This window comes from Peromyscus eremicus, chromosome 13 (genome assembly GCF_949786415.1).
Source record: "Peromyscus eremicus chromosome 13, PerEre_H2_v1, whole genome shotgun sequence".
Lineage (NCBI taxonomy): Eukaryota > Metazoa > Chordata > Mammalia > Rodentia > Cricetidae > Peromyscus > Peromyscus eremicus.
The window spans coordinates 54,235,656-54,307,744 of NC_081429.1; the positions used below are offsets into that span (position 1 = coordinate 54,235,656).

The 72,089-nt window shown below is 39.3% G+C and overlaps 1 long non-coding RNA gene across 1 annotated transcript; it reads right to left on the minus strand.

The window, feature by feature from the left end:
- Nucleotides 1-17,282: 17,282 nt before the first annotated feature.
- LOC131923472 (uncharacterized) lies at nucleotides 17,283-32,311 on the minus strand. Its single transcript, XR_009382627.1, has 3 exons — nucleotides 32,102-32,311; nucleotides 30,603-30,710; nucleotides 17,283-17,396 (listed from the first exon to the last, which is right to left on the minus strand). It is a non-coding gene; the product is annotated as an uncharacterized LOC131923472 (long non-coding RNA).
- Nucleotides 32,312-72,089: the final 39,778 nt, after the last annotated feature.

Genomic DNA, 72,089 nt, shown 5'->3' on the forward strand with positions numbered 1-72,089 from the left:
AGTGAGTTTCTGTAGTTTGTGGATTTCATGGAATTTGTTCATTTCATCAAATGCTGCCAAATGATTAGCGTGGTGTTACTCAATGCCATTTCCTTGTTATCTTCTATCTGTCCTCAGCATTTCTCGCTTTTCTTATTTGGGTCATCCAGTAGATTTTAGACTCATTGATTTTTTTCTATTGCTTTTCCATTTGGGATGTCAGAGCTGTTTGATCAAACACTTATCTTTCCCCATCTTCTGCTTAGGTTGAGCTTCATTTATGCTCTCTATATACTTTTTTAATTTTTTTAAGTTGGAAGCTGAGAAATAGCATGTTTTTAAATTTATAAGAACATTTTGTGCCAAAATTTTTCTCTTAATACTCTTTTACTCTGGGATATTTTTATTTTAACCAAGCACAAAATACTTTCTCATTTCCCTTATAAAGCTATCTTAGACCAGCGGGCTATATAGAAATGTATTCGTTTCTAAATATTTGAGAGCTTATAAAGTTTATTCTATATTGACCTTTAATTCACAGTTCTCAGAAAACAGACATCATATGATTTGAATCGGTTTAACCATAATAAGACTTGAAATATGGCCTAGAACACGATCAATTTCAATCAGTACTTCGCGCCTTTGAAATAATGCAAGTGGTTGACAGTGAATAGAGCTACTTCTTCAACATTCTCCTTTAGCTTGGTTTATGCTTAAGCTGAAATAGCATCCTTTTCATTCCTTTTATTTTACTTGACTCCTGTTACGGTTAACTGTCAAATTGCTCATTTGAAATCTTTCAGGTCTAGTGTCTCAAGAGTAATCCTAGTAAATTAGAAGATGGGAGCATCTTTGCGAGGTTGTGTGTTCAGATTCTTGTCCCTTCGGATAAGAGCTTTCTTAAATCTGGGTCTAAAGAACACACCCATAGAACTGGGGTCTTATTACCCATTTCAGGAGAAGGGCAGCTGGAGTTAGTGGCCAAAGAGGAAAAGAGGTGAAGAGATGATTAAAAAAACAAAAAACAAAAACAAAAAAAAAAACAGATGTTCTTCTCTTGTGCTCTCAAACACTGAGCCACCACCTTCTGGGGAGTGTGTTTCAAACCTAGCAACTATTATAAGACACAGTAGACACCAACACATGGTGATTAGGCTCTCTTCATCCCACAATTTGGTTTAGGGGATGACCACGTGATTCTACTAGAGCTAATGAATTCCACGAAATTATCAAAAAGCTGTGGATTTCTCCCCACTGGCCCTAAGAAAGCCTGCCACAGAAATTAATACAAATAGAGCCAACATTAAACAGGAGACAGGAGTCCATATGACAAACTTTAGCCCCAAATTGTATACACTATTGTTTCTGGTAATGTCTGAGCTGTGTTGTCTTTATATCATTTAATGTTCCCTATTAAATTCTTTAGATTATATGATCCATTACTGCAATCTAAAAGAGTCCTAATTTGTAATGTTCTACTCAATAGTTTCCAACTTTCTCAACACAAAGCTATTCTGAATGAAAAGAGGGAGGAAATAAATATAAAGAGAAATATTACCAGATTGAATAATGTTAAAGGAAAGGGGTAATGGAAACTCAAAACTAAAGCCAGGAAGCCTACAGCAAGGACCACTGAAATACTCTCAATGGCAGTTTTCTTGGCCAATAAGAACACTGTAGGATGAAATTAGCTGACCACTTTCTTCCATGACTGATAATATGGAGGTCTGTGACTAGAAATGAAGAATAAACCTAATTCTAAGTGTTATACTGCCAGTAAGCACAACTTAGATATGGACAAGATTTTAGGAAACAAAAGTTGGTCTGTGAGATATTAAAGGGAAACATAGCAATGTAAAGCCAAAATAATACCCATGGAAATTAGGTCATAATAACCAACTGTTTTATGTTTTTCTTATGATCAATATAAAGACCTGAAAGCTAGGACATTATAATATGAAGATGTTATAGGATCAAATAATTTGTTCCTAGGCATACTAAAGATAAATTACAAAGAATGTTCACTCCTTGTCTTTCAGTTACCAATATTATACTTAATATTCACACCCTAGCTTTTCCATCTAAACATTTTTATCAGAAATAATGACAGAACATGATAGCTTATTTATCAGTCTCTTTATGAAAAAGCATACACTGTGGGACAAGGGGTGAAAGAATACAGTGACTGCTCTCCCTGACTCACTACATCCCACACAATCTAGAAAGGACTGAACACATATCCACTCAGAAAATACCTTATGGAAAAAAAAATATTAGGATAGTATTATCCCAGCTTTACAGGATGAGAGAATCTGGGGCTATAACCAACTTTAATAACATGTTAAAGCCACAAATGTAATCAAGAGTTTAAACATGAGTTCAACAACCAAAATGTGTACTTGGGAGTAATAATGCTGATAGGTAACAATATATTAAAACTGTTTTGTAGCTAGAGTTTTCCTGCCTTGCCCACAGTCAGGACAAATCTCTCTCACTTGCCAGTCCCACAGCCACTCAGACCCAACCAAGTAAACACAGAGACTTATATTGCTTACAAACTGTATGGCTGTGGCAGGCTTCTTGCAAACTGTTCTTATAGCTTAAATTAATCCATTTCTATAAATCTATACCTTGCCACGTGGCTCGTGGCTTACCAGCATCTTCACATGCTGTTTGTCATTGTGGCAGCTGGCTGTGTCTCCTCCCACCTTCCTGTTCTCTCAGTTCTCCTCTCTGTTAGTCCCGCCTATACTTCCTGCCTGGCCACTGGCAATCAGTGTTTTATTTATTGACCAATCAGAGCATTTGACATACAGACCATCCCACAGCACTGTTTAATGATTTACATTGATTTTGGAAACAGAAAAATAAAAAGAATTATATCATTGCCAAAAATAACAGTGATCCTCTGAATTGAATAAGCCATAGCTGCGATATTTTGCATAATTTCTCAAACCGTGATTTAAGGTGCAATTTGACATCCTTGAGCTTACTGAGACTAATTCAAATTGAGAAATAAGGGAAAGGAAAAAAAGAGAGAGAAAAGTGAATGTGAGATTAAAGGTAGAAATGCATAGAATGGACACAAGTGTATTCTTTAAAAGTATGGCAGCTTGTTAGCCAAAAATGGATCAAAGCCAATGGCCATTAGTCCAACACAGTGATTGCAATGTACATATTGTAGCTCAATAAATTTCAGATAGATCCTATCTTAATACATTCCTCTCATTTTACAAAAGGAAAATTAGGGTAGGAAGATGAAGGTACATTATTCACAGTCATATAAGATTCTGAAAGAGTTGAACTTATAACGTATGTTTTAAAAGCTTCCAGTTGATTCCAAAGGGTCAGGGACCACTGTGGAAGAAAAGTAGGGTGAAAAGCTTGTAAGAGTCATAGGTCAAGGGGGACTGAAACAAAATTGTTGCCTCATGAACTCATGGACATTGTAGTTGCCTTAACAAGACATGTACATGATCAAACCAGTCAGTATTCTGTCATACAGGGGGAAATAGGTTAGCAAGTTCAGATTCCTTACTAAGGCACTTGAGTAGGTAATGGCTTCTCAGGAAGGGACTGCTGTTTTTCTTTAAGGGTGTCGCCCACAATAAGTTGACCATTGTGGTTATATTTTATTTGTGCTGAAATGTGGTGATATTTTATTTGTGCTTTAATTAATAATGCTTGCCTGGAGGTCAGAGGAAAAGGTCAGCCATTATAAGTAAACAAAGAAGTCAGGCAATGGTAGCACATGCCCATAATCCTATCTCTTGGCAGGCAGGATTTCTACGTGTTCAAGGCCACACTGGAAACAGAGCCAGGCATGGTGGCATACACCTTTAATGCCAAAACTAGTTAACCATGGAGGTCTGGAGGTCTGTACAGACAGATAGGAAGTGACAGAGCTGTGTAGGAAGAGGAAGTGGTGTAGCTGAATGGAGAGAGCAAATCTGATGGCAGAACAGCAAGGCATGAGTAGACAGGAAGTAACTCAAATTTGGAAGCTGCAGAATTGGTGAGGTAAAGTTGGCTGGTGGCTTTCCCTATTTCCCTGATCTCTCTAAGGCTTTCACCCTTGTATTTGGTTCCATGTTTTTTATTTAAGACAATTTAGAAATTCATCTACAGACTATGCTTCAGTAGATGTCCCTATACCCAGGAGTATGTGGACACAAAAATTGGAGTCCAAGGTTTCTTATTTTTAAAATGAGAGTACATGAAATCTGGGGTATAACAATATTGGTGTAGATTTTGGACAAGTGGGGAGTATATATGACCAAAATGTACCAATGAAATTCTCAAATTATTAATAAAAAATCTCTTAAAACTCCACTATGGAAGGGAGTTTCCATTACCTTACACAATTTAAAGGGAAAGTAGACACTGTATTCATTTCTATAACCACCATTTTGAAATTCCTGATAAACTGCATCTGGGGTATTTATTTAGTATGACTTGTTTACAATTGTTAATGTAAGTTATATTAATTGGAAGACTTTATTTCTAAGTGGTAGATCACTTACATTATTGTTCCACTTTAAAAAAAGAAAGAAAGAGTCCTTGCCAATATATCTTAAATACAAATTCTTCTGCAAGTAAAAGAAGCACTTGGCTTACACATACCTAAATCATTCACTCCTACAGCTTTAGGTACTAAATACCTAAAGCTGTAGTGAGACAGATAAGGGGCCCCTCCTCTGCCTGTGGAGCTACGTAGATAATAAACATCAAGAAACACATTAAAGATTATTAAAAAAATCACTATTAATATTAATGATAAGTCCTGTTTGGAAACACTCTTTCTGCTGTTTATTTTGCCTATAAATAAGTTAAAATGCTATGGGATGGGGGGGTTGCCTTCTTAATTGACAGCTGTTAAACCTGCCATCATGCCCTGGACCTTGAGTGGAATACTGTCAGCCTGGCAACTCTTATATCAGCCCTAAAAATATTTAACAGTCTACAGATGTCTTGAGAAAGTTGCACAAAAATCACGACTGCTTGCTGCTTCAGCACAACCCCAACCATGGAAAGTGTGGCCTTAACCATGACTGCTGGTCTTTGTCTGTAACTATTCCCATGTGGGCCAGAACTCATTCCCTGATTTCTCCACAGAGGGACTGTTGTGCATGATGCAAAAGGGCCAAAGCTGTTGTTCCTGTAAACACAACCTGCTTGCATGGAGATCTGTGAGAATAGGGGCAAACACTTTTTATGAGGTGGCAGAAGATACTCTAGCTTCCCCACCTTAATAGTCTTTAATGTGTTTCATGATGTTTAATATCTATTGTACTGTAACACTGGAATAATACAATATTATACCTCTTTAGCTGTCTCCTCTTGCCTCCTTTTGACACCCATCATTAGTAGAGTAGACTGATCTGGTAAATTGAAGAAAGAAATGACATTAGTGATCACAGCAGGACTCTGGTGGTATGGACAAGAGAGTGACTATAACAGTTGCAGAAGTGGCCAGCAGACTTGATAGATAGAGTTATGCGAAAAAGTATCAGCAGAGACAGAGGTAGCTAAAGAGTCGTGGCAGCAACGAGTAACAAGAGTAAGAAATGGAACGATTGCAGAGGCTAGCAGTGAATGAGGCTGTGGATAGCAGTGGTAACCATGGCAGCAGCAATACCAATGAGAAGTAAGAACGACATCATGGAGAGCAGTCAGCCAGGAAGAGAAAGAACAGAAACTGAGAAAGCTCGTAGCCCTTAGACTAAATACAGAAGAAGGCCGCTGGCTGCTGAACAAGTGGGGAGGGATGCCGGGAGTTAAGGGTCAAGAGACATCTAAGCCCAAAAGAGGTAACAGAAGCCATTGTCAACAGCTAGGGAATCCCAACACATTGGCCTGATGATAGAAATGCTAGTCAACATCAAGGGCTGGGAATCCCAGTTCCCTAAGTCAACTCTAAGGCCATAACATTGTTACTGTGCAGCCCAAGGGTCCCAGTCCCCCAGTGCTGCCAAGACCTGTTATACTGTTACTTGCCACTGGGCTAAGGGTCACCCTGCTGCTGCTCTAGGCTGCCAGCCACTGCTACTCACTGTTGTCAGAAGCCAAGTGTGAGAAAACCTGCCAAGGATCTGTGCTAGAAGGGTTTCTCCCTTCCCATCCATGACCTCACTGTGATGGAGCAAAGGGCTCCTGGCCAGCACGAGTGCCAGTAGCTCTGCCCTCCTTTGGAGGCCACTCCCAGGAACTCAGCCTTGCAGTCTGCTCCTTCATGTGGGAGCAGAAGCAGCTGAAGGGGAAACAGCCATGGCAAGGCTCAGAACACACCCACACAATTGCCTCCCTGCTCCTGAACATCAGCTGTTGAGCGGGGGAATGAAGCCAGAATTATCACCAGCTGTTTCCCAAGCTGTTTTGGCAGCAATTCATAAAAGAATAGACTCCCCAGGCATATTCTTGAGTAATGTTAGTGAAACAGAAGCTCTGTCTCCAGAAACATACAATACAGGAAGGAGACAAATGGGCTCAAATTTTACCTTCCAAGGTGCATGCTAGTCTTCTCAAATGCTCTCTACCAAGCTCATAACCTAAGATGCACGTGGGTCGCTAACACGTGAACAGTCCTCTTCTGTTGTCTCTGTGGATTTTGGTGCCTCCTCCTCCTCCTCCTTCTTAATTAAATCCAACTAGAACTGGTTTCCACATGAGATACTGGATGCAGGAGTAAGGAGTCAGACAATTAAACCAACTGGTTTTTCCCCATTGTCGCTCCTGCTAATTACTATACAATAAATTACTTTGAAATTATCAGAGTTCTCCTAAGTAGTAAGTGATAGGTCAGATCACAGTCATTTATTTCCTAAAACTGGTTCCCTATATGTAGCTTAGAGAAGATAAGGGGGGAGATACAGACTGTAATACACATGATGGCTCAAGTTTCCAACTGGAGCCAACCAAGACAAGACATTGTATTGATGATTACGTTTTAAGTATATGTACACATCCACACGCATTTCTACCCAGGTTGTGCCTCATACTGTTTTAATAGACTTGGTATAAAGTTCCTAAAGACCACAGTAATCAATATGAAAAATGATCATTGCTCATTGGACACCATATAAATTCATTTAGAAATGTGTCACTTGGTCTCTTACAACAAAGAATATTTGGAAATTAAACATGTTGATCAAGCATTCTTCTAGTGAGGAAGAAAGTCGAGTAAAATGCAATTTCCATACCAAAAGTTTCCTGAGAAGTCGGAGCTAAAAGAAAAGCGACTCACTCTCATTTTTCCTTTGAGGGTTTTTCCAAAAACACTCAAGCTATCTCACATGTTTCAGTGCATGACTGCCTTCTTGCCAAATCTAACTTGAAATATTATATTCTAAATATACATGTCACATAATCATGAATATCCTTTCCTTACTTGAATGAGGTCTGGCCAAACATTTTCCTGGCAGTTGTTATAACTATAAGAATACACTAGGATACTATAGAGCCAGCCAAAAAATTAGTAGGCTAACTGCCATGTAAGAACATGAAGATATTTATTTGATCAATATTAGCAGGCTTTATGAGATAGTCTGTACAACACAGACATTGACTTTAGCATTTCCAATGCTTTTGCTGATAGAAGAATAAAGAAAGCTTCAATCTGACAAAGTACCACTATGAAGTTAATCAATATCTTTATTTTATCTAATGATGGAGAAGAAATTTAAACATGTAAAAATAAAAGGGAAGAGTACATTCATCTATAGTAGCAATGAATTGAGGTTTCATTAAACAAAAAAAATATTTGTTCTCCTACCACTATGCCCATTGACTTCGGAGTGTTGGTGCTCTGTACATGAATGCCTTTTATTTCTTCTAACTATCTTACAGCACCAGCAATGGCCTCCACTCTAAGGCCCAATAGATGTTCCATGAGCTCACATCCTTCTGTTGTGCTCAAGGACAGAAAGAGTCTGATCTGTGCATAAAGTTAGCAGTGGGATAAAATTTTTTTGTAGCTATCATTTATGAGACTGAGAAAATTGCTTCATTTTTTTCCCATTGCTTAGAATCTTTCCCTCATCATGAATGGATATTAAATTTGTCATAAGATTTTTCTGCATCAACTAAAATGATCATATGTTTCTTTTCTCTCAGTCTGTCAGCATAGTGAATTCACCAGATTGTGTTGATTCATTTTCAAAAGTTAATACGATCTTGTATATTTAGGGTAACCCCTACCTGGTCATGTACTATTTGTCACATTGTTGAATCTGATTTAGGAGTTTCCATCAATGCTCATAAGGAATGTTGGTCTATGCTTTCATTTTTATTTAGGTGTCTCTGGAGGTTGGACAGTTTAAGGTAAAGCTTGCTTTATGGAATCAGTTGAGAGGTGTTTCCACTTTGTGTTAGTAAAATTCTGCCGCCTGGTAAGTTGCATAAATTTAGCAGAGAATAATCTTATGCTGGAAGTCACATTATAATCCCACCGAGTCTTATGCTTAGGACATCACCAGTTTTCATCCAGGGTCTACCAAGACTCATCCCCTCCCTCTTCCTCTGCTTCTTCTCTCTGCCCTGCTACTTTCCCTGCAAATTTTTTTCAACCTCCTATCTGTTGTTTTACTCTTCTCTTTAGCTGATTTCTCCGTGCCTTTATTTACAACCCTTCCATAGTGTATAAGCTGTTCTTACTAGCATCCTGTGAGAAGTCAGACCTTAGGCCTGATTGGCTAATGGGCTATATAGCTTGCCAGCTCCTGGTCCAAGAGTCCTTTGCTCTGCAACTGAGGCATCATTCAGCTTCCAACTCTACTCAATATCTGATATATTAGATGCTCTCTCAATTTTTCTTATGGCAACACAAATTGTTCACAGCCTAGGCGAGCTTTCAGGAACCATGTGATGCTGTGGCTTAACTGTGGAAGGTCGCCATAGGCCTGTGTGTTTGAACACTTGGCCCTTGGATAGTGGCACTGTTTTGAAAGGTTGTGAACTTTTATGAGCTAGAGCCTTGCTTTAGAAAGTGGATCAGTAGGGTCAGGCTTGAGGTCTCATAGGCTGGCTCAACTTCCTGTTCTTTCTCTCTGCTTCCTGACTATGTGTGCAGTGTGATCAGCCATCTCCCTGTCCCATGATCATGTTTCACCACCGTGTAGCCCAGAACTGTTAAGTCAGAAGGAGCCCTTCATTCCTTACATTGCATCTCATGGGATAGTTTATCATAACCGTGAGAAAGGTGACTAATACACACTCAGATTTGTGAGCAGCTCTTTCCCTGTTGTGTCTTATGTTGTGTCTTCATATCTGCAACTTGGTAAATACTCAGCAAACACTAGTTTCCTGTTCTCCAGCTCTCTGCATGTTGCTCTCTTCTGCCCGGAACCTACCCCGAGTCTAGCCATTGTGGTCAGGCTTAGGCAGAGAACCCTGGGATGTTAAGGGGTTCTTCCTGTACTCACACAGTAAGCTAGGACAATTGTATCTAGGCTAGTGTCTGTTCATGTTCACTCTTGAGTGTCCTGCTTTACAATCCCCTTGTGCAGCATTCTAGAAGTATGGTTTGTAAAACACCGTCTTTACAGTCCTAATACTTCTTTGAAACTCGTTCAACTGGACAGTGTATTAATTCTAAAATTAAAATATATTAATGTACTCAAAGCTTGATTAAAGCTAATTTCATTGTTTCAAAAAGCATTACAAGAAATGACAAAGAAGGTGCAGATATTAGCGAGGATGTGGAAGCAGCTATCAAATGATAATAGCCATACTCATTTTTCTAGGAAAAATATTAGTTTTAATAATCATCTTTCCTCTAAACTCAAATGGGAAGTGGACATAACAAAGGTCTTTGAGTATATTAACATTTACAAGAAGCTTAGATGCCCAGCTTTTAATGTTGAACAAGTTTTATAACTAATGAGATGCTAGAATCTTTTAGTTACCAATTATAATTATTTATATTGTTGGGCAATAAATTGGGTAATTAAATAATTGATCTCACTTTAATTTTTTACTTTTATAAATATTGATCTTGGTCGAAAATGTCCTATCTTTTATTTGACTGATGAATAAAAAGATACTAAACTTTACCCATCTTCAATGGAAGAAAGCCATTTTGAACAGCGTTTCCAAGCACACTAAAAAGTACAAAGATTCTTTAATTGTGTCTGTGATCAATGCTGAGAATCATTTCAAATATATTTTAAGGCTTCAGCTTAATATTGTAGAATATTGGAATAAAATAGACAAATTGGATATATGATCACTAAAAACTGGGTTTCCTTTGTTCTAACATCTTAGACATCTTACAAAAGATCTTCCTGTTATTGGAGGAAACTGTCTATGAAAGTGCATTGATATTTATCTTTGGATAAAGTTTAAAAGAATTCAGTATATAATTTGCCAGTATGGGAGAGATGGCATTAAGTGACATATATAAAATGTATGTAATATTATCCTTACTTGCAATTATTTCACAGGAGTTAGGCATTAACTCCCTCCGTATGACAGCTAAAATTATTTTTAGGTTTAGTGAAATTCCTTATGAAGTTTGCTTTTCAGGGAAAGAATTTTTCGAGCTTAAACCTCTAATAAAATGTGTTTTTACATCTTTCATTGTAACTGTGTTATATTGTAAGACCATTATCCTCTGGCTAATTCCATGTCACTTGCCAAGTTTATCAGTACCTCAATTATAGGAAGGCAATTTAACCTAAAAAGAAATATTAAGTTGCAGATACTCTAGATAAACATCTCATCTGGGAATCCTGATCAGTTGCTTGGGGTTTGGTTGGGAGTATGCATTATAAAACTACCGTGCCTCATACTTGAGCCCCTGGTTTTGATCAAGAGCGAGATGAATTTCCTACCAGAAATAGGCTCATGAACACCATGCAGGTTTGTACCCTGGGGCCTGATATGTTTTCCGGTTTATTGTAAGAAAATGAAACATTAAATGTTATTGACAGTGAAGCAGTAGCCAAAACAACTCTTTATCACGGTGCCTTTTATCTACTTATAGAATGTACTATCCAACCTTAATTTCATTTTCTGTTTACCTCATGTGTATATAGAATATAGAACCTATATATTATTTAAAATGCTCTTGGACTTAATATTCTTTTCTCTACCACTCCTGTGATGATCACTCCCACATCTGCTCTCAGTCTTTTCAGTTAGATTGCATTCTGCTGGCACCTGATCAGGAGAGTGTTCATGGAAATCTGGGCTCTTACAACAGTTCTTCTCCCTCCTCCGATGAGCCTTAGGTGTGGGAGTATCCTGTCCATGTGTCCATTAGGACTGTGCTCCACAACTCTGCATTTTGATCAGCTGTGTTTTTCTATAGTGGTCTCCAGATGTTGCAAAAAGAAGTTTCCTTGATGGGAGTGAGGACCACACTTACCTGTGGGTTTAAGGACAAATGTTTATAGTTCGTTTTACAGATTTAGTGAAGTAGTGGCTGTGAATTCTCCTCCAGGAACCATGACTTCACTAGCATTGAATAGTTGCATTTATTTTTAAGGTCATTTTTATTTATTAAGCTTCCCCAAATCACTGAAGATCAGTCTTTCTCACTTTGTATTTACACTTGATAGCGTTTAATAATGCATTTCATCTGGCCGCCTCTTACCACCGCTTCATAGTACTTAGTTTCTATGCTATATTATTTCTTGTTTGTCCAGTGAGCCTATAATACATCGAGATAATTAAGTCTGGTTTACTCCTCCATGTGCTCCACAGCAGCTAACATGGACAGGCTCAGAGGTGTTAAAAATGAAAACTATGTACTGTCGTTGTAATTTTTCCACACAAAAAGAAACTTTGATTACTAAAATATTTATAAATAAATTAAGGCTATCTGTACCAATAGAGGGTACCAATATAATAACAGTATGTATTACATTGACTAAAAGGAGGAAAAGATCAATAATGTTGCTCATGTTCACCTAATTACAAAAATGGCTATACTCCTGTGTTAGAAATCTAAAGGGTAGTTAACAGTGTAAAAAGTCTTCTGGGGCCTGGAGGCAAGGCTAAGGATCCTTCATTTTGACCTTGTGGCCACACTAAACTAGTGTGTTCACTTTATGCCTCCTATTAATTATTGAAATTAAGACATTCACTTGCGTGTGTGCATATATTTAATATATACTTTTATAAAATTAAAATTTTTATATCTGTGGCATATCAACAAAAGATGTCCAATTATGCTTTTCACAGCATTTATATATACTAAGTGTTTCTACAGTTATAAGGTTTATTTTTATCAATAAGCAATTGTTGCTGACTTTGAGGACAAATCCTTTCATCTTAGTATAATGTATTCCCTCAACTATTATTGCAACATTTGTTTGCTAAAAGATAACATTGATATTTCTATTAATTAATATACATGAATTCATTTTTTTTCAGGAAAGCAATATCAACTTATAAGTGAGAATAGACCAAGATAAGAATCTTTGTAAAATAGATTTTATTGAGTTTGTTCTTAGACAATTTCATATACTTATAAAATGGATTCTGATTATTATATTCTCCGTCCTATGCTTTTTAGCTTGTACTGCCTACAAATTCCCTTCCATTTTTGTTGTTGTTTTGTTGTACAAATGTCCTGTTTAAGAACATTTAGCCATCACTTATCCTCAGCATCTGGAGCAGCCATGTGTTTCTGCATTCACTTCTAGTCACTGAACAGAGAGGCTTCTCTGACTAAAGATGGAGTAGCGTTTATTTTATTAGGAGGATGTGAAATTGTACGTCTCCAACACCATCCCATTTCTGAAATACTGCATCTAGCATAAGCAAAGCACCATATAAGATTTCCAGTGACCAAGTTAAAGGCAAGTAATGTTTTGACAATAAAGAGTGATGAAACTGTAATGGCCTGCTGTGGAATAATCCTCTTGTACACTGTAAAGATTGTCACTCAACTTGGTTTACTCAAACACTGACTGGCCAGGAGTCAGGCAGGAAGTGTAGGCAGGGTGACTGAACTAAAGCTGATGAGAAGGAGAGGGGTAGAGTCAGGAGTTGCCAGCCAGACACAGAGGGAACAGAAGATAAACATGCCATACTAATAAAGGTACCACCATGTGGCAGAGTGTAAATAAGGAACGTGGGTTAACTTAAAATGTAAGAACTACTTAGTAATAAGCCTGAGCTATTGGGTGAGCATTTATAATTTATATAAGCCTCTGTGTGTTTATTTGACAGCAGGCAGTAGGGACAGTCTTCAATATTTACAATATTCTCCTAATATTTTCAATGATTACCATCAGTGTTGAGCTTTCCACTTTCTTTAGCTGTCCTTGGTCTGGCTTAGTCACATAAGGACTGTCAGGATGCTGATACCTACTCAAGAAAGTTTTGTCAACACCTACGAGAAAAATAGAAGTAAAACAACTAATAGAAAATAGTGTACATTATTTGCACAAAAGCCACATGCACTACTGAGATGTCCGTTTCCACAATAATTAAATCAATCACCAAAGTTTCCTCTTCTAAAAGAGGTGGAAAAAATGATATTTCAGAAGCCAATACCTAGTCAAACAGGATCCTATCACGTAGATACATAATCTTTGCATAGATTCTTTGATGTCTACAAACATGCCATTTGAAATTGCCTTCCCTTTGCTGGCGTATCATCAATAGATGTCCAATTATGCTTTTCACTGTTTATCATGTGTCCTCTTTTCTACCCAGCCATTAACAAAGGAGCAGCGGTTTCCACTGTTTAGTCTCTTGTCCTGATGGGAAGCAAGATCTGAAGCTCCAGGGCAGGTTTTTCCCCAACGCCCTTTACTTAGTCCAATGTTGAAATTATAGTGTGTGGTTTTAAAAACATCTTTGAATGTTCATCTTTATTCAAATATATATTATCTTTACCCAGAGAAAATTTAGGAAAATACATTAAAGACGGTGTTTTCAACATCTTTTTAAAGAAAAAAGATAATCTGCTTACAATTTAATTTTTTTCTCAAATTGAATTATGTAAGATTGGATGCCCTAATATTGATAACTCAGTTTCCTAATTAAAGAACAAGAAACAATTTTTTACTTAGAATAATTTTATATATGAGCGAAAACGGACAGGGAATTAACAATTTAAATAATTTCATTCCAATTAAAGATATGTAGCCAACAGGATGGGAACTTAAAATTACATTGTAGATCAAAAAAATGTCTTAATGTCACTTCCCATAATTTTGGTTACAAATAGCATATGGTTTGTATCCTCTCACCAAAACCTTTCTCTGCACATTCAAAACAATACCAGCATTTTGGTCTCTTCCCAACTAGTCATTAGAGTTTCTTCTTTAGAACAAGAAGCATCCTCAAGTATACTAGAATTGCCCTTCACAGTAAAAATAAAATGCTCCTCTTTTTTATCTCCCAAAGGCATGTAGAAAGGACTGTTATTAAAAAATAAGGACAGTAGAAGCTTTTCATTCTTTGGAGTATTAAGTATCTGTTGCTTACACAATTCATGAATACTTATTTTTTGGAAGTTGAATTTTAGGTCATGAAAATATGAAAGACACCAAGAACAGGGCCTGCTTTGAATTAAATGTTTTTTGTTTTCTTAGCAAAAGAAAAGATTTGTATCCTTATCATTTGTGCCTCTGATTCTTACTTGTGTAAGATAGGCACAGCACCCACGTATTTCACGTAAGGATTATTCCTCCAGATGAAGGCACTGTTCCCAACCAGTATGTCTTTATAGATTACCTCCTTTGGGTGGGAAAAAAAGTTTCCAGAATCAAATAAAATTATAAACTTTGAGTAACACCTTGTCTTATTTACAATTCTTGAAAAGTTAAAGTGCATATTACCATAGATGCTAAGAAACATTTTAGAAAGTGAAATTTCACTGTGTTTATGTTTCCTAAGTTTAGAGGATCATGGGAATATGTACAGTTCAGTATGTGTGACTACTTTGGCACATCTGTGTGGCACTCTACTTGATGTTCAATGGGAATCTGTGCTTCTAGAGAGGATGTAGGCAAAAGGCCTCCTCATGACGTCAGCCTGTTTCTAGGTGACAGAAACACTCACTTTGTGATAGTTAAGTAGAATTTAGAGTCCTCTCTAGTTGCTATTCCAGTCTCTATTCAGCCTTCCACAAAGCTCTTCCTCTATTGTTCATGTTTTGTAACTGAATATAAAATCCCCCAAGATGTCTTTTCATATTCTAAACTGATACTTCACAGTGCATCTAGACACGCACAGTAACTCTTCCTGTGATAATGATATTTTCAGTGTAAAATTGTGTTTTAGCTTAATAATTAATAAATATTCTTTCATGTTTAAGGGGTGCTCTAAAAAGAATGGGTTATGCCGGGCGGTGGTGGCGCACGCCTTTAATCCCAGCACTCGGGAGGCAGAGCCAGGCGGATCTCTGTGAGTTCGAGGCCAGCCTGGGCTACCAAGTGAGTCCCAGGAAAGGCGCAAAGCTACACAGAGAAACCCTGTCTCGAAAAACCAAAAAAAAAAAAAGAATGGGTTATGCATTTACTGTAGTCAGTACTTCAAGGGCTCTTTCCTAGACAAAGATCAAGCGAGCATATGCTATTTATTAATCCCTTGATTTTGAATTCTGTGAATTCGGTAGTGTAGCTAGAATGACAAATACCAAATCTGAGTTGAGGTCAGTTTTATTTCTTACTCACGTACCAATTCAGTGTTGGGTGTTTAGTGGAGTGACCTGTATATGATTCTCTCCCATTCTTTGATGCTACCATCCTACAAAATCTCATAGGTCCCTGCTGAGTATTTTGCATCCAGCCAGAAAAATGAGTGAAGAAACAGAGTGCACCATCAGGGGGATATTTAGGGGTCAGGGCACAAGTGGAGTCTGGCACTTTTACACATATTCAATTGATCAAGCCTCAAACTCACATTCTCATCTACTCCTATAGTATGTCTCTTTGAATTCTGAGGGGGAAAAGGGGAACAGAAAAGCCAGGTAATTTATAACACAGTTGCCCTATCTGAATTTATTCACTGTGCATATTTCTGAGGCTGAATACATTTTATCTAATATTTTAGTTTCATATAATTTTATCTTTACACTGTGTACTTCAAATGAAATAATTTCATAATCCAGTGTTTAGAAACATATGAATCAAAGTTTTCTTGCCTGACGTATTGTTCTCAACTTTAAGAAGTATGTGAGCTTTCTCTGAAAGGGTAACAGGTGCGCCCTCCATGTAAGAAGACATATCTCTTGGAATGATCATAAATGTGCAGAATAATACCTCGGACAGTTGGTTCTTTAGCTTATAACCTCAATAACCTTCTAGACCTCCTCTGTAGACAAATCTTAAAAGGTCATATTAATGAAATACATGAAGCCAGGTATTGGGGTAAATTCTGAATGATCAGAGAAGTAAGAACAAGCCACAGCCAACTTCACCTCGCTAACTCCTCAGCTGATCTTGTTTCCTCAAATTGGAAGCCTCTGAGTCCTCATCCGGAATGGATCTCAGCTGAAATGCTGCTAAAAGCCTAAAAGCTTAACAAGACTCTAGTTCCTGGTCCTCATGCCTTATATACCTTTCTGCTTTCTGCCATCATTTCCTGGGATTAAAGGCGTGTATCTTTCCCAAGCAAGACATGAGATTGCAAGTGCTGGGATTAAAGGTGTGAGTCACCATGCCTGGCTGTTTCCAGTGTGGCCTTGAACTCACAGAGATCCAGATGGATCTCTGCCTCCAGAATGCTAGGATTAAAGGCATGTGCTACCACTGCCTAACCTGTATGTTTAATATTATGGCCGTTCTGTTCTCTGACCCCTAGATAAATTTATTAGGGTGTACAGTATGTCAAGCACACTCCTCAAATCCAATAGTCATTGTACTAGTGTCAGCTAAGGAGCTTCACTGGGCTTCTTTACTTGGTGTTTACTCATTCTTCTGTCATTTTGGAGTAATACAACCTTATTCCATATCTTGTACTTTTCAGCGAAGCACCCATTTGCCATATCCTAAACCACAGGATTTCTATACTTTATCTTCTAGAATTTAGCCTGAATAGAATTGGAAAAAGTGTAGTTAGCTGGTTACACAAACTGTGACTAAAAAGAAATTCCATTCTCCTAGAAAGGTCAATAGCTTGATATAATCAGGCAGAAACAATTACATGACATTGTTTGGAATTAGTGTCTTCTGAATGCCAATTGAACTAAGGTAACACTTCTGTTATAGCATCAATACTGAATAGACTAAAAGCTTTTCTGTCATTAGTTAATACCTCAAAGTCCCCAATTAATGTATTCTGAAAACCTTTAGAACTCCTTTCCTTCAGAAAATTATGTATGAGCTTCTGTGACATGAATGTGTCCTGTGTCCATTTACTTAAAATGATGAAAACATAACCCACCTTGAAATTTTTCTGTAAGAATTGTATCTATTTGACTTTCATAGAAAGTGATCTTCCAAACAAGATTACGTCAGCTGAAAAAAAAAAAAAAACAACTAAGTATGCAATACTTGAAATGTTACTTGTGCAGTTTGAATATCTACAAAACATCACTGCATCTGGATTCATGCAGCTCAAACAGCCCTTTGTAGAAAAGGCCGTTAGATTTCTGAAGGGTTTTATGACCCCACAGAAAACCAAGGTAAAACTGTCTTGCTAAGGAGGATAAAACCTGATGGTGTCTACATTGTCAGAACTGGAGGAGAGGGTAAGATAGATAGATAGATAGATAGATAGATAGATAGATAGATAGATAGATAGATAGATTCAAATAATTTTGATAGTTGACATTAGGACTCCTGCTCTTTCCAAGTAAAGTGATATCTAACACCCCCTTTTGCACGTCCCGGCTCTGAAAGTTGCCAAGGGAGATTTTTTTTTTCAGCACCATTATATCATGCTGTCTGCTTTGCAAAGAACTGGAATCATCAGTCTGATTCATCTCATGCCAGTTGCTGATGCTACAATCCCACAGAAAATGACTAAAATTTAACACATTTTTACACAAAGATTTACCACTGAGCAACATTCATCGGCTCTCAAATGCATATTTTTAAGCCCTTTACAGAAAACAGTCCTTAGTGTCTTACAATAAAGGCCAAAAAGAGAGTATTCTTTGCAATGTCCAAAGCTGTGAGATTTTTGGCTGGCATAGAAAAAGGCATTGCACTAAGAAGGAGAAGATGAGGTGTAGCATTTTCATTTCAGCACCAAGTTAAATAGAAGAGGCTGTTCCTGCTGGAAACTGTGACAAATGTTAACCTGAATTTCCTGTGTTACTTTTAAGTTGCTTGGAATTGACTTTATGTGCATACATATCTGAGGTGTGGAGTATATTAGGCACAGATTATGAATGAGATCCAAATAGTGTAGCTTGGGCATCTCTTCATGGAAGCAAATCATCACAAAAGAGGAAATGCGAAGCTAAACCCCTTTTCATCTTTGTTCTTTTATCAACCAAATAGCCACAAAGTCGAGATGAAAGCAAAACCATCTTCCTCTCAGTAGAGCTGGAAAGTGAGATGGATGAGAGGTAGGTAAGAGGGAGATATTTAAAACTGCATAGGCACATTATAACTTAGGTGAAACTTCCCTTTCCAAATATGGATTTCCATCTGCTTCTCCTCATCCAGCGTATTCCAACCAGGCTGTTCTATTCATGGCCTTCATATTCCTTCCACGCCCTGACCTTTCCTCCTCTTACCTGTTCATCTCACTCTTCATTGCTCAGGACAAAACTTCAATATTTAGCTGCAGTTTAGGGTGCATACTTTTTTTTTTCAAATTTTATGATGACAGATTTATCTTGCTTTTGGATAACTTGATGGCCTCCTAATGCCACTAATTCACGATTGCTTTAAGAGTTAAAAGAGACAATTCAAGAAAAGATATGTAGTACATTTAGCACCTTGCAGTTGTTCAATAAATGCTGGATGACTTAATCTCTATTTTTTTTTAAATCACTATGATTGACCCAGTGAAAATAATGGCATTTATAGTAAAAGAGGACATTTCTTTTATGGGCTTGTATTTCTCAATTTTTGTTTAAAATAAGTAGATGCCCAGTAAGTACTGACAGATTTTTTGCCTTTATGTATATAGAGTCGATCTAGCCTTTGATCTTTATTTTCACTACTACATTTTAAGCATTAGGTTTGCTAGGGTAACAGACACAACTGTCTTTGTGTTGCAGCTCAGTCTGATACACATGCCGGGCTAATTGCAAATGCACCAACACATGTTTTTGAAAAGTATTTATCTATTTTAGTTTATGTATATGTATGTGTGCCTGAGTGTATATGTGTGCAGCACATGATTGCAAGAATCTGTAGAGTTCCGAAGAGGTGTCAGATCCCCTGAAACTGGGGTTATGGATGGTCATGAGCTCCTAGCTTCTGAGCCATATCTCCAGTCACAATCAGCGTGTCTTGGGACCAGAAGTGTATATTCTCATAGATTCCCTCAGTTATTCACATGCCATACCTACACTCTTGACATCATCAGCAACCAAGTGTACTGAACTCCTTAACTCCAAGACAATCTGTAGCTTGGGGAGATTTTTCCATCCCCTTGTAGCACATTTATACAAAGACCTCCCTATCCTGTGTCATTCACTTGGAGACCTCTTAGCTTTGCCTGTGTAAAGAACAACAGCATATCCTTCAGGAGTGTTTTCACATTATGATTTGAGAAGTTGTGAGTCAGCATTAGACCTAGTGAGTTTTACCCTCTCACTGGCAATCTTCATAGATATTTTAACAAACAAGAAGAACTCATGCCTCAACTTTCCATTTATCTCTCAACCACAGCAAAATACAATTACCCCAAGTGTCAAAAATATTTACTTCCATTTTATGCACAATATCTTTCTTATAAATAACCATGCTGCCTTCTATTGAAGTTGGTACTGACTAGGAAGATCCCTGCTGGCTAGCTTTCACAGTCCCAGACAAGGCTGCATATGCTGTGGTGGGTGGATGAGTTCATTATCAATCTTAACCAGCTGTAAACCCTGTGAACTACAGGAATGACTGACATGCTCATGGGTTCAATACAGTCATGAATGTTATGGGAGTCACCAGCCACTTCTTGTCTCTAGGGACTGCTCTACAGAAGGAAACATATGCCTGGTACTGCAAACCAGGAACCCATGCTGTTGAGATCACAGGCCCAATGGGTAAGCCGAATGCTGTTAGTCTAATAAATAATGTCAGTCTAATAAAATAAACCAGGTACAAAACTGCCTCCTACATTTTCATCTCTCTGCCCATAGATTAGTGCAGCTCTCAGACCTCACCAGACAAGTTTTATTTGCAGCTTGGACAGGAATTAAAGCAGAAATGCACAACTGATAACAGTGGACAATAGAATTGTCAATCGGAATGCTCAGCCACAATTGGGACATCCATACCCCACACAGACTTGGGGCACAGGGACCATCACAGGAGTGGGGAGGAATAGTGTAAGATCCAGAGGTCAGGGAGGATCGGAAGGAAACAGTGTCTTCTGCACATAACAGGAACACTGTGCTCATAAACTCACAGCAGCTGTGGTTGCATGGCCAAGATCAAGCCAGCCAAAATTCTAGTATGGAAAGGGAAGGGGTTCGTGCTCTCCACCCCTATTTAGAGATATAGACAGTTGCTGTTCCCTGGGATGCTGACCGTGCCCCAGTGGATGACATCACACCTGTGAGGCAGCAGAAACTGGACTTCATGGGTTAAAAAGCGAGAGAAGGAAAACAAAGTTGGGAGGGATAAGGAAATGGGGTTGATCTGGGAGCAATTACTGTGAGAAATGGGGGTAAATATGATCAAAATACTATGTACGAAATTTTAAAGAATTATTAAACATATTTTCAATGTAACTATCAAAGGATCAAATAATCCAGTCAGTAAATGAGAAAAATCAATGAAGCAGGTGATTTTTTTTAAAAGTTTGGTTTTCCAAAAATTATCAGAAGTCCATTGTGATTTACAACTCATAGAGCTATAAGTGACAAATGACCCTTTGCATCCTGTGTACTGATACTTTGTGTTGACACCAGCTTTGTTTTATAAGCACAGCAGCTTGAGAATGGAGGTCGAGACCTGAGAAAGGAGTTGCTGTGCTGGAGCTTTAGTTTGTCCACTTACAAGCAGTGGCACCCTCCACACATCAGTTCGTTCTCCACTCAGGAGTCTGTGGTGATAGCAGCAGCATCCATAGGGCTTGTTAAATGATTGCACAGACAGCTACCAGACACGAGCCCCATGCTCAGAAGACTGACATATTTCACTTGGATTTCTTACTTCAACGTCTACCTTTCGTCTCCTCTCCTTTTCTACAATGTTCCTCCACCCCTTCCTTGCTTCCTTCTAGATCACACAGGCACATTTACAAAAGAAGTACCAATGGCCAATAAATATTTTCTAAAATGTTCAACATCCTTAGCCATCACAGAAGTGCAGATTGAAACTCTATTGGGATTCTACCTCTCTCAAGTCAGAGTGAGGACCATCAAGAAAACAAGGGCTGGAGAGGATGCAGGGGAAAGGAAACTTACACCCTGCGGAGATGTTAACAGGTGCAACCTCTAGGGAGACTGGTATAAAGGTTTAACAATTTAAAAACAGAACTTCCATGTCAGACCTCTGCTAGATATATTCCAGAAGGAATATGGGATGGTGGGACAGAGATATCTGTGCACTCTTGTAGCTAGAGTTTTCCTGCCTGGCCCACAGTCAGGGCAAATCTCTTTCACCTGCCAGTCCTACAGCCTCTCAGACCCGACCAAGTAAACACAGAGACTTATGTTGCTTTCAAACTGTATGGCCGTGGCAGGCTTCTTGCTAACTGTTCTTACAGCTTAAATTAATCCATTTCCATTAATCTATACCTTGCCACATGGCTCGTGGCTTACCGGCATCTTCACAAGCTGTTTCTCATCGTGGCAGCTGGCAGTGTCTCTCTCACTCAGCCTTCCACTTCCCAGCTTTATTCTCCTCCTTGCCCCGCCTATACTTCCTGCCTAGCCAACGGCCAATCAGTGTTTTATTGATTAATTAGCAACACATTTGCCATACATCCCACAGCACTTCCCCCTTTTTTTTTCAAAAAGGAATGTTTTAACCTTAAAGTAAAATTACATATAATTTGGGAATTTGGGCGTAGCTTCTCTTACTACTTCCTGCTGGAAGGGGGCGCTGTATCTTATGGGGAAACGAAGAAAATTTTAGAATTATGGAATAGTCCATGAGGCTGTATCATCTGAGCCAGATGCCTTCAAACCATTCTGGATGTTGGATCATCTGGGCCATGGTGTCATTGGAGACCTTTAGGGGGTCTTGGCTGGTCAAACCTGATGTATCTTAATCTTGAACAAATCCATAGCCTCTGGCTTTCTGTGGAAACAAAAGAAACTCTTTTCCAAAGCAACATATCCTTATATCCAAATTTTGAAGTCAAGGTATCTTTAAAGTATACATATTGGTTTAACTCAGCTTCCTTTACAATCAAATATTTCTCTGCAGTTAAGCATCCCAAAGACAACACAATCCAGATTCTCAGTGTAATATTCATCTTCACGTGGCTTATTTTTTATATTAATTTTACTGTCTCTTTAAACACTTTATTTTTTAAAACTATGTATTTGTTTCTGTAACTGTATATATCACCTTTTTTATCTCTTTCAAGCCTACGTATCTTTTACACACATTGTAAACTATTACATCTGAATCTGTCTTATTGTGAATCTCTTGCCTTAAACTGCAGCAGCTGTGGCTGCTGGCTCCGCCCACCTCAGCTTCCCAACATGGCTACGTTTACCACCAGCTCTGGGAGCTATCGTGGGTCTATGCTTTTATCCAAGCAGCGTGTAGCCCAAAAACCTCTTTTTTTGTTTTGTACCTGCAAAGGCTAAATCCACCATGCAGCTTAATGTACCACTTGCAGAGGCCTCATTCCCAACATAGGGCAGGTCGAGCGTGCACGCCAGGAACCCACAAGTAGCTCAAACCAGCAGCTGCCGCTCATTTGAGAGAGACAATTAGGAAGCTGTTTTTAGCTCCATTTTAGAATCCTTTTTCTCAGTTTAGATGAAAACTCTTGCCACCACGTTGGGCGCCATTTGTAGCTAGAGTTTTCCTGCCTGGCCCACAGTCAGGGCAAATCTCTTTCACCTGCCAGTCCTACAGCCTCTCAGACCCGACCAAGTAAACACAGAGACTTATGTTGCTTTCAAACTGTATGGCCGTGGCAGGCTTCTTGCTAACTGTTCTTACAGCTTAAATTAATCCATTTTCATTAATCTATACCTTGCCACATGGCTCGTGGCTTACCGGCATCTTCACAAGCTGTTTCTCATCGTGGCGGCTGGCAGTGTCTCTCTCACTCAGCCTTCCACTTCCCAGCTTTATTCTCCTCCTTGCCCCACCTATACTTCCTGCCTAGCCAACGGCCAATCAGTGTTTTATTGACTAATTAGCAACACATTTGCCATACACCCCACAGCACACTCTGGTCTGCTATAGCACTAATCACAGAAGCCAAGCTATGGAGTCAACCTTGATTTATGTCAACAGATGGGTAAACAAGCGAAATGGGGTAAATAGATATGAAGAAATGGAATGTCATTCACCCAGAAAGAATAATGAAATCATGCTGTGTGCAGGAAAGTGGACACAGCCAGGGAAGGAATGAATGGAAAGAAGCAAAGGAGTATGGAGAGGAAGAGGAAGGGATGGATGGAAAGAAGAAGAAGAGAAGTGTGGAGAGGAAGAGGAAGGGGAAAAGCCATAAGAAAGAAAGCAAAAGAATGAATGTGATCAAGACAAATAATCTTCATATTTGAAAATGTCACAGTGAGACATATTATTTTGTGCAATTAGCATATACTGATATTTTTATTTAAAAATATAATCCTCCCACAATTAAGAACAGTATGGTCCCTCTCCTGAGCCTCTCAGGCAATCTTGTCTTGTTGACTTTGCCCTGAATTATTTTTTTTTTTTTTAGAAAAAAAAATCTCTTGTATATAACTTAAACCTTGTTTGTTTATGTCCTGGTTTCTCTCGCAAACTCTTAGGCACAAATGCCTGAAAGATAAAATATCTGACTCCTGTGCATATGTGCATGCATAAGAGTACAGAATAGATATACCACTCCACTTGCTAACTGCTAGATAAATCAAATTCATGTGACTCACACACCCCTCTTTTTCCCCATCTGGAAATGCAAAGGCAGTTGCTATACGTTAGGTTGACTGTAGAATATAATTTAAATTGCCAACTCCATTTACAAATAAAGCTCACTCAGCCTCTTCTTTAATGCAAATGAATTTGAACCAAGTTTCAATTTCTAAAAAAATGAGACATCTACAACTATATTTAGGATGAACTCAGCTGAATGATATAATAAAGGTTATTTATTTTTAAGAGCGATAAACCTGTGTCTGAAGTTCAACACCATGATTCACTGATTCATATGACTGAGCCTCGGGTTCCTTGTGTGTGAAACAGACATGAAAGTGTTCCATTGGACTAGTATGAAACAAAGTCCTCAGCATCATCAATACTAGCATCACTCACCACATCCTACACACAGTTCTCCATGTGAGTCTTAAAGAGTTGAGTCTATTTTGTCAGAAACGGTCTCATGTATTCAGGTGGAAATTTAAGTAATTTTTAAGAGAAACTATAGAAAAAAATGACTGCATAAGGATATTCTTACTTTTGACAATAATAGTAAGCCTGACGTAAAACAGTGGATCCCACTGTTTAAAAGCTGACCAAGGAAGCAAGATGTTCCAGAAGGTTCTGGGTCCATTGCTAGATGTGTGCTTGCTATATGTGGACAGAAGCTTTGAAAGGTGTGACATGGACTCTATTTGAGTTTGCCACTCATTCCACTACGTGAAGAAAGCCTGAAGCAGCTGCTTCCACTGCATGGGGCAGAACAGCTACACCAGTTTTGCTCCAGACACAGAACCCTGACTAAGAGAAATGTATTTTTATAAGGCAGTGAAAATGGAAAGGAGACTAGAAGTCCATGCACTGAAATGGAATTAAATGAGACAAAACACACACAGACTTATAATGCAAGGCATAGCATGTTCCAGGATACAGAGCTCTGAGGTTGTAGCAGAGACCAGGGACAAAGCTCCTTATTGGAGGTAAAACACCATCAACCCAAGATACTTTGTGTTTTAACACAAACAGGGTGGCGTGATGATAGGCTGTGACTCTCGATTTGAATGTATGTCAAACACATGACATAGAGCGCATGACGTGCTTTATATACAGAACTTAAATCGTTGGGATGAAGGCAATAAATAGCACCACTGGCCACATCCATGTCTCAAGAAAGGATAACAATGAGCATTCTCTTGCTGGAAACATTCTTCCGCATACTTGTTCATCGTAATAAGTCCTGTGATAGACAATGCACTGCGAAGCTCGTTTCTCTCTGTTTGACAACTGTAAATTAGGCATAAACATTGGTAATATGCTGAAGAAGGGAAAAGAGTCTCAAACAACTGAATTCTGCCTGTTCTTCATGCACAGGCCAGACAGGCAGCTATTTCACTTCTGATATTCTGACTACAAAACATGCCTCAAGCAAGAGAGGGAGAGAGGGGAGGAGACAGATACAGAATAAGAGAGAAACAGGGGTACAGAGAGACAGACAGACACACATACACACACACACAGAGAGAGAGAGGAGAGAGAGAGAGAGAGAGAGAGAGAGAGAGAGAGAGTTAGATATTTCTTCAGAATTCAAATGAAAAATAGTTGAAGACAAAGTACAGTAAGAACTTTTTTCAAGTCCTATAAAAGCTATTTTATGAAATTAAGCTGGAAATACTGTAAGTGGGAAATGACCACAGAATAAATAGGAACCTCTCAGAAAGAGCTCAGACATGTGTTATTTATTTTCCTAGTAAACAGAAGTGGCATATTCAATCAGCAAGGAACACTGGATAGTTATGATCATTTTAATCCATTTTAATCCTATAAAAATTCACAAGAGTTGTTTATGACACATTGAACAGCATCTTCAGGTTGGTATTATGGAAACTAGATAAGTTCTGCTTGCAAGAGAGTCAAGCTAAGAAGGGCTGGTAGTTTCATGTGACTGATTCCGTGAGGGACACAGAACGCTTCAGTATCTCTGCCACTACCTCTTTTCACTCTTCATAAACATATGGAAATAGTTACACCCAATTGCACAAAAAATACTTAAAACCATAAAACAGTTCCAAATCATGTCCCGTGCCATATTTCATGTGGAGAGAGGCTGCCTTTAGTTCCGTTCTGAAAGGACCAAAAAGTGCAAAGCAATAGTGCTTTAAGTATTTATATCTCCTTAGATTCTTTAATGTTTAAAGTCATGTTGAAAATGTTAATTTTAGATGTTAATTATAGAGCTGGAATAAAGCATTGGTTATAAAATAGCTAGCTGAGGTTAAATCCCTACATAATGATCAGTTTTTTGGTATTCCCTGTTATTTAAAATACTACCAAAGAAATACATCATACACACAAAAAAAATACACTGGCATGTGGCATCTTTCTCACTTGGAATTTTTATGAATGATAAAACTATATTCAAGGAGAGTAAGTATTTATCTGATACTAATTTTACCTTTGGTTGCCGACATGGAGCCTGTTCAAATCTTACCTTGTATTTACAATTCATGATTAAAGGTAAAATACTAATATGAAGTCAAGATATTGAGTATTTCCTGAAGGATGGATCCTCAATTTTGTATGATTCTTCATTTCACTTGTCTTGAATTGTCTTGAAAATTACTGAGGTTTTTTGTTTTTGTTTTTGTTTTTGTTTTAGGAGAACGATGTTTAAAGAAAACTATGATAAGACCTAAAACACTCCAGTAAGTGATGGAAGCCTTGTCTTGTAAGCATTGTCTCTAAGTATGGAAAAGTTTAGTCCAAGAGGTCAAAGTTCAGAATTTCACACCACTCAAAATGCAGAATGAGCAAAGTCAAGTTGCTGACTAAGAATTCTCCATAGACACATGTGACAGGGTTGTCAAAGAAGTTTAATTTCCTTCAGGTTAGAAAATCAGGCTAGAAATTCCTTCTCATGTAGTTTCACTTCATCGTTTTTACACCGATGTGTGAAGAACAGGCCGGCTTAGATAATAGTGAGAGGCCCATGCGGCAGAAACATCCATGTTCAGCTGTTTCTATCCACTGGCCTCTGGTCTCCCATCTCTCCTGTCACATTCCTTCTTAAGGCACCTACAGTCCATGCCGGGCTTCTCAGATACTTTGGGACTTTTGGTCTACATTTCCCCCCAGTGAAAATAGAACTCGTCTACATTGAGAACTGTTAAAACTCCTCTTGCCCATTATTCAAGGTAACAGCTAGTAACCTCCCAAATGAATTCACTTTAGTCTAAATCAACTTCAAAGGCTTAATGTGTCAGGCTTCTGTAAATGCATACACCTAATTTTTCCTGGCGCCAATCTGAAAGTCTTCTGCTATTTTCCCTACTCTCAGCCCTACCCCATGGCCAACAGTATGGGAGTTCAGTTAATTGTAAGGAGTGCTATTATCTTAGGAACCACTAAGCAAGAAAACGTGCTGCTTGGCACTGAAGCCATGACATGATGCCTTAAAGACAGCTCCGCAACACATGAGTTGAGAACATCAGCCCCTCATTGCTTTGAAAGGATTTCATCGATGATTCCAAAGAATTTGGCACCCTCACCTACCTTCAGCTGGAGTGCTGGGAGTGTGAGAGCAAGCTCTTTGCATGTATTTTAGGAACAAAATATAACACGTCTTTATCTACTTGTGGATCTCTTCCTTTTCTAGGTCCCATAAAATCTTTGGTTGTTAATTTGCAAGAAAATATGAAATTCTGATCATCCCTACAAAGATACTTTTATTAATATCCAATGTAGTTTTCACCCAGGAACTCAGGGAGCAGGGAAGAGTGACATTTATACCCATATAATGCAACAGAGCCAAACAAATTCACAAGTTTTCTTGAAATCATTTGAAGCTGAAATTGCAGGGCAATAATCTAGCTCAAAAATCTCAAAGATGGCAGGTGCCCACGGAAGTAGAAAGACATAAGCAACGGCCTACTTAAACAGATGCAACTGAAAACCAGCAAAAGTTAAATCAGAGGAGTTGGCAAACTGGCAGAGGCTAAGTACACTCCTGAAAGAACATAAAGTTCCCAGGAAATACGGACTGTAAGTGACACCATAGCTTAGACCTTCTCTGTGGACTAAGCCCAGATCCAGAAAAGATTAAAAATAGTTTCAAGGAAACGTCCCTCCTGCAGATTAGACACCTTGAGAGGACACAGGGCTGTGTTTGCACCTTTTACTTTCTCTCTCTATGCAACAAAGCCTCAACCTGCAAGGCCAGACCCAAAGTGCAGGGTGACCACCATTTGAAACTTAGGGAGGGAACAAAATCCTACCCCGAGAAAGGGCCAGGATCAACACAAAAGCTTGTGGGAAGGGAGCACCACCGAGGAGTCAACAATCCAAGCACGATCTAGAGACACAGCATCATCCCAAATGAAGAGTAAAGTTGAATGTGAACAGAGGGAATGCCTAACTCCCCACCACAGCTGACAGTCTGCAGAGTGACAACCCAGGAATGTGGCTCAGAGCACATGGGAGAGGGAAATCATGGAAAGGAACTTCCCAGAGTCGGAAGAAAAGTGAAGCAGCAAATATAAGGGTGTCCTGAAGGACGGTGAAGGCTGTGATGTCCTAGAGTTAACGGCAAACACAGTAAACCTCAACCTAGCGGAGGCTTCATTTCACTAATTAAAACTCCTCCATCTCAGGTCTAACAAGAAAGACAACAACTTCCAGCCGTAAAAGTTGCAAAGTGCCTGGCTTTCCTAACCAAGATGCCCCCTTCAATAACAAAATTATAGCACATACCACAAGCAAGAACAATGGGCAACTGAAAAGTAAATGATCTTCAGAACCACACTCAGATATGGTATAAATAGTGAAATTCATACACAGGAAATGGAAAAGTCTAATCAAAGAGATGAATAACATTCAAATCAGTGGGCAAAATTCAGGAGAGATATAGAAAGGATAATGAAAAATCAGTTGAAAATACTAGAAATTAAAAATATGCCTTTAATCTCAGTATTAAAGCAGAGGCAGGTGGATTTCTGTGAGATTGAAGCCAGCCAGGGCTAAATAGTGACTGTCTCAAAAACAAGCAAACAAACAAAAAACAAAAACTATTTGGATAAGCTCATCATAAGAGTTGACAACTCTTAGGAAAGCATGAACAAGCTCAAAATAATTGGTTGATAGATCAATAGAAATTACATCAACTAAAACAGAAAAGACAAAGTAGAGAAACAGAATAAAAGAAAGTAAAATCATGGCACCTGAAAATAGTATCAGTACGAATCAATGTATCTAGTGTGCACATTCCTCAGAATTCATAGTTCTGGTCCCAAAAGAAGAGAGTGAGAGGACCAGTCTCGCTTAAAAGAAAAGAAAAACTTAATATTTAAAAAGGAGATTTGCTTTTAACTGGAAAATCACTGACTGGCGAGACTGCTGAGCAACATGCCCCAGGATCATCCTGTCTCCATCTCCCAGCACTAGGGTGACAAGTGGCCCCCTTCACATCTGGTATTGACATGGATGCTGGAGAGCTGAACTCTTCTTCAGAGCTGCACAGCTAGCTAGCACCTTACCCATTAGCAGTCTCCTCAGGCCCCAGAATACACTTTTATAGGCAGAAAGAATAATCTAATGAAATTTATTTATGTTTATAGAAAATGTAAAACTAAAATATACGATGGTAACACAAAGAATGGGGAGAAATAGAGAATATACTGTTACAAAGTCTCTATGCTATATATAAACAAGTGCAGTATTTAACAATGGAGTCTTATTGATTAAACAAGATTATTACAAACCCCAGGTCAACCACTAATTTTTGAGAGATGTAAATAATAAATCAGTAGAAAATCTTAAGCAAAACTTATAAATGTTCAATTAAACTACAGAAGAAAAAGGAAGAACCAGATGGTAAAAACAGAAAATAGCGTGAAAGATGAAACCACCCATTTAAATATTGCGTTATTCAATTAATTGAAAGCATAGATTCTGTCCATACGAGGCCTGTTTAAAATAAAATCTATGGATATGTTAGAAATAAAAGGGTAGAAACACATATTATGCAAAACCTGATGAAGGAAAAGGGTGGCAAGCCTTTCAGGACCACAGAAAGTTAACTTCAAAGCAAGGACTATTACCACTGAAAAGAGACATTACCTAAGAGCAAGGAAGTCAGTTCTCTGAGAAGTCTTCTGAGTCCTAAAGGAGTATGCATCTAAGATTAGAAATGTAAAGCAAATGGGGAAACCAGGGGGAACTGAAAAGAGACAAAAGAAAATATACAGCTGGAGTCAAAACTTCAGGAACCCTAAATAGGAGGCAAAGCAAACAGAATTGGTAAGTTACTAGCTCACCTTGACACCATTAACCACTTGATCTAATGGACAATCATAGAACAGTGCCACCACCACCCACCAATATCAAAATATTCATTATGCTGAGCCTAATAGTGCATGCTTATTATCCCGTCACTCATGAAGCTGAGGCAGGATTGCAGTGAGTCAGGGGTTTTATTCATTAATAAAACCATATTATACAGGACAAAAAGAAACCTACCATTATGACGGGACCCCAAACACAGACTTGGGAGGGGGGGCTCTGGATCTTTTTGTTTCTTTTCCCAATGAGGCCACATTAAACAAATCTTCTTTTTCTGCTTTTTCACTATTAAATACAAAAGAAAAAGAAAATATAAATACCACATAAAGAATGTTTTTGGACTATAGACAAAATAAAGAAGAGTTAAGAGAAAAACATGGAAATCTTCCAACAGTTAAAGATTACTAGATACTTCCAAATAACTAATGGTTTAAAATGAACGCTCAAAGGAATTTTAAAAACACACCCCATATCAAAAGTGTGAGAATAAATTACTAGTTTATATGTGGAGGATTTTGTAGTATAAAAAGCTTATATTAGAAAGGAAAGGTTTCTTGTCAGAGTTTATTAGGAAAAATTAGAAAAAGAAAAGCAAATTAAACACGAATCTAGCAGAAGTCACAATGATGGCTGTATTTGTCAGTATTCTATCACTGTGAAGAGATACCATGACCACAGCAACTCTTACAAAGGAAAGCATTTAACTCAGGCCTGCTTCACAGTTTCAGAGGTTCAGTCCATTGTCATCATGGCAGAGAGCATGGTGATACACAGGCAGACATGGTGCTGGAGAAGTAGATGAGAGGTCTACTGGATCTGCAGGAAAAGAGAGAGACCCTGGGCCTGGCTTGGACGTTTGAAACCTCAAAGCCCATCCCCAGTGACACACTTCTCCCAACAAGACCACACCTTCTATCCCTTTCAAATAGTACTGCTCCTGTATGGCCAAGCATTCAAATCCATGAGCCTATACGGCCCATTTTCATTCAAACCATCACAGTAGTACATGGTGAAATCAATGATTGTGAAACCAGAAAAAAAAAAGGAAAAAATAGTAACAAAAGCTACTTTTTCATAATGTATGAATATCAAATGTATACTAACTTCTATGCCTGGAGAAATAATTTTGAATTCAACACTGAATCATGATCTAGTCTTTTGGAACGTATTTTAAAGAGTGAGTACAATCAGCATTGTGTGCAATGAATAGTTTAGCTGAAATGAAATCAAAATGGATTCCTGGGTATTTCAGGCAGAGCAAGTAGCCATCAGGAGAATGTTAAATAGGTATGACTGCTTTGTTTAAAAATATCTAATACATATGAAGACATGAAGAACTTTCATAGAAATAATATGACTGAAATTCTAGAAGCAAATAATTTAATTCTAAAATTAAGAATTTATTAAAATGAGTTCAACAGCAGACTGGACACACAACGGAAAATTGAACAAGATTAAAAGTAAGCCAAAGAAAATTTAAGCAAAGAAAAGACTTTAAATAAAATAAGACAATAGGACTATGTTCTCCTAAGGCTTATATTCTCCCCAGCCACAGGCTCTTGACCACATTTACAATAATAGGCATGAGATCCTTCCTATGAGCCTCAAATGCAAATAGGAAGGCTGTTACTTGTTCCTGTAACTCTTATACCATTTTTTTTTACACCGATACGCACATCTTGACAGGCAAGTCAGCATTGTGGTTTTCAGGTCCACATCTGGGTAGGACTGCTGAGGACTGTCCTCCACCATCAGCCTACACAGTACCTCCCAGCACTGTGAAAGCTAGCCAGAAGGTAGAAGCTTCCAGGAAAATATATGAGCTTGTTTTCTCCATGCCCAGTTATCAGAGCGTTCAGTGTTTTCAACAACAGCATCTTGCCATCAAGTTCTGGTGAGGAACCAAGAGCAATGTCAATAGCCTCAATTAGTATCATGGTCTTTGAGACCCATCTGACCAAAACTTCAGAGGGAGGTCTCATGTCTGGCACTGTGAAACTTGGATATTTGTTCAACAATCTGGAGCTTCTGGGAAGAACACTACCTGCCTCATGTAACTCCAATTAAGTGTGTGTGTGTGTGTGTGTGTGTGTGTGTGTGTGTGTGTGTGTGTCAGGAAGCTTATAAAAAGAGATTTCCATACAGCTTTTGAAAAAATTATTATTAGTTATTCTCCCCCTACCCACTCTCTCCTCTTGTTTATTCTCCTATCTTTTTCTGTGGCGATATTGTGTTCCCCAAAATATTGTGTACCCTAATAAACTTATCTGGGGTCAGAGACAGAACAGCCACTAGATATAAAGGCTAGAAAATCATGGCACTCACACCTCTAATCCTAGCATTCCAGAGGCAGAAATCCATCTGCAAGGACACATTGGAAACAGCCAGGCAGGGTGACTCACACCTTTAATCCCAGAAAGTGAGTTTTTAATCCCAGGGAGTGGTGGTAGAAAACAAAGATATATGAGGCGTGAAGACCAGAAACTAGCGGCTTTTAGCTGCTTAAGCTTCAGGCTTTCGAGCAGCAGTTCAGCTGAGAGCCATTGGGATGAGGACACAGAGGCTTCCAGTCTGAGGAAATAAGACCAGCTGAGAAGTTGGCCAGGTGAGGTTAGCTGTGGCTTGTTCTGTCTCTCTGATCTTCCAGAGTTCACCCCAATAACTGGCCTCAGGTTTGATTTTATTAATAAGACCATTTAAGATTCATGCTACATTTTCCCCCTACATTATGTCCCAGGAGAGAACCTACTAATATTATCTGGCCAAATGGACATAGTATCAAACTGCCTTCTAAATCCTTACCCTTACACTCATAAATTATTGCAGCTCTTACTCATCATGGAAGCTTCCCTTGGCAGTGAATACAGACTGATCCCCATTCCCAAATATTGACCCAAGTGCAGAGAGTAAGTGACTGTATAGTGATGAGCCCTAAATGGGACATCTCTATCACATGCCCATCCCACCCCAAAACTCAGAGAATGTCATGGAGGAGGGGGTGGAAAAATTGTTAAGAGCCGAAGGGCAGGGACATCTCCCACAAAACAGTGTCTTCTAGACATGACAGAGCCTTTGCACCCACAACTGACCACGGACATGGTTGCCTGTATAAGACCTGCACAAGATCAAGGCAGTAAAAATTCTAGAATGGACTGAGTGGGAGATCATAAGGCCCCACCCCTAGCTGAGGAGTTATTGGCAGTTGTTAACTGATGGCAGAGGGAGAGCCAGTTTATTTCAGAAATGTAGTCCCTGGTAGGTTGCCCATTCTCCAGTGGATGGCAATGCTAGATTCAGTTGATTCTTTAAAAAAAGTAAGAAGAGGACATGAAGTATGAAAATAAGGAAAGGGATAAAGGAAGTGTAGGAGGGGAAGTAGTGAGGAATGGATATGATCAAAATATATTGTATACATGTATAAATGCCTCAAAGAACAAAGAATTGTTTAAAAAAAAATGTTAAATAGCACATAGGACAAAAAATTCCAAACTTCACTGGCTGTTGCCAAAGCTATTGGTTGCTCTCTACAAACTGATAGTAGGCCCTGTTGCTGAAGACAACACTTACATAGTCCACTGAACATGGAAAAGTCAAGCTGGTGCCCAGCTAGAAGTTTGACCCCTACTGATTAGCACGTATGGTGCAGGGAGGTACTCTGTATGCATCCGGAAGAGAAAGGTAATAATCAGTCCCGCAGTTATAAACATATATCAACAACCTGCCTGCAGGATATACTGGTGAAATAGCGGCACCAAGGTCATAGGAGTAATCAGCCACTTTTTTTTTTTTTATTTAAGGACCACTCCATGAGATAGAACCCATAACTGACCCTGCTAAAATGGCCAGGAACATGAGACTTTATAGATCCTGGACCCAGGGGAAACCCCACTACTATTATTCTGCTAAAGGAACATAACAATAAAATGACTCCTAATGCCATTCTGCTACATCCATGGACCCGTGCATTGCTCAAACCTCTGTGTAGAAGAGGAGGTTCAAAGACTGGAAGAGCTAGAGCTGGTAGATGACTCCAGGGCAACAATGTGTTTCAGACACAACAGGAGTGGTGTGCATATGAGCTCACAGATACTGTGGCAGCAGGCAGAAGACTTGGACAGGTTCAAGCCCAACAAAATCCCAGCACTGTAAAGAGGATGTGGACACAAAGTCCCATTCCTAACCAAGAAGCTTTTTATAATTGATACCAATAACAAAATGGAAAATCTATTTCCTCCAATGGAACATCACTGGGTATAATGACCTTACCCCAGGGCAGGCCCCACGTCCAGGATTAGTCAACATACACACATACAAAAATGTATAGCTTTTTTTTTAGTTTTGTTTGTTTTCACACTTTTTTGTTGTTTTAGTTTAGGTTTTGTTTTTTTTTCTTTTTTGAGAGAGAAAGAAAAGGAAGTTGGTCAGCTAGGAAGGTGGGGAGGATCTGGAGGAGTTGAAGGAGCAGAAAATATGATAAATAATTACATGAAAATATTTTTAAATAATAATTTAAAAACTCTACCAAATGCCAAAAAGAATGGGTAGAAGTTGAGAAAGAAGCACCATTTAAATAGATAATATCAAAAATGTTAGTCACTTTAAACTTTTATACGTCACAGTCAAGACTACACACGAATAAAATCCCTTTGGAAAACTGGCAATCAAAACAAATATATATACTAACAATTCCATTCCCAGGTACGTACTCCAAAGTGAGTGTTCATGGGTCACCAAAGACTGTATAGACATAATTTATAAAAATTGTATTTAAAATAACTTTAAACTAGGAACAGACTAAATGTCTCATAACAAGATACTGAATAAATATGCTGTCATGTAAATATGATAGGATATAGAACATTAGTAAATCAGGATAAGTAACCACAGGAAAACATTGATGGGTCTCAAAAATGTATTCAACTAAAGAAGCCAATAAAACATACAGAAACTGGACATTGAAGGATTCCATTAATGACAAATGTAAGATTCAATAGATGTTGTTGTCCATGAAATATTAACTATAAAAGAAGATAAGTAATATCCAAGGCCAGAGATCTGGCTCAGTGAGTAAAGGGCACTGCCCCCTAGCCTGAATTCTGAGTCAGTCGGTCCTAGCAATCTACAGCAGACAGAGTGAACTGATTCGCACCAATTGTCCTGTGACCTCTTTAGGTATGCTGTATAATAGGAGCGCATGGGCATGCGTGTGCGTGCGCGTGCACACGCACACACACACACACACACACACACACACACACACACACACACACACACTAAGAAGAAGAAAAATGTCAAAGGCCAACCCTCTGAGAACTAGAAATGTTCTCTACCTCCAACTACAACTGATGGCTATAGATACAAAACATCATCATCCTATTCAATATTCATATACTTAAAGTATATCAGGAATATATGGTGTAGTCTGTCAATTTTTATACCTAGAAAATTGAATGGGATAGATAACTGAATGTGGATGTTGATAACTACATAATTTAATAACTAGACTATAATATATCTCAGAAACGTCAAATATGAAAAGCAACTACCAGGGAGGAAATTGGGGTTAAAGAGAGAGGCAGAGGTTGTCAAAATCTCAGCAGGAAGATTCAAGAAAGTAAAATCAGACTTCCATGTTGCAGCTTCCCTGAGCTGATGTCTTCACTGAGCCATTGGAAAACTTGTTCTGAAAAGGTTCAAAAACACAAGACTTTGATGTTTCTAGAACCCAAAGCTCACAAGAACCAGAGTGGAGCAGGTACCCTTGTCTCCTCTGACATCCTGCTCTTCTGGCCCTCTGTGCTGGAAGAGTCTTGGACACCCTATGTTCCAGTGACCACAAACCTAAGAAATCTGGATAGTCTATCTCAATAATCAACAACACTAGTGTTTTCTGCAAAGAAAAATTGCGTTTCTAAACATGGGATTTTTTCCCTGATTCTTTGTTGTCCTTGTCCTCACTACTAGGACACCACAGATGTGAAAAGGAAGCAAACTTGTGTCTGCAAGTCTTCAGTGAGCTGTACAATATCCAGCATGGAGTAGATCCATTGCCAACATATGTCACATTCTCTGTCTTTGTATAAAGGATTATGGTTTTGCTTAAAACATTATCACATTCTTTTTTGCCATCTAAACCATTAAAGCATTAAGAAAAGTGCTCATCAGAGTGAGACATGAGATCAGTTACTTAGTTGGGGGACAATGAGACTAAAATACAGGCTGAGACGCAGTGAATATACGTGTGCAGTTTCTACTCGCCCACCTGTTCAGCCAAGCCCTCATTTGCTGATGAAGAAATTAAATTCCAGAAATGCTCCACAGCTTGCCCATTGTCACAAAATACAAATTCAAGTCCGTTCTTCTCTATAGCTTTCTGTTCTTTTGTTGGATGGATTTGCACCTAATATCCTGCTTTTAAACATCCGGAAAAGAAGCAAGCCATTTACAATGGCTTGTGATGGTTTATACTGTAGACTTGATTGCATTGAGATATGTCTGAGTGATTAGTAAAAAAATGCCTTAAGTGTGTCTGTGATAGTATTCTAGAAGAGGAACGTCCCTCCCCAATGTGAGCAATACCATGCAACAGGCTGGAAGTCTGTGTAGAATAAAAGGAGTGGGGGAGGGGAACCCATTGGTGTAAAATATTTTCTCTCTCTCTCTCCCTCTGAATGCCAAATTTGGGGGTATAAGACTTAATAGACTTAACACTTTTCCTGCTTCTTTCGTTCCAGTTTTGTCTCATCTCTTCTTCGTATGCCCCCACCCTTCCCTTTAGGGTCGAAAATATTTATGCCATTGCAAGTTGGAAGTACAAGCTTTCCTTCTATTTGACAAAGAATCACAGGTAAAAGTTTGCCTTGAGTCTCAGAATGGACTCAGACTTGGATCTTTGAGTAAGAGTGTAACTGTTGATACAAGGCTTAAGAAATGAATGCAGTTTGCTTGTCTGAAGGTTAGTTACATCATGTTAATATAGAGAACTAATATATTATCAGCATAATCTTGTCTTTGTCTATTTTGAGAGTCTGTATAAGAAGGCGTGTTTGGGTGTCAGTCAGCAAGATGGTTAAGCTTGATTGGCCATTTGATTACATTAATAGATGCCTAGATTATTAGTCAAGTATATACTTCAGAGCCTGATTCTTCCCAGAAAGGATTAGTTAAAGGGGTTAGGGAAAGGCACAACTTGAATTTAGACATCACTGTCTAATAGACTTGGTCCTTCACATAACAAAAGCTTGCCAGCACAGACACTCTCTGCTTCCTGGCTGCTATTATGGAAGCCTCTGTCCTCTAATACGTTCTCCCAGCCAACATAAACCAAATCCCCTGGCACTGTTAGCCAAAATAGTCTTTCCTTCTTTGAAGTTGTTTTTCTCAGGTATATACCACAATAACAAAAGTCTTGCTAACACATAGCTAGAAAACCCAATTTGGTATCCTACAAAGTTCTATGGAACTTGCTACATGTTTTGATGCTGCTTTGGATTTTCCTCCATCCATTATACAGTAACAGCTGGCAACCATGGCTGGAGGTCATATGTCAGAATTCCTGTTAGTGCATTTACACACACCCCTCATACAACTTCCATGGCTATGGAGCCGTTAGCAGGCATTCCAACGTTACAGATGTGAGAAAAAAAAAAAAAAAAGCACAGAGAAACTACATAACAAACCAAGGCAACACATACCCTACGTTTCATTAAATCAGTGGCCTTACTGAAATTTAGTTTATTTCCTCTTCTTTTTTTTAATGCCTTCTGAAAACAAATTGCCTTGGAGCTGAAGCTCAACTTGTTATCTGCATGGCAACCCTCTCACTGATATTACTGCCAATGAAAAACTGAAATTGAAATCTGCTACTTCCTCACATGACCCATAGAGCTCACTTCAAGAACATAAGCATCTATGTCTATCAGCTGTTGCCACGATACTATTATGTAAAAAAAAAAAAAACGTCCTAAAACTGGCACTTGTGACAGCCATTGTTTCGTAGAGCTTAGGGTTGTACCTGTAGCATGCTGCTTGCTGATTGCAACTGAGTTCAGCTGAGCTAGGATAGCCTCCCTTATGGTTCTAGACAATCAGTGGTAGACTGGGGTTAGCTGACCTGAGGTGGCCTCAGCTAGCACAGGTCTGATCTTTTCCTTCTTGCATCTCTCCAGCCAGGTACCTTCATTGTGCTCCCCTGTCACAGCGATGGTCCAAGGGAGTGAATGGGAACGCAGAACTGTTGAGTCACATCTTTTGTCAATTGTCTTCCATCACACACACAAGTTTCACACTAGTATGGAAGAATAATGCCAAAATCCATAGCTACAGGAAACATGAAGAATCAGAGCTGTCACGTTTCCAGTTTTTTCTGGACTACAGTCTTAAATGATCCACAGAAATCCTTTATCACCATCCGCCCCCTCCCAACATGCACGTTTGTATCTCAAAGCATTTGTCTTTTCCCTTGAGAACTCCTGTAACTCAAGTGGTGTATCCTGGAGAAATTACCAAATGTCTCATCGGTAATGAAGATTAACGCCTTACAAGGCTTGCTGAACTACAGAGCCACTTCAGATCTCTCCAGCATATAGTAATATCTAATTCAGCTTTATTTTATGATAAAGTAAATGAGCTAAGATAAATGAAAGGCAATGTCTGCAAATATTAATGTTAATTTGAATCATTGTGAGTTAACACCTTCTGCAGAACAGTCTGTACATGGTGAGTTCATTTGGTTGGTGAATGGAGCTAATACAGAGAGAATCATGCATTTTATTCTCAGTCATTTTACCCTGTGGATAGAGGGGTTCATCATTCCTCTTTGTAGGATGACCACGCAAAGAAGTCTCAATGCGACAATAACAGGTTAACTCTCCTGTCTGAAAAATGCTACACACACACACACACACACACACACACACACACACACAGGCTCAGGAAACATTGTGGAAGAGATGGGGAGGAATGTATCAAATTTGGCCTCTGGACATGGCAGGGCTGTTGCACACGTGCACTCGAAGCCGGTATGTTTACCTGCTATGGTACAAGACATGAAGAAGATCACAAGGTAAAGCCGCTTTAAAAAATCTAGTATGGATTGAGGAGGGGATGGTGAGACTCCATTCCCTCCTGGCAGCTGATGGGTACTGAAGTGGGGAGAATCACTTTAAGTTGGGGGATTGATCTCTGGTAGGTTGCCCATGCTCCAGTGGACAACCACACACTGATGTGCCTAGATGGTCAGAATTAATTAGACTAAGTGGGAGTTGGAGAGGGAGACAGACAGACAGACAGACAGACAGACAGAGATAAAGACGGAGGACATGAAGTTGGGATGGAAATGTGTTGAGGGAGAATGTAGAGTTGGAGGGAGGGAGTAAGAGCATATATGATCAAAGTATACTATGTGCATTATAAAATTGTCAAATAATAAAAAAAATAAGTCCTTTCGAAAAGCTATCATTTGGAAAATTTGGAAATAGGAAATCATTAAGGAAATGGTGATACAGCTTTAACTGTGGAAATGCTGATTATTCATACTACCCATACTACTGCCTATTTTTGTAACTGTGTCTTGGATTTTCATATAATGTTGAGATTAGTTATACATTTCATCAAAGTGACACATGTGTTTTGTTGGTGTGAATTCTTTGCAACACTGGATGGTGGTAACAACTATATAAGAACAAGCTAAATATAAGTCAGCTTATCAGAGAAAAAGAAATCTAGAGATTTGAAATATCTTAATATGTTTTACTTTTTAAAAAGCATGGGCATGACAGCTGAAGGAATATCTAGGGCTAAATGAAAAGGCAAGTCTCAGGTTAAATAGCCTCAATTCCATTACACTGGCACATTTTTTTCTAGGTATGTTGAAAACTGAATTTTGTTAATAGCACTAATTATGCCTCAACTGTCTGTTAGGTTAATTGCATGACTTCTATTTATACATCAAGAAAGCTATTTTCAATAAATGTTTACTTCCTATTCATCTTGTTTTGAATGTTGTCCTCCACATCCATAACTCTTCCAAATAAAACAACAAGAGAAAATGTTCTTTATTGAGTGTAATAGTTTGCCTTTCTGTTTCAGTGGTAAACATCATGGCCAGAAGCAGCTTGGGAAGGAAAAGGTTTGGTTGCTTTCCACTTCCTAGTTACAACCCATCACTGAGAGAAGATGGAGTTAGAACTCAGGCAATACCTGGAGCAGAAACCATGGAAACACACTGTTCCCTGGATTATGCTTAGCTATCATTCTTCTACAGCCCAGGACCACGTGCCCAAGGACAGCACTGCCCACAGTGGGTGGGCTCTTTCCATGTCAATCAACCATCAGGACCATCCCTACCAGCATGGCCTTAGGCCAGTCTGAGAGCAGCAATTTTTCAGGATGCTCTCTTGCCCCAGATTACTCTAAATTGTATCAAGTCAGCAGTAAAAATTAATGAGGATACTGAGCCTTTGTTTCTCTGTGTATCCATGGTCAATTGTGATTTAAAGAAGGAAGAAGAGGAAAAGGAGGAGGAGAAGAGGAAAAAGAAATAAACAGTTTTAGATGATTGAATGTCATAGAGTCTGCCAAACATGTGCAACTTTTGATTCTCAACTGCAGGAAAATTTTCACATCTCAGTGGGACCTTGGGAAATACTCCACATTCTAAAATAGTTGAGGGCTCCAGGAAAAGGCACCTTTGTGCCTCCAGAGTTGCTAAATTTTCTGGACTGTCTTCATTGCATTATATCATGGAGAACTCTAAGATGCACTGCATTCTCATAGAACAAACAACCTAAATATGTAAACATTTTTATTACTGTCTTTAGTGCTGCAGAGAGACTGGTACCCTGTCTCTTCCCAGTCTTCCTTGGGCAGGCAGAAGCTGGCTCCAACTGATACCATATTCTATTTTGCTTCTGGCTCAGTAATGCTTAAGGCTTAAAAAATGAGAATTACTATGGTCCTCTAGATATACATTATGGTTGTGAAGCTCCATGTTCTTGTGAGACTCCTAGCAGTGGAGTGGGGACTGTCTCTGACTCTTTTGCCTGCTCTTGGGATCCTTTTCCTCCTACTAGGTTGCCCTGTTCATCCTTGACATGAGGTATGTGCCTAGTCTTACTGTAACTTGTTATGCCATGTGTGGTTCATATCCCTGAGAGTCCTGCTCTATTCTGAAGGGAAAGGAGGAGGAGTGGATCTAGGGGAGAGGGAGGGTGTTGGAGGAGGAACTGGGAGGAGAGGAGAGAAGGGAAACTGCAGTCAGGATGTAAAATATGAGAAAAAATAAAGACTTTTAACAATGATAATTGTCCCTCTTCTATCTGCATGTCTGGGGCAACAAAGATTTTAAAAAGTCTTGCTGAGAAGTGTGGAGGAGAAGATAGAAATATCAGAAAAGAAAAGCCATGGTTACCTCTTTAAAACTATTTTCTTAAGTTCATGAATGATTGGATCATGGAAGTATGGTGGAAAGAGGACTTGGTGGTTAAGAGCACTGGCTGTTCTTATAAAGTTCCTGAGTTTGGTTCCCAGCACCCATATAGGGCAGCTTACAACCTCCCAGAAACTCTAGGCACCTCCACATACAGACATATATACACACAGTTCCACACAAACATAAATAAAAACAAATCTTTTTATTTTGCTTTCCTTTTTTCACAATGTGTAATGTGAGGAAACAATTACACTTAATATTTGCTTGATTTGATTTTGGAACTCTGCAAAATTTACCAAATTTAGTTCCTGAATCGAAGACTGATCTTGTGCCAAAATAAGTCCATATCCACACAGCTGAGAAATGAGGTCTCCCAGAATGGTTTGGGATATAGTGATAAGGAAGACACCTTTTCCCATACCCATGGCCAAGACTGAGAGAACAGAATGGTATTGGCATGGATGTTCAGGAAGGATGTAGACAGAATAGAAGTCTGTGGGGCTTTCTTCCAGTCCTAAAATTTCATATGGGACTCAATCAAAGCTGGTTTGCTGTGAAATAAGAAAACAGTCCTTTATAAACAAAGTCATTTATAGTTCATATTCAATACCCCCCTGTAGCTTGAGTTTTCCTGCCTGGCCCACAGTCAGGGCAAATCTCTTTCACCTGCCAGTCCCACAGCCTCTCAGACCCGACCAAGTAAACACAGAGACTTATGTTGCTTTCAAACTGTATGGCTGTGGCAGGCTTCTTGCTAACTACAGCTCAAATTAATCCATTTCCATTAATCTATACCTTGCCACATGGCTCGTGGCTTACCGGTATCTTCCCATGCTGTTTGTCATCGTGGCGGCTGGCAGTGTCTCTCTGACTCAGCCTTCCACTTCCCAGCTTTATTCTCCTCCTTGCCCCGCCTATACTTCCTGCCTAGCCAACGGCCAATCAGTGTTTTATTGATTAATCAGCAACACATTTGCCATACATCCTACAGCACCCCCCTGTGTTTCTTTCCCAATTAACTGTTTGGAAAAGCCATCTGGGACTAACCAAGTGTTTTAACTCCAATGGGAATGGTACTGCGCCTGCTTAAACCAAAACAGGCTTAGGAAGAGTAGCGCCCTCTGGAGACCAGGATGGAGACAGTTCTGGACAAGGAGTCCAGAGAACACAAGAGGCCTAGCCATCGCTTTCTCTACTGGAGACTCTCTCCAAGGCTACCTCAGAACAGTATTTTTCAAAGATATCATCTTCCTAAGTAAGTAGTGTCTGTTCACTTGCACATAAATGTGTACACAATACAAATGTACACACACACACACACACACACACACACAGCCCTCAGTTTTGCAAGTTTTCCACGATAGTTTTCTCCCCTGAAGACACAACCACCGAGCAAAAACTATGACTATGAAAAATTCTTCCTGCTGTAATTAGCATCTTCTTAATTTTAAAAATGTAAAGTTACATTTCAGTATAGAATATATCTTTTTAAACAATACAAATATCAATCCCTTCGCCACCTATGGACAGTCAGTAATGTAAGAGTTTGGGCTTTTGCTTTATTTATGATGATTTGAATGCCTAACCGGTCTGCTGTATGTCAGAGAACAGGAAAGTTAAACAAAGCTTGGTGCTTATTTTCAAGGAGCTCGAGGTAGCATGGTGGAGACAGACAAGACATGTAAACAAGTCATTACAACACAAGTCCCTAATAGACGCTGTGTGAGATGAAAAAAAGCAATTAGCTTTAAGGAGCTAGGGAAGGCACCTCAAGATATTCCAACTGTGGGTTTTAATCTAATTAAAATGAGCTTTTAAAAATCATAAAACCTTTTGCCAGAAAAATTAGAAAGCAATGTTAACTAGAATTATCTATTAAAATATTTTATTGTGTTTTAGCATTGAGTCTGTTTTTCAAAAATGAACTTAGCATGTTTTATTACTCCAATTTCTATTTTGAAACTATTTTTCAAAAACTGTATTAAACATTTTTTGTGGAAGATAATTTATAATATACATATCTTTATGGAGTGCGTAGCCTGTACCTGAGATTTCTAAATACTTTATATGTGCAAAATTATTTGTTTTAAAGGTTGGAGAGATGGCTCAGCAATTATTAGGGTGTCCTACTCTTGTAGAGGACCTGAATTTAGTTCCTAGCACCCACATCAGGCAGGGCACAGTTGCTTGTAATGCCAGTTTCAAGGCATCCAACACCCTCTGGCCTCCTTGGGCATCTGCATGCATGTGGTGCACATAAACTCATACATGCACACAAACACACACATTTAACAAATAAAAAGTAATACTTTAAAATGTATTTATTTTTAAAAAAATTAAAAAGCTAAAATAACAACAGAAATGCTGTATCCTGTGGTATAAACACTCTTACTATAGCTAACTTCCAGATGAATAAATAGAGCCCAAGCACACAGCAGAAATACAACTTGGCCATAACTACCAACAAGTTCAAACCCAGCTATAACAGCTAGCGAAACCCAGTCCTTGAACTTGTAAAGTTAGTCAGTCCAGAAGTTGATTTCCAAAGACCATTGTTTTTATTGTTATACCAAATTGCTCTTTCATCCTATTTTAGAAACACACACACACATACATACTCCAAGCACGTCTTCTGATGTGTTGCTATGTCTGGCACTCTTCTCTAGGATCCAAAGAACACAAAATGTATCAAAAGCTCCTAAAAAAATATTTATATACTGAGTCCGAAGTCCCACACTGCAGACCTTGCCCAGCACATAATAACTGTATCTTTTTTTGTTTTAACCTTGATATTAGTCATTGCACTATTTTCCTGGCATTTTAAAAATTACAAACAGTGGTGATTATTTTTAAAATTTAGCAATCTTTGTGAATTGTCTAGTAAATATTGTTGATATTATTTCATTGGGGTGTTTGCTCCTATTTTTAGTACATAGCTTGTATAAAGTTTTAGAAATATATTGTGGTTCATCTTTCGAAGTGAAGGTGACTATGGTGTTTTATGAAGTAGGTGAAATTCTGGTTTGTCTGAAAAAGATCCATTGCTTTGCTTATGGTTTGAGGGTTTTCTGTTATTAAGTATTGTTCTGCTTTGAGGGAAGATAGCCTAAATACACTTTTCTAATTTCCAAACATTAACCTTTTCTCTTTTCTTTTTTCAAAAAATGGCAGTACCTTAACTTAACTCACTAGAAATGAAAATATTACATAAAGGTGAAACCCTGTACAGCTTAGCCATTCTGTAGTGGACTATAAATTGATCTGAAGAGAGTTTCCCTTCAGTATTCAGCTCAGTGTGGACTAGAATCTGCTTGTGAAAAAATGACGCCGGCATAGTGGAAGATCTGCCAGAAAGGTTGAGATGAGAATATCCAGAATCCCTAAAACACCAAGAATCTGTGCAGAACAGCCATATCTGAGGACCTTGTGGCTCATGAGCATTTGGTACAAAACACACAAAAAAAAATTCAAGCCCAAAATACTGATTAGTAATACGATGAGCACTGGTTAGGTCTTGCCTCACTATCGCAGGGCCTAGACTCAAAAAGATCATTTATCCAGATAATGTATAGTTAATACAGAAAAAAAACTACTTTTAAAATGATTTATTTATTTTTATTTTATATGCATTGGTGTTTTGCCTGTGTCTGTGTGAAGGTGTCAGATCCCCTGAAGCTAGAGTTACAGACAGTTGTGAACTGCCATGTGGATGCTGGGAATTTGAACCAGGGTCCTCTGGAAGAGCAACCAGTAAGTGATCTTAACTCCTGAGCCAGCTCTCCAGCCCCCGGAAAGAAATATAATGATATTTGAAGGAACATGAATATATTCAGCATACAGCAAAGTAAAATTTACTTTGGCATCCAATAAAAATACCCAGTCAAGAAAACAAGCTGAAAACACAAACCACAGTGGAAAAATAATCCAGCAATTAAGGACAAGCACAGATGTTAGACTCTGCAGATGAGGACATTCAATTATGGCAACTCTGGTCCACAGATTCAAAAAGTTATAGAAAGACACAAAAGGCATAAAAGGGTTGAAAATCAAATGTCATATGAAAGTTATAATGCCAGCAACAACAACAACAAAAAAAAAATACCAGCACTAGGTAGGATGAATACTACACCAATGTCTGTAAAAAAAAAAAATCAATACACTTGAAGATAATCGATTTGGAATTTGGAAGCTATGTGAAATGAAAATAGAATAGTATTTTTCTTAGTTAAAAAAGTGAGAGAAAGAGTGGAAGAACCAGAAGATACAGAAAAGGACTGTAAAGTGTCGTTTTCTGGAGATGACCACCAACTCTCACCAGCAGTGGTTGCCAGCACTGGCTTTGTACAGGAATGAACCAGTCAACAGGGAGACATGGAGAGACACTGGGTAGCCAGGCAATGTTAATATCATAGCTGTATAAAAAGTGCAAGAGAACAAAGCCAGCTTCCCAAGTACAGTGGAGGCTTCTGGTAATGCCATACTTTATTTCTTTTTCTTTTTCTTTTTTGTTTTTTTGTTTTGTTTTGTTTTGTTTTGTTTTGTTTTGTTGTTGTTTCAAGACAGGGTTTCTCTGTGTAGCTTTGCGCCTTTCCTGGATCTCGCTCTATAGACCAGGATGGCCTTGAACTCACAGAGATCCGCCTGCCTCTGCCTCCCAAGTACTGGGATTAAAGGACACCCCCACCCCCCGGCATGCCATACTTTCTTTTCTTTAAACGTAATTTCTTTATTGATTCTTTGGGAATTTCATGCAACCCAATTCCACTCACCTCCCAGCACCCATGCAGTGTCCCCAAAGAAAACCTGAAAAATCAAACCAAAACAAAACAAAGAAAGTAAACAAACAAACAAACAAAAATAAGAGCAAAACAAAACCTCTTCGTGTTTCCATCTTTCCTGCCTCTCCAACACCCACCCCCATTCTTCCTGCTGACATTGGGAGTGGTGTGTCACATAGTATACCCTTGTGTCCAATCAGCTTTATGAGCAAATGCTCATTGCAATGAGTCGTTGGCCTGGTTCAGAGGCTCTGCTTTCTGGTACACCATCATCACTGGATCCTCACTGAAACTCCTCTGGGATATCCCACAGCTGCCCCAAGTCATGGAAGTCCTGAGTGTGTCCTTCCCCAGGACCAGTCCCTTCATGAGCTCCAGCAGGTCCTAGATGAGGTAGATGTTAGGGTGGGCCAACCCAAGGCCAGGCTGTGAGCCTGGATGGTAGCTGAGCTGGTCAGTTAGGGCCACAGCACAGTCCACCTCAGGTGTGTGTTGGGGGCAGGTAGACCCACCTCCCCCATACCCATGCCATCAAGGTCAATTCTCCCTATGGTGAGGGGTGGGGGCATCTCTCCCAAGTACAGGGGCCAGCTCTCCAGTGAGAGTCAGGGACAGCCCTCCTGCTGCCGTGTCCAGCGAGAGACAAGGCCAGCTTTCCCAGGCCAATGAAGGATGGGGACAGCACCATATAGCCTTCTAATTCCATCACACATACGGCTTCTATGGCCCCCTGAGGTGACACAGGCCACAGACATCAACACAGACCCTAGCTGCAGCTGGACCATGGACCCAGACATGGCCCTCGGCAGCAGCTTGAGTCTGGATGAATGCCATACTTTCAATGTTCCAGTGAACAACAAAGTCACTTAACAAAGTCCAAATTCAAAGGGACAAGAAAACATATTCCACCCACCATATTGATGCATGATGTATTGTACATATTAGGCCAGAGTGATACATGATTTTATCACAGTGTGCTAAAGACTCAAGACCTATAATCAACCAGTAGCAAGAAGAGTAATTGAAGGTGAATATAAGAAAAAGAAGTAAAGAGGAATTAGTGGGTAAACAGAATATGAGTAGTCAGAGGAGAACAAGGAGAGGGCAATATAAGGAGCTGACTTCTAGACAAAACACTTCCCTTTGATGTTAGGCATTCCTCGGACATGCATTTACCTAAACCTGGAGCCTTTTGGGGGTTCTTCTGTGACTTCTCCACTTAGTCTTATTCTACATGCCATGCACTGCTTCTTGCTATATACACTATGCTGTATCAAGGGATTCCCAGGGCCTTCCCTCATCCTACAATGTGAGGTTAAAGGTTACTTGCTAATGATGTCCTGCTCTTCTGTACTGTTCAGTCAGCGATGGGTTAGGAGGCAATAACATCTGAAATGACTGAAGAGCACCCGGATATTCCTTTTAGAGAAGCAGATAAGGTCCAGATCTGGAGTCACTTTGTAAAACATACAATAGAAGATCAGATGTTGTGGTGTGTATAGAGAAAGTATTGAAAAGATCAAAGAGTGACTTTATAGAATCATATTTATATGTTAGCAAATTAGACATAGAGATTTCCTATTAAACACAAGCTAAGAGTAGATATTAATTTCCTCCCAAAACCTACTAAAAGGAATACAAGTACTATATTCCCAGAACAGCAGTAGAATGGGAGAAACAGTCTTAGCAAGGTAACACTCACCATATTATGAAAGATGGGAGACCACAAAGTGATTGTTAACCTACAAAACGGAAAAATATTTAAGTACTGAAGTAGAAGAGACAAATGGGGCCATTATACCTGTGCTCTAGAATCCAGAAAGCCAAAAAGAGCAATCAAGAACCTTTAAAAAAGAGTGAAGCTTCTTTGTTCAGCCTTGGTTTAGGGAGGAAGGGACTGGACCTGCCTCAACTGAATCTACCTGGCTGGGCTGACTCCCCAGGGAGACCTTGCCTTGGAGGAGGTGGGAATGGGGGGTGGATTAAGTGGGAAGGCTGGGGGGTGGGAGGAGGAAGGACAGAGGAATCCGTGGCTGATATGTAAAATTAAATTAATTATAAAATAAAAATATTTAATAAAAAAAAGAAAAAGAGTGAAGCTTCAAACAAAAGCAAGAGTATCCTCTAACAGTTGTTGGGAGGGAATTTCAACCTCAGATACCCGTCCACCATCTCATTCAGTCATGCAAAGTAACCAAGTGTAGGGAGATGGGGGGAAGGGGCCCTGGGAGGGGAAGAATATGATCAAAATATATAGTATGAAATTCTCAAAGATTAAAACATTATAAAATTAACCAAAATTCTCTTGCACTCAAGCAGAGGAGAGAAGGATGGGCAACTACAAAACAGGAATTAGACCATCAGGGAAACAGAAGGCTGTGTTCGGGCAGAACAGCTCCATATCTAATCCCTAGCTCACATGAGTATGAGGAGTTAGAGAATCCAAGACTATTTAGAGAACAGAAAACTCAAGAGAAAATGATGCATTCAGAGTCTCAAATTTGGCAGAAGTGTAGTAAGAAGAAAATTTAAGAATGTCTTTGGAATGTGACAGAAAGCTATTTGTACCAGAATGGAAAATAAAGAAACTAGGTCTTGTGGGTAACAGTTTAACCCTTAGAAATTTCTTATATGGTTGTGTCTATCTCTGTGACTCATGAGTTGCAAAATTTTGAACACAAAGGCATTCCTGGAATCTTCCCACCATGGAACACAAATGACCACCCACTCGACATATGTGAAAAATAAGTCATGGGCAGGAATTCTAATGAGCCATTTAAAAAATTAAACTTTAAATAATCTCAAAGTTAATGGCTGGTCTAAAGTTTAGGCCCCAAATAATTTCAAGAAGCAGAAATATATATAAATTAGTCTGCCATCTTTAAATGAACACAGTGATCACTGTTGTTAAAGAGAAATGACAGAAAATGGGTTGGCTCCTTACAGACTTTTATAGTAATGCACTGGGATTTAACCTTTACATCATCATATTGAGTTAAAGTTCAGTGGAGACAATCAGCACAAAGTGGAGTTTTCATGTTTTTCAGTCTTCTTGGATACTGGTGGTGCAAAGTAGGAATGGACACCACCATTCTTTATGATGACATCAGTCCAGCTGCTTCCCTCCCATCATCCTGTGTTCTAACCCAACAATCACTATTTTCACATGGAGTAACTTTGACTTTTCTATTTCTCCCTCCTCTTCTGGAAATAACTTCTAATTCTTTACCTATCCAACACTTATCCAGCCTTAGCTGGAAATACAAGAGTTCCTTCTTTGGAGTCATTCTGAGCCCTCTGTGGGAACAATTAGGACTTCTCTTCTTTATAAATCAAATCATTTAGACATAATTATAAAGGAATTTACCACACTGCTGCAAATTTCTGTTGCTACAGAGACTGTGTCCTTCAGCTTCATAGTTCCACAGTCCAGAAAGTTTTCTAGAATACAGCAGGTCTTTGGTAAGTGTCTCATAAGTGTATGACAATTTATTGACTATTGTTCTTGTTCTTTCTAAATGTATCATAAATAGAACAATGAGCATTTATTCTATTTCATAGTTTTCAATAAAAGCATCTAATTAACCTTTAATTACAGAGCTTTACTTTGTTGGTTTAAATTTCTTTCACTGTAAAGGCCTTCAAGTGGAGGTCTTGAATCAGCAAGATAATGTATGTTAGAGCAGTGATCTTAAGAAAGAAACCTCAGGTCTACATGTAAAATTATTTTGATACTCAGTGTCTTCACATCTGTTTGCTCATTAACTATGATTTCTAGCTAGTTCTGAAACCCTAAAATAAAGGGTGGTACATAATGATAGAGTATTATTCCATAAGCATGTATAATTAGGGATTACGATTATCCAAAGTAAACTGTATGGAATCTCTTCAGCATATGTGTTTTTAAGGGATTTTTTTTTAACTGAATGTGGTATAAGAAAGAATGGAGAGGAAATGTTAAAAACACCCCATTTGTTTCAAGATAAATTTAGTGCAGCCTTCATTTAGTAATTGTTAAGTACTAAGAGCTGTGCATGGCACCAGAAGCTCAGCAGGAAGCAAGAGACTGGTTCTCTGACTTGATGGAACTCAAACTTCAATATGTAATTTGGCAAATTAAGTACATAAGTGAAAAAGCAAAAGTAAGTAACTGTTAATCATATCCCCACATTCCTTAAGGAAACACATCACCATGTTCTGTGAATGAGTGATGTTTAGATAAAGGAGGGAAGATTTCTCTTTGAACTGAGACCTGGAGGGGGAGGCATCAACCCTGAACAATGAGACAAATATTACAGTCAAGGTACAAGGACAAACATAAACACAGATCTTGAGATTACAGTCAAGGTACAAGGACAAGCATGAATACAGACCCTGAGATGGCAGAGAGCTTAGTGTGTTCAACAAGTTTTAAAGGAAAGCAGAGAAGACAAGAGAGGAAAGCATAACAATAGGGCATTGTAGAAGACTGGGATGAAATGCTGAAGACAGATGTCAGATCATGCTGGGTCTTATTGACTCTAAAGAGTCTCTGCTTCAACCCATAGAAATGAGAAAATGCCAAAGGTATTTAAACAACAGAGGTGCAAGGCCAGATTGGCACTTTTGTAAAACAACTGATTAACATGTGGAAGATGAAACAGAAGAATCAAAAGTTAAAGCTGACTGATGACTGCTGGACTAAGTGCTCCTTCTTTGGAAAAATCAAGCACAATTCCCTGTCTCAGGTGAGGAAGACCAAAGACAGTCATTCCCTTAGAAAGGCACATGGGTTAAGAAGATCAAGTGTTCAGTTTGATTAAAGATGTCAGTAATGTATGCAAGTAGATTTATGAAGCATGAGCATGAAATTAAGGAGAACCCAAGCTAGAGGTAGAAACTTGGGAAGTGTTGGCCTGTAGTGCTATTTAAAGACATCAAAGGGACAATTTTCTCAAAACAAGAGAGACTAGAGCGAACTCAACAGAGCTCTATTACAGTCAGTTGGAGGAGAAATCATTGCAGAGAACTGAAAAGGAGAAGCCATGGAAAGTCAACAAAGACCCATGAATTGCAGGTTCAAGAGAAACCAAGACAGTGTTCATCAGGGAATTTGGGCCACTGTGTTTGGTATTAATAAAGATAAGATAGAAGTGAGATGTACAAAGAGTTGACAACAGGTCAAGGCAAAGTTCAAGCTGTTGGATTATCAATAATAATTAAAGAAGAGACTGTGACTCTCTCGTGGCACAGGGGACACAGAAGGAGTTAGAGTGGAGAGGGAGAGATGATAGTGATGTAGATGCAGTGTTCATGTATGATGATCTAAAAAAAATCATTATTTTAAAAATGTTGGGTTATAGAAACATACATAGGTGAAAAGAGGTTTAATAAATGTAAAGTCATTCATGGGAATGATGCAGTGAAATCTCAGAGAGCAACTAGGCAGGTGAGGAGCACAGGACAAGCTGCATTGGAGTAGAGGGCCTAACGTCAACAATTAGAAGATGCTGCATCTGGATGGTGAAGTTGTGGTAGAACTGTGGGAACAAACAGCTAAGAAAAAACTGGCATAAGGCATGAGGCTGTCAAGAAATCATGAGCCTGAAACAGGTCTCCCCTTACAGAAGGTCCTAAAGTTGGTGGTTCAAGGAAGAAGGTGCCATCATCTCTCAATGAGTGCTTAAACAGCCCAGAAAGATGTTGCAGGATGACAGCCTCTAATGCTTAGTAAACAATGGAAAGAGCAAGATCACTTTTCAACTTACAAGAGAAGATGCTGAGAATGAGAAGTAAGCTGGGTGAAAGGTGAACAAAGACCCAGAGAGAAAGGCAGAAACCTACTTTACCCGGTGACTTTTGGGACATGCTTCAGAGGGATCATAAACAAAATAGTTCCCCAGAGGATAATCATTTTTCAATTAAGTCAAGGACATGAATTTGTGGACAGATTAAAAGTTCTGTGTGGTGTGTGTGTGTGTGTGTGTGTGTGTGTGTGTGTGTGTGTGTGTTGCCAGAAATTGTCCTTGAGCATGTTAGGCAAGCACTCTACAACTGAAGTAAAAGTTTAGGCAACATGGAGTATTTAATGAATCAGTCTGAAAAATGTGGGGTCAGAGTATGGATGTCAGAGGAATATACACCATGCGGAGAGAATGGCAAGTGGTGACTGAAACCATGATGGGATGTGGTAACATTTCTCTTGGTGTCTTAAAAAGAGAAAGCTATCTGCCTATGATCTAGAAATTCTAGAACATGCCTGGTCACATTTTGGTTGCTAGAGGAGCGCTGCCTTCCTATGCCCTGGTACAGTGTTATTAAACATCTTTGTGTGGCAGCATCTCACCCTAGAATCAGTTACTCAAAACATGTTCTTTTTACCATTTTCTTTTTCTTAGCTCAGTCCGGGAATTTGCTTTTAATACAATCGTATGTATAAGCATCCTATCTGAACTTGCAAGCTAAGACTGGACACATACATTCTTAACAATGCTTGCTTTCCCAGTCAACAAACCATAGTGACTGATCACTGAGAAAAAGGGCTTGTGATGATCTATATTTCCAAAACAGTTTCATTGCTAGTTGTGGTGATGGAGGAGAAAGGAAAAGATCCTAGAATTTGTCATCACCCTCCTGCCTGGTAAAGTTTTCAATGCTGTAGCTCTTTCATAGTTACATACAGTGGATTTTCAAGGTTTGTACCCAATGGAAGAACCAGAAACTAAATGTAAAACATAGAAGGGCCCACAGAGAGTGGCCCTTCCCTAGCCTAGAACTATAGTTTAACTATAGTTTCTGTACAGAAAAGTTTTTAGTGCCAACCTCAGAATTTGACTAAGAAAATGAAGAATGCTTATAGGCCAGGAAAGCCATTTTCATTCACCTGACTGTGTCCTCTTGGAGGAACATGGAGTTACTCTCTCAACAGATCTCTGTTCCAATTACACTCTTCCTGTTTATCAAAGGAACAAAAGACTTCTGTTCTTCAAAAGAGTAAAAGGAAGCTTGAGGAAGAATTGAGATATTTAAGAACTGCTTTGAAAAGGAATACATGTGTGGCCACGATACTCAGTTCTTTTATAAAGAGAAAATATGAGAAACAACCTTTGTTTTGTGGTTTCTCTGACTTTAGGACTTTCCTCTTTCTCAGTTTTTTTTCTTCCTCTTTCCCTTTCTCATCTTTGACTCTCCCCTACAATTACCCTCTCTTCAACTAAATGCCAGAATCTACACTTCTAAGAGTAATACAACATTCAGTAATAACTAAGACCCAGCAGCACTGGCAGGAGCAACTTGGCTCAGGTTGATTATTGGGCACTACTGTGGTATCAGGAGCTGGGACAAGCTTTCTCCCAGGGTGTCCACTGTTAGCAGAAGCAATGGAAGCTGCCCACAGGGCTGGAGCTGGGACCAAGTTTAGAAAATGACCCGTAATAACATTATTTCTTTATTTGAATAGATATACTCTTTATGAGATAACTCAGAAATTCTAGGTGGAGTTTGTCATTAACTCTGCAGCCAGAGACAGTGGGATGTTCTTCATTTCTGTCTTTAAAAGTTGGTGGCATCAAGACTTCAGGTGTCGGGAAGAGAGCTCAGCCCTTATCATGCAAGGGTGAAGGCTTGAGTTTGGATTGCTAGATCTCAGTTAAAAACCTGTAATCCCTGAAGATGGGAGGCAGAGATGGACTCCCTGGAGCAAGCCAGCTAGCCAGACTAGCCCAGAGCATGAGTTCCATGTTAAGTGAGAGATCCTTCCTCATAAATAAAATGGAGAGGAAACAGGGAAATTATCAGACATCAACTTCAGGCCACACATACGCATGTGCACCTGCACAGCTACGTGGACCCACTCACACACATGTCACACACACATACATACACCACATATATATATGTATATATATACATACACCACCATATATATACACACATGAAATCAAAAAATATTCTAAATTCATGATATACATGATGTTTTTACATACATACATGTTACAGAATGCCAACATCAAGAGAATTAACTAGTCCATTGCCTCATGATTTCTACTCTCTGTGATTTCCAAACACACAATATTTTGTTATTAAGTGAGCTATGGTGGTATTCAGTAAAGCATGACTGAATAAGGTGAAGGAGGGAACAGTCATGTGACATGACTATGGACCATGTAGATGTCAGGGAACAGAAGGGTAGCAAGAGTCACAGGAACTCCAGAAGAAATGATAGTGGCAGAGTTCGCCTGGGGAGAGAAGGACAGAAGGACAGAAATCTAAACAAATGAGGTGGAGAATCAGCTCTAACTGTCTCAGCCAACGCCACTCTTTGGTCTTTGTATGGGTTCTCAGCAACAGGTTTTATGCATTGGACTTGATTGTCACCTTTGGTGGCCTTACCACCTTGGAGTACCACCTGGTCGCCTGGCAGCTTGAACATGTGCCCAGCCTGCTGTGGGCTGGAGACAGCCCTAGATGACAGGGTTTCTTAAATGGAGCCGTGGGGGAGTGATTGCATGGTTTGCCTCCTCCAAGTTATTTTATTATTACTGTTGAAGAATAAATATAGAAAGGAGAGAAAAGCCACTGTAGACTTTGAAAGGAAAGTCTAGCAATTTCTTTGTGGTATGTTTAGTCTCCCACATTTACTTCAACTTTATTTTAAGTTAAGGGCAATTGAATATCTCTGTACGTCTGAATTTTTTTAAAAAAATGGAAATAATGCTGAGGTAAGGGATTTTTTTTAATTAAATTCTTAAATTATGTACTCATTCTACTATCTAGGTCAACTTAAATCTTCTCTTTAAGGTGCCAGGATAATCATGTAAAACTGATTGAATTAATATTTGTAAATTAAATAATAATATGGTACTGAACCCTGATACAGTATATATTATTGTTAATATATATTGATCTTGACCTATCTAAGTAGACTGGCTAAACCATTCTGACCATCACAGTCATCCCCACACATGGTACCCAAACTATACCTAAATCATCAAGAGTCTATGTTTGTTCTTCAAGTAGTTATAATTGAATTGGTTATACTGCAATCCACTTTAATGGCAGGGGAAAATCATGGTGAAAATTAGCATCATACATACATATCTTCATTAAACCTAAAACTGTGTCTTTTTCTTCATTTCCATTCATTCATTATATTTATCCACTTTCACCTCTCTGCCAACATCCCCATAGATTCAAACTTCCCTTGTATCCTAACCAACTCAGGCCACTGTAACAAAGGATACAAACTATTTAGGATATTTAAAAGTTAAAGCTGATTTTTCATAGAACTGTAGGCTGGAAATTCCAACAGCAAAGTACCAGTGGAGTTGATGTTTGCTGGGAGCTCTAGCTCCTGTTCCGAGATGATGTCTACCATCTTGACCCTACCATTGCTGAGGGTCAGCGTAAGTAAGGAACATGCAATGATGGAAAGAAAATATGTGAGAAGGAAGAAGTCACTTGCCTGAAAACTGCAACTCATCAAGATTTACTACATTCTGAGAGCAACTGCCATCCAAAGACCTTCCTTATAGCCACCTTGTGAAAATTGTGGGATTTTTCTTTATGTAACCTTATGTTTATGGTTCACAATAAAATACTTAAGTAAATGGTTTATAACTTGGGAAGTCATAACAATTTAAAAAAAATAACATGCGCAAATCAGTAGTTTAGACTTAGCTTGATTACTTAAAACATAAATCTAACCAAGCTTTCAGAAATAATGTTCGTGTTGGTTAGTTTGAACTGTCAACTTGACACAACCTAGACTCCCCTGAGAAGAAAGTCTTAATAGGGACTGTCTAGATCAGGCTGGCCTGTGAGTCTCTCTGTGAGGGACTGAGGTGTGAAGACCTTGTCCCTGTGGGTGGCACCATTCCCTGGGCTCAGATCCCAGAGTGTATATAAAAGGAGACAATGAGCTGACATAGCATGGATGCTTTCATTCACTCTCTGTTCACGATCGTGGATGTAAGTATGGAACACTGTTTCTATGACCTCCATGAGGCGATGAACTGTACCCTGCTATCTGTGAACTAAAACAACTCCGTTAGCCCCTGAGTTGCTTCTGTCAGGGTAACTTATCACAGCAGTAGAAAATGAAATGAAAGTCGTGTTGACGCTTACTATGGTAACTATTGATATCAATACTATTGATCATGTGAGCAAACCCTTGTAAGCTCAACTCTGGAATTCCAACTGACTCTGAATTCATCTTATGAAACATTTACTAAGCACCACTCTCTCAGTCTTCAACATGCAAATTATAAAATGTTTGGCATCAGACTTTTTATAAAAATCTAAAATATTTATAACAGTTGCTAATGATTAATGAAGAACTCTTCTGAAACCCATATGTTAATTATTCACATAATCCTCTAGTTTTCTAATTTGTACCAGATTCTACTCGCCTTCATTATAAAAATTAATTAATTTTAGATAATAAATATATGATGAAAATAATAAATTTAGTGTGGCTGTCTTCTCCATTACCACCTGTTATATATTGATAGTCACATGAACTTGAAATCTTAAGACAAATGTGTACTTAGCACTTGGAGAAATACATGTTAAAAAGACACCATCTATTTTTGTGACAGTATGAAATTGGGACTATCATAAAGTGATAATTAACTTTTCACTGGGAAAGAATATGGTATGTAAAAGTTAAATGTCAATAATTCAGGCACTCCCTTTGCAATTTCATGTGGAATCAGATGAAGGAAAAAACTGAGAAAACAGCAATCAGTTTTAAGGATGAACCCCAAGGTTTACCCTTTAGCAATGATATGGAATACCTCCGAATTTTAAGAGAATGGGGGACAAGGCAAGTTTCTGCTGCCATCATATAAAATATGTTCTCTAATTAGTAATTATTAAAACAAACTTTTTCCCTAGTGCAGGTGCAAAGTTAGTAAGCAATTATCCAAAATCTGACTTTTGACAGTAATATTAATATCAGAAAGATGTCAACAGCAACTCTAAAGCAAAATTCTTATTTTAATTATCTTAATCTGCCCTGCTTATATCATATTTTTTCTTATTTCTTGTTAACAGAGAAAGGAAAGGGGGAAGATAAGAAGTAACATATGTTACTTCTTATGTTAGCTCATTTAAGCATTTAATATTCACAATCAGACAGACAGTAGCTGCAACCCTTTTCTTGGATGTTAATATTAGTACCCATGCCACCACAGGGGTACAGGACACAGATCCACTGATCTATGCCTCCACATACTCCTTGCCAGGTACTCCTGAGGTTCACAAAAGATATTTCATTGTACTTTTTCAGTAACCAGTGTCAATAGTCTTTGGGATCATAAAGTCCTTCCTCAACTCATTTTAGCTGCCAAGAAATTAAAGCATATGCTAATATGCTAATGTCTTGGAAGGACTCTCTCTCTCTCTCTCTCTCTCTCTCTCTCTCTCTCTCTCTCTCTCTCTCTCTCTCTCTGTATTACTTTTCTGTATCTCACAGGGATTTGTATTGCTCCAAAGAGCCCCCTTACTCATTAGAGTTAGATTTGTTGACTCAAAGAAGTTACAGCCATCATGTGTTACAAGCAGATTAAATGAGAGGTGGGCGCTCTTTCAGCTGAGATGGCCTTCCCAAAGGTCTCAAAAAATTTTTCTAGAGTTTTATCATTTGGTCATACCTAAATACAGGAAGCTGGGGAATACAGGCTTTTATATCCCATGGCCAAGTAAAAGTCACATAAACAGTAAAAGTCAGAAACAAAGTCACCATGGCTTTGGGGTAAATAAATATCCCAGTCTCTACTATAATCTATGAGCCAAAATACTTGGAAACTAACATACATGCCATGCTAACATTTTGCTGATCATTTTTGTATCTGACTGATAATTTTTGTATCTATGTACAATTAGATCAACACTTAGACCATTTTGTAAAGATAACTGTCATCGTACTGCCAACTCTTGAGGGATGTCTCTATAGGATGATCATGAATTTGAGGTAAGTGAAGGCTACAGAGTGAGTTCGAGGTCAGTTTAGTAAGAACTTGAATTAAAAAGAACTGATATTTTATCTCTTAAAACTCTGCCTCCTACCCTTCAATCTCCTAATACATCCACACAGCTCCCTAAGGAAGGATGTTGATCCAGGTCCTACTTTGTCCACAGTGATCACGTCTTCTCATTTGTGAAATGTCATTGCCCCATCATCCTGCCACACTGAGAACTTACACGTTGTGTCCTGAATGCTTGCCCAGCACAGACCAGGCAATGCATGAGATGTAGGCAAGAAGATTAAGGCAACTCGGAAGTGGTCCCACGGAGATAAGAAGCAAGTCATTATTATCTCAAATACAGAGAAGAATTCTTTATTGCTTGGTATTCCTTTGGTCAATTCTTTTATCCACTCGTTGTCGAGTACGTCCCAAAATCAAAGCTTGTGGAAGGTTGTTATAGAGGCCACAGAGGAAGTGAGACATTGATCCAGCCTCCAGCACTTTATGAAGAAGGAAAGATGTCAGGATTATCATAGAATAAAATTCTGGGCAGAAAATTAAAATGAGAGCATGCAGGAGGTTATCTAGCACCCAATAATATAGATAGTAAAACCACACACTTGAATGTACACAAATACACACAGAGACAGAGATGGACACACTCAAACCACAAACACACCCATGGAGATAACACACATAGCATAGAGACATACAGATACATACACAGAGACAAAGTACACATAGATACACACACAGAGAGAAAAACTCATACAGAGACACAAAGATGCATACACACAAACATACAGAGATATACATACACAAGACACCACAAATTCCACCCCCCACTCTCTCTCTCACACACATATACACAGACCCCAGGAAATAATAATCTGCTCTAAATGCTTAAATTTCAAAACATGAAATTCAACCTCACTTAGCCTTTGCTTTATGATTCATAAACCTAGTATGAAATGTCAAAATATGAGGCCAAGTTAGCCTTAATTGTTAATTTTATTAACCTGACAAATTCAATGACTAATCCACCTTTAAATTGGGTGGCTTTATAGATATACATTTAGGTTACAGGTTGCCACAATAAAAACAGCTATTAAGTTGATTAAGCCTGAACTTACTCTCTGGATCTGTTGCAAACAGCTCCTTAATATGCAGGTAGAGCACCTGTAAAAGGTACTACACTATGAGCAAAGGGCAGCAGAAGGTCAGCTGATCAGGAACACGGCTTTCATGCAGACACCTGACTGAACTGTGGAATGGGTGGCATGTCAGGAGGTGTGGGCTCCTGATCTCTTGTCAATCAGGGATTTTCATGTGTGGTGGGTTCAAAGGGGAATGGGGTATGGATGTTTTGAGGCAACACTGTAAAACAATTCAATATAATATTAAGTTTCCAAGACCTTTCTTTTCATCTTTCCTCTTTTTTTGTCTGTTTTTTGAGATTGTAATTTAATTACAACGTTTCTCTCTTCCCTTGTTTCTCAGCCTTCCTGATGCTGCGACCCTCCAATACAGTTTATGCTGTGGTGACCCCAACGATAAAACTATTTCATTCCTACCTCGTAACTGTAATTTTGCTACTGTTATGAATCATAATGGGAATATCTGATATGCAGGACATCTGTGACTTCCAAAGGGGTCACAGCCCACAGGTTGAGAACCACTGCCCTAAACCTTTACATATGCCCCATGTCACCCTCTTTCAAATTCATGGCACTTTCTCCATTAGCTGTTACTGCATACACATATCAGTATTTTTATCTACATATATATTCCTAAAAATAACCTGTTGCTTCCATATAATATTTCTTGTATGAATGTTTTCAGAGCTGACCAAGCAAAACTGAATTGACAGGGTTTTTGCCTAAAAGTAAGTCAGCTGGACTTTCTGGATCCTCTTACCTATGGATCACCCTTGAGGCAGTAGGGCGGGGCTGGGTCCTGCCTCCACTGAATGTACCAGGCTTTCCTATCCTGCCAGGAGAGGACTTACTTTTTAGAGGAAGGGAGGAGAGGTGGGACTCTGGGGGGTATTAGTCAGGGGTAGGGGGAGCAGGAGGAAGGATGAGGGGGGAATCTGTGGTTGGTATGTAAAATGAATAAAAAAATACGTTTTGAATTTTAAAAAAGCAAAAAAGAAGGAATTAAAAAAGAAATCAGCTGGAGGAGTACATTTAAAAGTTTTGAGTGTATAAAGGAATTTGAGGCTTAATCATGAGATAGCTGTGGGTAAGAGTATGAATGAACTTTTCCTGGTCACAATCTAGGTCTCCTAAAGGTAGCTGTTGGCTGGAGGTTTCCCTCTGTGTTGCCCTACCAGTCCCTTCAAAGCCAAGCGTCCTTTTCCCATTCCCGTTCCACATGGATGCTCTTACACGGTCTGTCTTTAAATCTCTACACTGTGTGCACCTGACTTCCTGTTTCCTGTTTCCTACTCCCTCTCCTGGGAGAGTGCGCTGCTCACACCCCCTCGTGTGACTCTGTGGGTTCTTCTCATATGGTGTCATTAATTTGCCCCTTCCACCTATTTTCAGGTGTCTTTTATGATCCACTCTTTCCCTATTACTATAAATTGTCCATCTATCTCCTCGCCCTGGAGTTTACTATCTGAGTCTATGAGTTTTTAGTCCACATAGGCAAAGAGAGTATTTGATTTGATGTGATCCTAACATTTTTTTCCTGCTTCTCTGACTCTGCTGTCACTACAAAATGCTACTTGTTTGTCCTTATGTTTGAAGTCATATGGGATAAAACTCTTTATAGATAGATCCTAAGATGCTTTATGGCCTATCTTAGCAAGACATGACAGCAACTGAGCAACATTTTTGATGAAATATCTAAAAGAAAAAGTAAGACAAATCTAACAGCAGCCCCCCCAAAAAAAAAACTCCTTAAACAAACACAGAGTGTAAAAGGTCAATGTCTGAAATGCAATATCAACCAAGGAGAAGACAGATTGGCAGCACGCTGTTGAAATCCCAGTCCTGGAGAGCCAGAGACCAGCAAATACCTGAAGCTTTCTAGCCCATGAGTTTATCTGACTAGCCCTAGGTTCAGCAAGAGACGTCTAGAGAATAAGATGGAGAGTGACTCTGGGGCATACTCAACATTGACCTCTGGCCTCCAAATACACACACACACACACACACACACACACACACACACACACACACAGAGAGAGAGAGAGACGCACACACTGTGATGGCAGCAAAATAAACACAGAACATCACAAATCATTTGATACACCCGTCTAAGGGTCTCTGAAATTGTGAGGTGAGCAATGTGAGATATGCTTCAAGTGCTCTTTATTTATGGGCTGTTTATTAAAGTGCATTTCTATTGATTATGTTGATATAGGCTTAGAACTCTAAGCAAAATGATTTCCTTTTCAGCTATGTTAAAATATATCATAAGGAAGAATGTTCACAAATACACTATAGAGCATTTATGTAGTTTATATTTGTTAAATAGCATCAATTTTGAGGCACAAAGTACAAGAGGTCTTGAGTTTATTGTCAGTTAGAGCCAAGGTATGGGTAATAACGACTGTACAGTAAAAAGTGGAGTCATAGATGCCATAAAACTACACCACGGCCTCTTAGAGAGAGGGAATGATCCCTTACTTGCTTGAGATAAGCAGCATGAACGAAAGAGATGTTTAAAAAGGATCCTGCCCAATGTAATAGCACTGAGGTAAACAATGAGGGAACACAGAGACACTCTTTAAAGACAATGGGGAGCATTCAGTTGCCCTGGTCAATTTGAAGATTCTAACTCCAAAGCTGACCGTACATAAAGACTAAGAAAGCTGAGCATCGTGATTATGGCAAAGCAGCCCCATAGGGCCACAATGCCAGTCTGAGTAAAGTTTGGGCCACTTGACTCTGTCATCAAGGGAGGGTTTCATCAGGTCTGTGCCTCCAGAGTTTTGTCTAGAAGCATTTTAGAAGCTCATTACAGAGTGTGAGGGAGGAATGGAGGGAAAGATTGGGACAAGAGGTAATCAAATAAATAAAGGAACGGCACATAACCTTAAACCTTGAAGGCTTGGTGAATAGATGGCTGTGTGGATGTGGTAGAAGATGGGAGATCAGAAAACTGGTGACATTTGTGAGCTTTCTAAAAAGGAGCGAGGTAGTGCTATCAGCAGAAATCACAGAAGGAGACACCGGGTCAGAGTTCAGGAGAAATAGGGGTCTTTTCCTTTAAGTAATTTTCTGTGGTCATGGATATTGAGTCCCTTGTCCACCTATTTCCCACCCCAGTGTTCGCTGGGTCTTCCTAGGCCTGGCACTCATGCTGCCCACAACTTCAGTCACCTGCACACTCTGGATCCCCGCAGCACTTTTGTTCTACGACACACTGCCCTCCCTAGTTGGTCAACCTCCTCAGCTTTCTAGCGTTTTCATCACACCAGAGTGTGTAAACCACTGCACTGACAAAGGAAACGCAGACGCTGTGGGGGCACCAAACGATGCTCTGCCTTGGCTGGCGGTCCAGACGCACGCGGCCCAGCTCCTGTCGGGGAGTGGGAAGAAGATGGCCTCACATTTGCCTTCTAAGCAGCATCCCGAGAGAATGTGTGATAGGGCTAACTGAAGACACCAGACGGGACAGTGAGCCCAGAACCCTGACGCAGTCCTGCCTGGTTTGACCTTCCTTCTTACTGGTAAACGTATACCAGTCATTCGGCATATATGATCAATTTTTTAAAGTATGTAAATAAGCTAGTCTACTTATATTTTAAAAGCTTGTTCTCATAATGAAATTTTGTCAAGTATTCTGTGTTTAAATGTTTTCAATGTTATTATCATTAACAATGATAGCAAGCAAACTTTGAAAAAATAAAAATATTTAATTCCTGTTATTTATTCTGCTCACCGTGTTTACTTTTAAATCTTGAATGGTGGCAAAATGCTGTATTTCCTGGAGGTTTTGAATAGTTCATAGCTAACATTAACATTTAATGAAACTAAATAAACCAAGAAAATGACTGTAAAAACTTAATAACTTGGGAAGGCACCAGCTTACTGTGCAATTATTAGACAAGCCATTACCAGCTTGGAACTCTCCAAGACTGACTCAGAATTATTCACTTCTTATAGGAAAAAAAAAAACAGAACTACACATCCGCTTCTTGACAAGTGTTCTTTCAATCATCCTTTCTGTTTTATATTAGGATGTGTTTCTGTGACTAAAACCTAGTAGATCTGAATGAAGTTATGCTGATATGATAAATTTTTGTAGCTCAGTCCCATGGTTGTCCACAATAAGATAGCTTTATTAATTGAAGACTCAGGAAAAAACTAGATTTAGTTATTTTTTGATACCTCATAACTCAAACCTGCAAGACTTCCTATCCTTTGCTTCCTTCCCCATTATTTAACCCTTCATTAAATATTGATTTAGCATATATTATCACAGAACACTGGGAAGTTATAAAATCAGGAGACTAAATGGGCATTATTATATTTCCTAGGAATAACAGTGGCAAATTACTGGCACTCCCCAAAAATTAATTGTCCTAAAAGAAAGAAAGAGAAGAGAATCATGCTCAGAAAAGAGCGAGTGTGTTCTAGAATGTCGAATAAGTAAATGTGCAGAGGAAATAGACACCAGAGCCAGAGATGAAATGAGAAAGCCACGAGATAGAAACTGGCACAAATTCTGAGAAGTAGCCTGTTTGACTGACTTTCAAGGAAACAGCAAAGAAACACAAAGATCAAAGTCAAAAACTGCAAAGGTAGTCAAGTATGGTGATATTTATATCTACTTCCTTATATCTTAAACATTGTAATGTATGTGGTATCTTCTACTTTCAATTTTCTCAGCTACGGCACTTAATGGTGATGTGTGTGTGTGTGTGTGTGTGTGTGTGTGTGTGTGTGTGTGTGTGTTACCAGGTGCTTGTGTACTTGTTTTTTAAGGCAAATGATCATTTCTTTTCCCGTAGGACCTTTTCTCCATCTCCGAAGACACGGAGGAGTCATCCATCTGTGTCTAAGTTAAAATGACAAGACATGTTTTCTTTGATTTATTAGTAAACAACTAAATAGCAACATTAAGCTTTTAGGAAAAGATTAACAACACTGCACTGTAGTACCTGTCAGGGTAATTTAAGTAAGAGCAGTTAAAAATGTTCATTCTTCATAATGGAGCATTCACTAGTCTGCCTAATGGATGGGGGCGGCGGCAGCACACCTTTGGAACTAGGGCAGTATGATGAGCGTGGTGCATGATACCTTGGAGAGATGACTGTCGAAAACTGGTTCAATCCTGACTGCAAACCACTTCATGTAAAGTGTTCTTTGCTCAGAATCAGAAATCTGTATGGTATCTGAAACCAAATTCATTCAATGAAGCTAAGGGTTACCCAAATTTCCAGCTTTACTCAATCACTTTCTCTGAAGAAAATCCCCCGTTTCTAAACAGCTGCGACTCCCACATACTAACTGGCAGCCAAATACAAGAATATGGCCACTATGAGAATTGTTTGGAATTGTGAAAATAATGCTTCTTTATGCCTTGGGAGGAGGAGCACGATTAATAAAATTACTTTTTTTTTTCAGTAAGCAAGAAATATTTGAGTGAAGATACGCTTTATCTTTGCGTTATTTCATTTCATTCAAAGTCACAAAACATCTTCCAGAGAGTATAAATCAGTCCCACTACCCATGAGGAAAGAGGGGTCATCTGGAGATGTGTGACTAAATAGAAAGCTTAGCTGTCCCAGAAGCTAAATTTTCAAGCCTGATTCACATCCATACAAAAACCCAGATTAATGTGATACTTCTATTAACAATTCCTTTAACTCTCTAACTACAGAGTCAAGCAGCATGTGGAGTCTGAATCACAAACATTTCCATCACACTCACTCATGTGACATAAATACTAATGAAGCAAAGGTCCGTTTGGTCGATTTGTCTATTTCTATGACAGCACACAATGATGTAGCTCTATCTCAGAAATTCCATCCACTGTTACAGCTACAACTCCAAGCGTCTTGATTTGGAAAGAATGGAAAAATGTAGTAATTCATACCAGCATTGACTAGATCCTAAAGTTATTAATATTATGAACTGATTGTCATCGAACTGAAGACATAGCCAGGAATTCAAGCAAAATCAAAAAGCACCTTCCACCGCAGTCTGTTGATGGGAACGCAACAAATACAAAGTGTGCTTTTTAAATTCAATTTGGAAGCCTTAGATGATTGCATTATAGTATGGGATAAAATCTCAGGAAGACTAAGTTATTTAAGGAATGTCTAGCCCTAAATAAAATATATTTAGACAACCAACGAATGAGTGTGCTCAGATACCAGAATAATGTGTAGGAAAGGAACCATGGCAGAGGGTTCCACTGGCTTCCCAAGTTGTTGCTCCCAGTACAAAGAGGAATGAGCCCTTGGCAGAGAGACAAAGCAATCCCCACAATGCCCAGAAACTACCGCCCACACTAGTCATAAAACAATGGAAGAAATGTTTTACTAGGACCTAATTTAGGCAAATTAGGTGGCCCCTTTTGGAGAGTCACGTGTAACAGGCCATGGCCATCATTTGTCTGCAGAAAACCCACTGAGGGCAAGAGAGTATGCATACCCATCCACCTGTGTTCACACAGTCCAAGAGACTGAGAAGTATCTGCACTCAGAAATGTGAGTGTTATGGCTGAATTTTGACAGATCTAACCAAGCACAAAAGAACAAAGTGGAAGGTATGAACTTACACACATTATTACATGAAACCACACTGCATGTATAATTTTTGACTCAAGATGTTACTGGAGGCAGAGTCCATTTGACCTAGTGTATAATTCTTATTATTTATTTTTAATTCAAGGATTTATATTCTGATATGTATTACATGCTACCTGTTACTGAAGATAGAAACATATATAATGAGAATCAGATGAAAACAGTGACATTTATTGGATGATTACATTCTAAAGATTTTTACTGGGAAGGTCCATAATACAATCAAATGTATGGTATCCCCTGTGCAGAGATTTTACTATCACAACAAATGCTTGAAATAATCCAGTAACAGAGAAAATGATTTTACTTTGGCTCACAGTTTTGAACAGTCAGCCCATCGCTCTGAGGCCTGTGATGAGACAGTTCGGTATCGTGGAGGTATGTACAAAACCCCAGACCTCAGGGCCAGGGTGCACAAGGGGGAAGCTGTGGCTGGGTCCCACTATCTTCTTAGCAGCCATGGCCCACAACAGCAGGAAGACTTCCTAGCAGGCCCCACTGGTGAACCTTCCCATCACCTTGTAATATCCCTGATTTGGTGACTAGTCTTTAACACCCAGGACTTTCAAATCATAGTCAGAGCAAATAAAAGAGATCATGATGGGTCTATTCAAATTTGCAGCAGTGATTTCTGTGAAGTTTTAGCTGCATTTTGTTTGTTTGCTTTACTGTGTATGTGTGCACTTGTGTATGTGATTGTATGTGTATATGTGTGAGGGTATGAGCACCTGTGCCATGATACCTCTGGAATTCAGAGGACGATTCGTGGAGTCAGTTTTCTCCTTCCACATTTAGGTGGGTGCTGGAGCTCGAACTGGGGTCATCAGCCTTGGGCCACAAGTGCTTTCCTCTTGCTGGTCCAAATTCTTACTCTTAAGGGGGGATGATCAAAAACAAGGAGAGATGGACACCTAGGACAGCACATCTGCCGCTGCTTCCCCAGCTCCACCAAAGGGCTTCATCATTCTGCTCAGACCAGAGCGTGCCTAGGGGTGAGATGGCTATTCATAGATTGTATTCTGAAGAAGAAAGAGAAGGAAGGAGAGGGAAAATGGGAGGAAGAAGAGTTAAGCAGAAATAGCATTGGAATGGAAAGGAAGGAAGGGAGGGAGGGAGGGAGGGAGGGAGGGAGGGAGGGACATAGGCTGCTGCTGCTGTGGTCTCTCTAAAGACCTTGTGAGATGCCCCCAGAGAATGGGGCAGTCTGGGATGTCCATGCCTTCCTCTACTTCTTCATTCAGCAGCTCCACTCACCTCTTCCCAGGCACAGGAAAATTCCCATGCACACTCCTTGTTCCCTGTGCCACAGGAATGAGCTAAAGGCCACAGTTTCCATTGCAAAAGAGATGGGGGAAAACAAAGCCATTGAGAATAATTTATAATGAGTTAATTATATCCTTGACTGGTAGAAACCGTAATGTGTGACCTGTTTCCAAAACATAGAGGAAGCATGCCGCACAAACTCTGCAAAGAAAGATTTCTTCGTTCACCAGGGTAACTCTTTGACAGCAGCTATGATGCAGGGCAGGAGACAGATGTGTTGCAGATGTGTTCAGAGATTTTCCAATTGGGTTCAACAGAATATTTGAATATTGGGTCACTATTCAATGGACAATAACATCCTCCATAGTGTAGGCATCAGGGAGTCTTCTGAGGCTGCAAGATCCCATGTTGTCTACTCTCTAGACTTTGTGTCTTCAATTTGTCCACCTTGCCTCGGCAAGTTCAAGATGGATGACCACTCCCCTTCAGGAATGCCATTTACTGTGGGAGACCACCCCATTCTCAACACCCTTGTTTAAAGCGACCTCAACTGTCTCAGTTAGGGTTTCTATTGCTGTGAAGAGACACCATGTGTGAGAGGCCAGCTCTCACCTTTTCAAGGGTTCCTATGAGGAGGAGAGAGAGGGAAAAGAAACTTTTAGATAGAAAGACAGCAGAGAGGAGACAGACAGAAACATAGGATAGCTTTGGGGAGGACCTGGATCAAAACCCAATGGCCCCTTCTGCCTCTTCAAAAGAGCTTTTTAAAACAATGCCAAGGGGCGGGGCATAAGATCTCCCCGTTGCTAGATCAAAGCACACTGCACAGTCAAGTGCAGACCCTTCCAAACACCTGGTAACCACACCCATGGTCAAATAATCCCCTTACGCAGCCCTGGTGGGAAAAGCAAGCTTAGATTCTTGGATTCTAAGTAAGTTCTCACTAGGAAACCTCTGTGGGTCTCTACAACCATGATCATAACAACTCTTGTAAAGGTGATCATTTAATTGGAACTGGCTTACAGTTCAGAGGTTGAATTCGTTATCATCATGGTGGGGAGCATGGTGGCATGCAGGCAAATGTTGTGCTGGAGAAGGACCTAAGGGTTCTACATCTTGATCTGCAGGCAACAGGAAGTGAACTGTGTTCCACCCTGGGCATAGTTTGAAAATAAAAGACACCAAAGCCCATCTCCACAGTGACACACTTCCTCCAACTAGGCCAGACCTACTCCAACAAGGCCACACCCCCTAATAGTGCCACTCCCTCTGGAGGCCATTTTATTTCAAACTACCACATCAACTATGACTATTTAAAGTTCCTATATTTTTTCATTTTGTGATTGCTAAAAATCCTTCAATATCTTCTCATTGCCTACTAAGCTGTTCAATGTGACAATCTATACAATGGTCCCAACCTATCATCCTACAGCCATGGCACATCATTCCTTCTTCATCTACACTCATCCCCCTCAACCAAAAAAGAAATAGAACTATCCTAATTTCATCTTGAGATTCTTTTGAAGACCACATTTTACCAACTTCTGACTTTAATTCAAATACCACCCACCCACCCACCCCCACCCCCCCGCCTTCATCCTGCAAATAGTCCCAGAATATCCTAGGCAGTTCTGAGCTTTTAAAAAATACATATTGCATTTCTTTATTTGTTTATTTCTGTGGAGAATGTGAAGGTTAGAGGACAACTTGCAAGAGTCCATTCTCTCCTTATACCGGGTAGGTTCTGGGGATAAATCTCAGGTTGTTAGACTTGGCAGCAATTGCCCTTATACTCACTAATCCATCTTGATGGGCCCAGCTCTAAGGTATCTATACCTTGACTCAGACTAGCCCTTAAAGAGGTGGTTCTCAGCATGTGGGTTGCGATCCTTTTGGGGGTTGAACTAGGATCCCATATCAGATATCCCGCGTATCATGTATTTACATTAAGATTCATAACAGTAGCAAAATAACATTTATGAAGCAACAACAAAAATAATTTTATGGTTGGGGTTCACCATAACATGGAGAACTGTATTAAAGGGTCACAGCACCAGGAAGGTTGAGAAGCATTGCCTTAAAGTAAAATGTTTTTAAAAATCAAAATCTGTGCCCATAATCTCTGTAAAACTTGAGGTCAAGTTGAGCTCATGGTCCTGTAAGTGTTGCGTTCCCCAGCCTGAAGGCTGCTACAGCATCCAATGTTTTCTTGTCTCCTTTTTCCTGTGGTCACAAGCTTCTCATCATTATCAGCATCTCTCCAAAGCCTATGAATCGCCTTATCCATAAAAGGCATACTCTAAAATCTTAAATGTCATAAGTTGTTAATGGTTTAGAGAAAGGCGGGGAAAAGAAATGATCTTCAAACAGTGGCCTCCATTTAATAGTGCGTCTTTACAAACTGTGTACACAGGAGCACAGAGACAGCCAGGCCCTCTGGGAAGACGGCTCATTTCTGCACATGGGGGGTGGGGTCCACCAACGGGCCTCTGTGTTTACAGAGCTGCTGTGTGGCCTCAGGAAACCTGAGTCTCCCACCGTGACTGCTCCCAAGTGAAATGCAGATCTCTGTCCGATGAGTCATTATCACACTTAGAAATCTACCTTGCTTAAACATGGATCCGCCTGCCTATTGCTCCTGTATGAGAAAATGCCTCCTTTCCATAAAATTGCCCTGATCCTGTGAGAAGCACTGAGCCTTTCTATTATAACCATACACCTAAAGGATTAAAGAGGGAAGCTTATTCTGTTACTTTAAATCCATTTAGAGTGACTATTGAGTCTTTGTTTTGCTGCTGAGGAACATAAGTTAACTGGGAAAATTACATTCCCAAGCCTATCCACCTACTGTTAGTGAGGTATAATTATTGTTATTAGGGATTAGTAACTGAGTAGATGCCTTCTAATTAACAGAAGCTTTAAAAAGGGACCTGAGAAAAAGCTGCTGAAGAGTAAGGAACACAAGGCCTCCGGTCAATTTGCCTTCGTGTGTTTAAATTTACTGATTTTGATAGTCATTGGCATAGCTTAATTCTTATTTGTTATACTTACAATTCAGGTACAAGCAGAACTGAAGTTGGCCCCAAGGATCTCAGTTATAATCATGCTTCTGTGTGATCATGTTGTCTCAGAGGAACTCTGCACAAGATGTCACCATTAGAGACGGACATGGTTCCTCGGAATTCCATGTCCTCTGTCATGGGAATGTCTGTTCCCCCATGGTGTTGCTGAGGAAACAACAGCCCCTTCTTCTTCAGCAGAGACAAACTTACTAAGTTGGACTTCCCCCTTAACAGGCAATACAGAAAATTCTGGAGCAGTAGATGCACAGAATTCTGAAGCTATCGACAAAATCCTAAAATGCTGCATGTGTGTGAGCTCTGACTAAGTGGACAGGGACCATGAAAATTGCATTCTTACTCTGCATGTACTTTTATTGAACAAAATAAATGACTTCAAAAGATAAATTTTGATAACCACCTACCAAATACCATTTGTCCTTTGGGAAAAAGGCATCATCTGTCTTATGAACGCTTCAGACATAAGCCTGTGAGTTTGACATCAAAGCAAGCACACGTTTAGTGTGTATCACAATCGAAACGGTCTGACTCTAAGCTAGTCTGACTTTGAGCTTCAGTATCAAGGAATTAAGGAGCTTCAAGGGGCTGCATGGGCAAAAGACACAAAAGCCACAGGGCAGACAAAAATCTGCATCCTGGGGCCAGGATTTCTGAGTTGGAATGCTTACACCTCCATCTTTAAACAAGATAATGTTGTGCTCCCATTTGCTCCTATGAAAAGGGGCCGTAGAAGTAGTCCCCATACACCCAGTAAGAGGCTGAGGAATCAGCATTTATAAAACACTGTACCTAACACACGATGAAGACTAGATAAATGCTTGTTCGAATCTGCCTCTGAGAAGTACATAGATGATGAAGTACGTGGCTGGCTAGAGAGAAACCTGGCTTTTGTTTGGGTTGATTGGTTTTTTTTTTTTTACTTCTTTCTATTTCTCCTTAGAGTTCCTGCTGGTAATGTTACAAGTCTGTCTGGCTCATTTGCTTCTACTCTGGTAATCAGTGGTGACAGACACACTACAGAACCTGCCCATACACTAACCCTATCGGTTAGTGTGTGCTGAGAGAGGATGCAGAAGACCCGAGATCCAGATGCGCCAGTTCTCTTGGTTCCTGGACCCTGGACACTGGAGCTAGACTGAGCAGAGTTCTCCAGAGAACACAGCTGGACTGCACCACACCTTTCCCAGACCCTGCAACCTACCTATCCCTTCACTTGTAAGTTACCCCACAAAATAAACCTCCCTTTTAACTATGTGGAGTGGCCTTAATAATTTCACCAATAGTCTACCTAAGTTCTCTAAAGATTATTTCTATACATGTTTAATGAATGTATAGTTATTTTTTTTAATTCCTGATATATTTGAGAGAAAATTATCCACACTGTTTCTAGCTC